Source organism: Salmo salar, chromosome ssa13, assembly GCF_905237065.1.
Source record: "Salmo salar chromosome ssa13, Ssal_v3.1, whole genome shotgun sequence".
In the NCBI taxonomy this organism is placed as follows: Eukaryota; Metazoa; Chordata; class Actinopteri; order Salmoniformes; family Salmonidae; genus Salmo; species Salmo salar.
In genome coordinates this window covers 98,304,175-98,376,263 of record NC_059454.1, presented here as the reverse complement: position 1 = coordinate 98,376,263, position 72,089 = coordinate 98,304,175, and the positions used below count along the sequence as shown (strand labels likewise).

Below are 72,089 nucleotides of genomic sequence, written 5' to 3'. Positions count from 1 at the left end.
TTTGTCTAGGGCCCAAGACTAACATTAAGGTGTGTCTCACGTGAGTGCTGTGTTATTGATCATATGACTACCATTTCTTCCTTAATGCATGTCGTCCTTGTGCTCTGAACATGTCTTGACTTTTTTTTCTGACAATTTCTTTGTATTTTCTGTATCCATGGGAGAACTGTTACAAAGTAGACTATCTGAAAAATAAAGACTGTTGAGGGAAAATGACTTACTGTTACTTTGTAACATGCCAGCAATTCCGCTGCGGGATAAGACGGTCACGTGGGCAGGAATCACATGCTGGGATCTTTACTCGGGGCGGGACCTGCGCGTTATAAAGTCCCATTTCAGCCAATCCTAGCCCCTCCTGTGTGACATATGTTACCCATTCAACAAATCACAGGCCCTCCTACTGTAAAACAAAAACTGTCTGTATAAAGTGGTGTCTACACAATATTTATCCATTGATCGACACGCAACAGCTGGGACCTCCACACTTCTACTGCAAATTGACAATACATTAAGTAAGTATTTCTCTAGGGCTTGCGTTGTTTGTACAGTATTAGGCCTGTCTATTTACGCCTGCTACGTTAGGTAAGTCTACTTGGGTTATGGACTTTACCCCGGACATTTGATCTGGTTTCTTATGTTTTTGATACCTGCTGTTACCTAACATTCCCTCGACTAGTTTCGTTGATATCAACATTACAGTATTTGATATAATTTGAAAAGGTATAACAGTAAAACGGTCCTTATAAAACGTTATCTTTTTTTCCCCCTCCATGAGTCGAGTGCTTTTGTGTAGCGCTTAGAGGGCTTTGTTTTGTTCTCACAAAGGGAACATTGTGTTCAAATGTATCAGTCGCGAATGTTATCGTTTATAGGTTGTTATATATTATAGCGAACCGTAACATTTTTGGAAATGGTGATGTGGGAGATTCGATTTCCTTTTCTATTTTCTTTGGGCTTTGCCCACGTTCAGAGAATGATTCAGCGGCTTTGGATCCGCCCGCGTCTTGTGATCAGGATCAAGCCAAACTAGAGAAAAACAGGAATGATGCAACCAACCAAGTCCCACTTTGCGCAGACTCCCTTTCAGTGTTTGCATACACAGTATTCTAACCAGAACGTCGGTTCAGACGGCTGCAGTCTGCCATTTGCATAGACTTAAATTAAGGAAATTAGCTAGTTGGTTTATTATGAGTTGTTATATGACTTCTGATTCAGGCATTATGCTCAACTCTCATCCTCACAGAATCTATAGCCCTTGTTTTTCCTGTTCTGTTGGTTCTAGATAAACGCAACACACACTTAACATGTCAGTCAACCAAGCTGCCTGTGGCAATAATCTGAAGGCAATAACAATCTCTATATATAAATGTAGCTGCTTCACACTGTGAAATACAAGGCTGACTGATAGCTCTTCTCGCTCCCTTCACAGCTGTTTGGCCATGACAGCACTGTACTTGGCAGTGTTGGTGCTCTGTGTGAGTGCTGTGTGTGCGGCTCCTAGGTTTGACTCTCAGTTGGAGGACCATTGGCACCTGTGGAAAAACTGGCACAGCAAGAGCTACCATGAGGTGGGTGTTATTGAAGTACAAGTAAGGCACCATAGCGCCTCAAGGTCTTAGTGAGTCTCAAATGTATTATTTGGTGCCTTGACAAACTGTACATTTCATGTAGGTCTGTATTATTGCAAAATGTAGTGACTTATTTTTCCCTGGATTTTGTTTGTAGTTCTGGGACTATGATTTGTATGTCCATTCTCTGACCAAGTACACTAATTTCTCAGAGTGAGGAGGGCTGGAGGAGGATGGTTTGGGAGAAAAACCTGAAGAAGATTGAGATGCACAACCTCGAACACACCATGGGAAAACACTCCTACCGTCTGGGCATGAACCACTTTGGTGACATGGTAAGAACAAGCTCCTTGCTGAGACATTTTACTGTGGGGCAGAAGATGCATGTCAGCAGCCTTGTCCCATAGTGTTTGCTGTAGCTGAATCCTTTTGTTGTTATGCCCTATGTGGTCTATGACACAGTACAGAATAAGGAAATATTTCACAGGGACTATGAAAACATAGCCACAGGTGTCAGCGTTGGCAATGAAAGCAGGGATGTATTCAGACTCACAGGTTGGGTTTCTCCCACTAGCACGTACTGAAGAAACAGGAACAGAATAGTGATCTGAGAAGGGAACTGAAACTTACTCATCTTTATGCATAAGTAAAAAATAAAAAAGTTTTTAAAGTCCTTAGACATTGGAAACCCCTCAATGTTCTATTCAGATAGGAACTTTAAAAACCCCAAAGCACACCTGGCCAGGAATGACATACATTTCAACATGCCCTTACTGATTCCTTCCTCCCTAGACCAATGAGGAGTTCAGGCAGACGATGAACGGCTACAAGCAGACGACTGAGAGGAAGTTCAAGGGCTCTTTGTTCATGGAACCCAACTACCTGCAGGCACCTAAAGCTGTTGATTGGAGGGAGAAGGGCTACGTCACTCCCGTCAAGGACCAGGTGAGACCTCAGTCACTCATGAGCCATGACTCATTCTTAACCATACACAGCTGTGTCTCTCTGAATAAAACAAGACTTTGAGGTTTGCCGTTAACCCATTCCAAGTTGCCACAAGTTGTGTACACAGGATATTTATAGTTGCACTAAATGCATTGCTTACACCCTTCGCAATTGCTTAATTATTGTCACTTTCTTTGTTATACACATGCTAGCTATTCACAATCTCCGCCTCCCTCAGGGATCATGTGGGTCTTGCTGGGCGTTCAGCACCACCGGGGCCATGGAGGGCCAGCAGTTCAGGAAGACTGGCAAGCTGGTGTCTCTGAGTGAACAGAACCTGGTGGACTGCTCCAGACCGGAGGGCAATGAGGGCTGTAATGGTGGGCTCATGGACCAGGCCTTCCAGTACATCCAGGACAACGCCGGCCTGGACACAGAGGAGTCCTACCCCTACGTCGGCACTGTAAGACCCATTTCTGTTATTTTAGCCTGGTCTCAGATCTGTTCAAGCTGAATAACCAACTCCTATGGTTAAAGTCATGTTTGGCATGACAATAGGATTTGGCAAGACTGGGCCATAAATGTTTAGAAATCTGGATTTATTGTTGCGTGAGGTACTGACAGAAAATTCCATACGTTCGGTAAAAATAAATGAAGGTTTCTGCTCTTGATTGCATTGAAATTTAGGCCATTTCAACCAGTATTGCTTGATTCATTGGATAATTATTATTTTTTATTTTTTTCTTAACTAATAATATATATATTTTCCCAGGATGAGGACCCTTGCCACTACAAACCAGAGTTCAGTGGTGCCAACGAGACTGGCTTTGTGGACATTCCCAGTGGCAAGGAGCATGCTATGATGAAGGCTGTGGCTGCAGTCGGTCCGGTCTCTGTTGCCATCGATGCCGGCCACGAGTCCTTTCAGTTCTATGAGTCTGGTTAGTAGCAAAAAGGCAACGCAACATATGTTACATCAACTTCCTCAACTTTATTTGGAGTCCATACATTCTATTTTTGAGTAGCAGTGAGCTTCACTGGTCCACTGTCCTGTTCACACTGTAGCTAATAATGGTTCTTTCAAAGCCATTAAGTAAAGTGTTACCAAAGTTGTCACTTTGCCCGCTAGCAGCTTTAGCATTGATCAGATGGTTGTACGCTGAGGTAAACCCATTTTAGCCCAACTAATGTAACTACATGCCCTCGCTCTAGGGATCTACTATGAGAAGGAGTGCAGCAGTGAGGAGTTGGACCATGGCGTTCTAGTGGTGGGGTATGGTTTTGAAGGAGAGGATGTGGATGGCAAGAAATACTGGATTGTCAAGAACAGGTACAGATGTTCTTCCTGGAATGTTTTTGTTTGTGACCAGATTCCACCACAGGAATGGTTAATTTCTCCGTCAGGGAATATACCTCTACAATACCATTGCCTTTATTTGAATATGGTGTTGGTCTGGTACTATGGTTTAAGTCATGAATTTCTCTAAAGTGGCAGTAAATCAAGTTTTGTATAATTTCCCAACTAACTCCAACAGAGAAGCTAAAATTGTTTGTATTTTCCTCAGCTGGAGCGAGAAATGGGGAGACAAAGGCTATATCTACATGGCCAAAGACAGGAAGAACCACTGTGGTATCGCCACGGCATCCAGCTACCCACTGGTCTAGTGTTTTAGAACCTGGACACGTTCTAGATGTTTTTTGTTTTGTTTTTTTAATGTTTGAAAAACGTTCATAAAGGGCAATGATGACGACAGTGCTGCCTTATTAAGTCTGTGAAAGGCACTAGTGAATCCTGCTGCATGGGTTTTAAAGAAACACAGTTTTAGGGAATCTATGAAATTCTACCTAGTTTGTTTTTATACTTGATTTATTGTATGTCTATACACATATAGTTGAGTCAAGTACATGTTACAGGTGTGACCTCTGTGTACATTCCTAGTTTACTGCTTTTACACCTGTTCTGTAAAAATGTTGTACATATGAGCAAAATAAACCTCTTTTTAAAATGGATTTGTTGTTTACATGGCAAACTACAAAATTGGTAATAGTCATCCTATCCAAACTGTGTAAAACTTTGCCAATAGTGTTTTTGTGCCCTTTGGTCAATGTCACTGTTTGAGTTAGTCCTAGTCATTTAACTTAGCTTACTGCACACGGCTGTTCCCTATTGCCAGTATTAAAGCCATATTGCCCCCACCACTTAGGTACACACACAAAACAGTCTGTATTCCAGATAGGTCAGGAAAAACCTTGACGGTATTAACATTTTATACCAATAATACAGCAGGAGTTTGTGTGTCTCAGAGCAGATAAGATGAACAGCCTCTCCCTTTAGAGGAGCAAGGTCCTCATGGCTCAGATAAGACCAGTTTTAGCCTGGTGGGATCCAAAACAACTAACTGGTTAACTCTAGCCACAGATCCAGTAACCTTTGTCATAGAAAAAGAACACTGTGTCCAATCACGCCAGATTGTGGCTTGACTGGCAGTTGTTTGTTAGTGACATTTGTGTGTACTGCATTGGGTATGTGTAGCAGCTCCCAATTTAAAGGGAATGCAGTTATTTCCCAGATAAAATGGTCTTAGTTACCAAAAATCGATTTTGTCATCTGACTATCAGTGAGGCTGTATGCTTGGATTGGTGTGAGGAGCAATATTGTGTTTAGGTTGGGCCATAAGCAAACAAGAACATGCTAATCCAAAAGCGGCAAGGCTGGTGATTTTAATGCAGGAAAACTGAAATCAGTTTTACCTAATTTCTACGAGCATGTCACCTGTGCAACTAGAGGTGAAAAAAAAAAACACTTTCACTCCTCACAAAGAAGCAAATCTGACCATAACTCTATTCTCCTGATTCCTGCTTACTAGCAAAAACTCAAACAGGAAGTACCAGTGATGTAGTCCAATGAAGCGGATGCTAAACTACAGGACTGTTTCGCTAGCACAGACAGGAATATGTTCCGGGATTCATCCGATAGGATTGAGGTTACCACATCAGTCACCAGCATTAATAATCGCATCGACAATGTCGTCCCCACAGTGACCGTATGTACATATTCCAACCAGAAGCCATGAATTACAGGCAACAGCCACACTGAACTAAAGGCTTGAGCTGACGCTTTCAAGGAGTGGGACACTAATCTGGACGCTTATAAGAAATCCTGCTACGCCCTCCAACGAACCATCAAATAGGCAAAGCATCAATACAGGACTAAGATCGAATCCTATTACAATGGCTCTGATGCTTGACAGATGTGGCAGGGCTTGCAAACTATCACAGAGTACAAAGGGAAACGCAGCCGCGAGCTGCCCAGTAACACAAGCCTACCAGACAAGTTAAATGCCTTCTATGCTCGCTTTGAGGCAAGCGCCACTGAACCATGCACGAGAGCAACAGCTGTTCTGACGACTGTGTGATCACGCTCTCCGTAGCCGACGTAAGATCTTTAAATAGGTCAACATTCATAAGACAAATTACAAGGACGCGTACACAGAGCATGTGCTGACCAGCTGGCAAGTGCCTTCTTTGACATTTTCAACCTCTCCCTGACCCAGGTTGTAATACCTACAGGTTTCAAGCAGACCACCATAGTCCCTGTGCCCAAGAACGCCAAGCTAACTTGCCCAAGAACGCCAAGCTAACCCCAGACACCCTGGACCCAGTCCAACTCGCTTACCACCCCAACAGAGCCACAGTTTACGCAATCTCTTTTGCACTCTACACTGCCCTTTCCCACCTGGACAAGAGGAACGCCTATTTGAGAGTGCTGTTCATGGCCTACAGCTCAGCGTCCAACCACTAGGCGAAAAGGGTCCATATCGGGATATCTTTACATGAAACATTTTTTGATATTCTAAAGCCGGGGTCTCCAACAGGTCGGTTGCAGCCCATCTAAGTAGCTCACAGCCCATCTATGAGTAGTTTGCCAAACAATTCTGAAAGTATATGCAATTTTCACATGTTCCACTGCAAACTGGAATCAGAGAACGCAAGCTCCCAGCTACTATCTAATCAACACAATGTAAACATTATCCCATCCTTGGTTGGCTACTTTTGGCTTAGAAACTCAAACAATATCTGCCAATTAATTTCCAGCAAAATTGCCCGTCTGTCTGTGTGGTGCGCCCGTTTGACTTTCACTCTGTGTGTAGCCAGTTGATGTGATAACCGTCTTGTGGGTTGACAGAAATACTTTCCCTAACACCTTTCATAATTAAATGTTAACTGCAAAGTAGGCTTCCCTGGGGATTAGCCTATATCGTGAGTCATTATATATTTTATATGTGTTATTTGCAAACTTTGCCATGAAATGAGCAGCTGCAGTATAGAACCATCACTAGACCAGCAGTTAGAAGGCACATTCCTCACTCGTTAGATGCACAATTAAAGGGCCAGATGCGCAATTATAGGGGAATTACACTCAAAAATCTAAATGTGTTAGTTTTCTTCCAGTCCTAAAACAAATGGTATTCTGATGTGATTTAAGCATTGACATGGCCTCAGAACATCCAATTTCCTTGTTTCTCTATGAGCAATTCTACATTTGAGGCTCCCGAGTGGTGCAGCGGTCTAAAGCACTGCATCTCAGTGCTAGAGGTGTCACTACAGACACCCTGGTTTGAAACCAGGCTGTATCACAACCGGCAGTGATTGGGAGTCCCATAGGGTGACTCACAATTGGCCCAGTGTCGTCTGGGTTTGGCTGGTGTAGGCCGTCATTGTAAATAGGAATTTGTTCTTAACTGACTTGCCTAGTTAAATAAAGGTTAAATAAATAAATAAATAACAACTGAGTTGTTTATTAACCATTATTTTACCAGGTATTGACAGAAAACATAGTGCACTGTTTTCTCTTGTACACTAAACACCCGGGGATGAGTTGCAGGGGAGAGAAGAATGTGCCCATCTGAAAGCTAGAAAAAAAATGTGTAGCTCTCCACGTTTTATTTTTTAAAAGTAGCTCTCATGCTAAAAAAAAGTAAATAAAACATTTTGCGAGTTACTCATTTTTTTCTGCAATTCTTCAAAATACAGATTTCCAATGCATGTTTTTTCAGTTTGTGGATCCAGATGTGTCTTTTAGACATATATGATATTGGGAGTACTCTGAATATGACCAGATATGGACTCATTCAATCGCCTGAGATATGCGACATCCTATTTTCTCTCTTCATGTTGACAAATACTGACTATAACTATACATAGCATATCTTTGTTTTCTCATCATATTTAAGATATGAAGCTATATTGATTCCAGATATGCTTCTCTTGGCTGAAGTCCATATCCGGATCTTGATATGCTTTTTCATATGCTGAAAATAAGGACGATTTCTGATACATTTCTAAGTTTTCTGCACATGCTCAAAAATTTGACAAATATGAAATCCATATTTTTCTTTCATGCAAAAATCTTTTTTGCATTCCCTCCAGATATCATGGATATTGACTCATTAGCTGTCCTGAGATAGGCCTATGTGAACACCTTATTTTCTCTATATGATGATAAATACTGACAGTAGGCCTACGTACTGTAGTATACAGTGCATTCAGAAAGTATTAAAAAAAATACTGAAATACCTTATTTTCACAAGTATTCAGACCCTTTGCTATGAGACTCAAAATTGAGCTCAGGTGCATGCTGTTTCCATTGATCATCCTTGAGATGTTTCTACAACTTGATTGGAGTCCACCTGTGGTAAATTCAATTGACTGGACATGATTTGGAAAGGCACACACCTGTCTAGTGCATGTTAGAGCAAAAACCAAGCCATGAGGTCGAAGTAATTGTCCGTAGAGCTCTGAGACAGGATTGTGTCTGGGAAAGGGTACCAAACATTACTGCAGCATTGAAGGTCCCCAAGAAAACAGTGGCCTCCATCATTCTTAAATGAACCACCAAGACTCTTCCTAGAGCTGCTAGGTGACCAAGAACCCGATGGTCACTCTGACAGAGCTCCAGAGTTCGTTTTTGGAGATGGGAGAACCATCCAGAAGGACAACCATCTCTGCAGCACTCCACCAATCAGGCCTTTATGGTAGAGTGGCCAGATGGAAGCCACTCAGTAAAAGGCACATGACAGCTCGCTTGGAATTTGCCAAAAGGCACCTAAAGGACTCTCAGACCATGAGAAACAAGATTCTCTGGTCTCATGAAACCAAGATTGAACTCTTCGTCTGGAGGAAACCTGGCACCATCCCTATGGTGAAGCATGGTGGTGGCACCATCAGCGGCAGGGACTGGGAGACTAGTCAGGATCGAGGGAAAGGTGAACAGAGCAAAGTACAGAGAGATCCTTGATGAAAACCTGCTCCAGAGTGCTCAGGACTTCAGACTTGGGCGAAGGTTCACCTTCCGACAGGACAACGACCCTAAACACACAGCCAAGACAACGCAGGAGTGTCTTCGGGACAAGTCTCTAAACATCCTTGAGTGGCCCAGTCAGAGCCCGGACTTTAACCCGATTGAACATCTCTGGAGAGACCTGAAAATAGCTGTGCAGCGACCCTCCCCATCCAACCTGACAGAGCTTGAGAAGATCTGCAGAGAAGAATGGGAGACACTCGCCAAATACAGATGTGCCAAGCTTGTAGCGTCATACCCAAGAAGACTCGAAGCTATAATCACTGCCAAAGGTGCTCAACAATTACTGAGTAAAGGGTCTGAATACTTATGTAAATGTGATGTTTCAGTTATTTGTTAATAAATGTGCAAAAATGTCAAACAACGGTTTTTGCTTTGTCATTATGGGGTATTGTGTGTAGATTGATGAGAATACACTGTATTTTCTCAGCACATACAATGCATATGCTCTTAACTGAGGTCCATTTCAGGATCTTGATATGTTAAATAAGGTCAATTTCTGATGCTTATTTGAGTTTTGAGGACATGCTCAATAATTTGACAAATATTATATCTAGCAATCACATATTTTCTGCTGTGGAGTTCCAACTGTCATTTCTGAATTTGGGCGTCATAAATGAGTGTAAATGGTGTGTGGTGGAACTGACAAAAGGAGAAACAAAGAATTGAGAAGCTGTTCAGCAAATACCTCAAAGAAGTTGACTCTAAAGCGAGTAGTTAATTTGAGATGTTTTATTTATCTTACTAACTAGAATCAAGAACATTTGCTAATTTGACCTGCAGCAAGTAGGGCTTGCTAGCTAGATAGGCTTGATGTTGGGGTATAAGCTAGCTTGTAGACTTCGCTAGCTAACAAATAACAAAATTCCCTTCCTTTCAGGTTTTTTTTTGTACCCCCTATCAAGCCTCAAGGTGACAGTTAACGTTGGGTCTGGACTGTGAGGAACCGCTGCTGACAACCAAATCTGCATCCATCGTCCATAACAAACAGGGCAGGCAGGGGTGTTGAGGGTGTGCAACTTTTATTTTCTGTTAAATAAATAAAATAATATTTTAGCAAAGAATGGTCTATGTTGCATCTTTACAAAAAATGTGTTGTGACTGGATTTGCTATACTGCAGAAATAGCAAAGATGTGCTTTGGAAATAGCAACTTCGATTAAATAAAATGATGTTTGCCTTTCCACACCTTGTATAGCCTGTGGTGCAAATGTATGCTTAGATACGTCACCTTCATGTGAAGAAGGATAATTTTCTGAGCTTGAAAAGGTAGAATAATTTGGTCCCCGGACAATTCATGAGTAGGATTTAGCCCATTTTTAGACTACATATCATGTAAGGATATCGATTGAAATTATGCATAAAAAAGGATACATAAATTATCAGGTAATGACTACAGACATGTGACACATTTCTGAAAATATGTGGATTCGTTCAAGACTTAGATATGTCATACCTTTTCCGGAGATAGAATATCCTACAACTATGTAAGCGGGTGCACGCGCATCAGGTGTGTGTCCTGAACATTTCTCCCCCCAGATGATCCTGTGTGGCTCAATTGGTAAAGCATGGCACTTGCAAGGCTAGGGTTGTGGGTTCGATTTACATGGGGGTCCAGTATGAAAATAAAGTATGAAAATGCATGCACTCACTGCTGTAAGTCACTATGGATAAGAACGTCTGCTAAAATGTAAAATATCTCCCTGGACTCATATTGTGTCAGGAAGATTTCTGAGGTCTGGATTGGATGCATGTAGAAACTGTCCCATTATGGAGAAGCTCGTAGCTCCTTATATGAAATTAAGGATATGGGGGTGTGTGCATAGTTCCCTCCTGTTCACCCATGACTCCAACATCATCTTTAAGTTTCCCTACGAAACGACGGTGGTAGGCCTGACCGACGACGACGAGACAGCCTATTGGGAGAAGGTCAGAGACCTGGCAGTCTGGTGCCTGGACAACAACCTCTCCCTCAAAGTCAGCAGGTCAAAGGAGCTGTCACGCTCTAACCTAGGAGAGCTGTGTTTTCACTGTTTAGTTAGGTCAGGGTGTGATAGGTGGGTGGGCATTCTATGTTTTGTTTTCTATGTTTTGGCCGGGTATGGTTTCCAATCAGAGGCAGCTGTCTATAGTTGTCTCTGATTGGAAGCCATACTTAGGCAGCCTGTTTTTCCCTTTGTTTTTGTGGGTAGTTGCTTTCTGTTTAGTTTGTAAACCTGACGGAACTGTTGGCTGTCATTTTGTTATTTTGTCTAGTGTTCGTTTCCATTAAAATATATAACGATGAACACTCTACACGCTGCGCCTTGGTCTTCTCTATACGACGCCCGTAACAGGAGCTGATTGTGGACTACAGGAAACGGAGGGCTGGACACACCCCCATTCACATCGACAAGGGTGTAGTGGAGCGGGTCATTAGCTTATATTTCCTCGGTGTCCACATCACTTCTTCCCCCTCAGGAGGCTAAAAAGATTTGTCATGGGCCCTCAGATCCTCAAAAAGTTATACAACTGCACCATTGAGAGTATCTTGACTGGCTGTATAGCTGCTTGGTATGGCAACTGCTCTGCGTCCGACCGTAAGGTGCTACAGAGGGTAGTACGTACGGCCCAGTACATCACTAGGGTCGAGCTCCCTGCCATATAGAAGCTCTATACCAGACGGTGTCGGAAAAATTTTCAAAGACTTCAGCCACCCAAGTCACAGTCTGTTCTCTCTGCTCCCGCATGGCAAGCAGTACTGGAGAGCCAAGTCTGGGACCAGAATGCTCCTGAACAGCCATAAGACTTCTGATCAGTTAGTTAAACGGCTATCCGGACTTTCTGCTTTTCACCCTCTTAACTGCTACATTCAATCAATCACCTAACCAAACCTACATGCACATGTTACCCCAATCAATTATCCCAACTACCTCGTAACCCAGTACACTAACTCGGTACTGGTACACCTTGTATATAGCCTGTATATAGCCGCGTTATTGTATGGTGTTACAATTTTATTTTTATGTATTTGTAAATGTTCTTACTTTTTAACTCGTAAACTTCTTAAAGCACTGGATAAGAGCGTCTGCTAAATGACGTAAATGTAAATGTAAATGTTAACTGCGTTTTTGGGAAAGGGCTCGTAAGTAAGCATTTCAATTTTTATTTTAATAATAATTGTTGTGCAACAGTGATTGGCAATTAAATGCAAGCCTCACAAAAAAATGCAATGTTAACAATTGCATTTTTTTTGTCAAGCTTGCATTTAATTGCCATTTAATAGCCTGTCAATCTCCGGGTAATAGGTTGTTATGCTCGACCTGCTTCTTTTTCTACCAGAAAACACCAGAAAATTACCAAAATGAGTAGAACCAGTTCACCCGTTTTTACACTATGATTTGACTATTGAGTTAGATGTTCAATAATTTCTTTTGAAATAAATATTTTAAAAGGAATAGTTTCACCATATTAAAATGAGAATTCAGTTCACATAACAGGGTTGACCTTAAAATGAGTGACAGACATTAATGAATCACTAATCATATTGAAATAATTAATAATCTTCAGAAATGACTTTATCAATAACTAGGGCTTTACAATGATGGTGAAACAGGCTTCTAAAATTCAATATTGGTTCACAATTTCTACTTAAATTAAAATATAAACGGGACGCAAAAGGCACCCATTCCGTGGAAGACCCAGCATGACTTGCTATGAAACACGGGCACTCAGGCAGACACAGACATACACTCCAAAAGACAGTGAGAAAGTTGTGAAAACAAAACGACAACTAACTTGCTGAGTTCCATTATAGTTGACAACAGCAAACAGATAAATCAGTTATATAACAGATACTGTATCCTCATAACTGTTTAACTCAGACAGATACTGTATGTGGTTTGTTTTGTATTTATCACATGGTAACTGATAGGATACTGTAACTCTCTGTATAGCTAAAGATACTCTCTGATATAGCTGTTGCTACGTGGGATAAATGCGGTATAAACCAGTGCTTTAAGAAGTTTACTAGAATAAGGTGTATCTGTTCTGATTCATTTTGATAGGTTTGCTATTGTCAGCTGTCGCATTGTTTCAAGTAATGTCAATAGTATTTCCCTAACTGCTTACAAATTATGTTTGCAATGTCAATAGTATAGCTATCTATACAGAACAAAAATATAAACCAAACATGTCATGTTTCATGAGCTGAAATAAAATATCCCAGAAATGTTCCGTATGCACGAAAAGCGTATTTATCCTTTGCCAAGATAATCCATCCACCTGACAGATGTGGCATATCAAGAAGCTGATCAAACAGCATGATCATTACACAGGTCCACCATGTGCTGGGGACAATAAAAGGCTACTCTAAAATGTGCAGTTTTGTCACACAACAAAATGCGACAAATGTCTCAAGTTTTGGGTGAGCGTGCAATTGGCATGCCGACTGCAGGAATGTCCACCAGAGCTGTTGCCAGAGAGTTGAATGTTAATTTCTCTACCATAAGCCGCCTCCAACGTTGTTTTAGAGAATTTGGCAGTACGTCCAATCAGCCTCACAACCACAGACCACGTGTAACTACGCCAGCCCAGGAGCTCTACATCCGGCTTCTTCACCTGTGGGATCGTCTGAGACCAGCCACCCGGACAGCTGATGAAACTGTGGGTTTGCACAATCAAAGAATTTCTGCACAAACGGTCAGAAACCGTCTTAGGGAAACTCATCTGCGTGCTCCTCGTCCTGACCAGGGTCTTGACATGACTGCAGTTCAGTGTCATGCCCTACTTCAGTGTGCAAATGCTCACCTTTGATGGCCCCTGGCACACTAGAGTGTGCTCTTCACGGATGGATCCCGGTTTCAACTGTAAAGGGCAGATGGCAGACAGCGTGTATGGCCTTGTGTGGGCGAGTGGTTTGCTGATGTCAACATTGTGAACAGAGTGCCCCATCGTGGCAGTGGGGTTATGGTATAGGCAGGTATAAGCTATGGAAAACAAACACAATTGCATTTTATTGATGGCAATTTGAATGCACAGAGATACCATGATGAGATCCTGAGACCCATTGTCATGCCATCAACTCGTGTTTCAGCATGATAATGCACGACCCCATGTCGCAAGGATCTGTACACAATTCCTGTAAGCTGAAAATGTCCCAGTTCTTCCATGGCCTGTATACTCACCAGACATGTCACCCAGTGAGCATGTTTGGGATGCTCTGGATCAGCGTGTACGACAGCGTGTTCCAGTTCCCGCCAATATTCAGCAATTTCGCACAGCCATTGAAGAGGAGTGGGACAACATTCACAGGTCACAATCAACAACCTGATAAAGTCTATGCGAAGAAGATGTGTCGTGCTGCATGAGGCAAATGGTGGTCACACCAGATACTGACCGGTTTCTGATCCACGCCCCTATTTTTTTTAAAGGTATCTGTGACCAACAGATGCATATCTGTATTCCCAATCATGTGAAATCCATAGAGTAGGGCAGGGATCATCAACTAGATTCAGCAGTGGGCTGATTTGTTCTTGAGCGGATGGTCGAGAGGCTGAAACATAAGTACAAATCATTTGTAGACTGCAAATTAACCACAAGATGCCAAAACAGATCATTTCAAACCTTGCTTACATTTATATACGATCACGTGTCTCTATTATACGTGGGAATACTTGGGAACAGATTTCTTAAATTAAAATCACTTGGAGCTGATTTCCTGGTGTTTTTACAGTCTTTTATGTCCAACAATGAAAATACAAATAATAAAAAAAGTTGTTTTGTTTTATTGCTCAGAAAACTCTGCAGTGGTTGCTGGCACTGCCAAACTAGCCCACCGGCACTGCTGCAGAAAACCTTTGCTATATGGAACTCCCTAATGTGCGTTTGTGTGCAATATTATACACTATTATTGATTTAATGTGAAATCGATGTCATTATAAACTGAGTGGCCTATTAAATGTATACTTTTTCCACAGATTACCAGAAGGTGCAACAAGTTCCCCCGACGTCCCCAATTACTTGATTAATATTTGTTTAGAAATAATATGCCTCAAGTCATTTTCTCAAGACAAAGGTGATGGCTGGGTATGATTGTGCACATACAGTACGTAAATAAATATGTATGTTATTTTTGTTGTTGTCATTAACCGAACAGAGCTATTTTTGGATCTAGTGTTTTCCATGATGCAGTATAACATTCAGAAATGTCTTGAGACTATGTCTTGAGACATTTTATGTGTGTCTTCAAGACATGTCTCAAGACACTAATGCCATGTCTTAAATACATGCAAAATAATGTGACATTAAGGCTGTCAGACATGCTGTTTAATTATTTATTTAATTTACTGAAATAATTGAAAGTAAATATGCAGTAAAGTGTGTTTAATGTAATGTCTGTGATTCTACATGCAATCACAGAAAGGTCACTTTCTCTAATCAGCTGTCTTTGAATCACATAGGCTCGTTCTATTTTCAGACTGGACATACAATAAAGCTGGGGTCCTACCTGGTGTCAAACGTTTAGTCCTCACGGACGATAGGGCTTTCTGCTTCAGGTGAGCTATTCATAAGTACAAGAAAATAGCATGGTAAATGTGATATTGTTATTGCTGTATTTATGATAGGATACCTAATGGCATTTTATTTCCGAAAAGATTAAGGAGGAGCAGCTCTGAGATCCCCAAACAAGCGATTACTATCTGGCTGTAAAGACTCAAAGATGGGCGTTGTTTGGAGCTCTATACCACCTTTACCACAAGTTATTTTGTTGCATCATTCTAAAATTGTTATTTGGTCAATAAATCTTGATTACTTTGATTTGGTGTGGAGTACAATTTGTGCATGAGAGTTCTAGAGTGAATAAGTAGTATTAATAACTAATAATACAACAATACATTATAAAATGTCTTAAGACAGATGACTCAAGACATTGGTGTGTCTAAGACATGTCTTAAGAGGTCTCAAGACATGATAATGGCTGGGTTATGACATATATATACAAATATACAGTTGATTTGTATATGGTGTCTGTTTAGCCAACATTCCACTACTTGAACTCTGTGTCATTGCAAAACATAATTGAAACATGACACAGAGTACAAGTAGTGGAATGTTAGCTTAACAGACTGGTAGCCAGGCTAGGTGTATGAATGTTTTTGGGGGAAACATATCTCCCCGTGCCCCCTTGGCTGTTGCTGATACTTTAGCATTGGCTCAGTTGTTCTCTTCTGGTGTTACTAGCAGAGATGGAAAAGGAAGTGACACATACAAATGTTTTCTGTTTCAATGGAGGTCAAATGAGCTAAGTAGACCAGACCCAGCTGCTATCGCATTGGTGTCTATGGGAGAGACACCACCTTCAGTAGACCAGAACTGACCACTGACATACTGGCAGCTTATGTAGCGGGAGAAGGCTGCACGGTACGTTGACCAGAGTTTGTTGACCAGAGTGTATACCAGAGGCTGAGGAGAGGTAGCCACAAAGACGCTCAGCATCACTTGTGTGCATCAAACACGCTCAGAATTTGTGTGCATCACTTCTCAATTAATAATCTTGGTCATAAACAGATGTTTAAAGATGGAACAATTAGTCAGTGCATTGGAAACTTACATACGCCATCTCTTCCGGTGACTATGGTGCAAGAACCTATAGAGCCCAGAGTCTTCACTTTCACCCTAGATTGCTGAAGGAGGACACAAATCCAGCGATGGCTTCCTCCTTGTCAGGTCTCTCGTACTGGGCACACAGGGGTTCTGGGATGGCGAACTCACACACCTCCTCCACATACAGATCGGGGGTGACCGCATTGAAGATGAGATCCAGCAGTCTATCTAGCCTGTAATGTTTGTGAAAAAGAAGATTGTAGATTAGCTGGTAGTGAATTGTATTTGCTTTACTGTTCTGAGTTATGATGTTAAAGTATTCTATAGTGTCTTTTCTGGAGATGTTGTGTAGTCTACAGGAAATAGGCATATAAAAAAATCTCTGTTTATTTTTGGAACGTTTGTGTATCTGAATGATGATCAAACACTATAAAATATGACAATTACAGTACTTCCTTGCATCATGCTGCTTCCACCATATTACCTAACATTTATAAACGATTTTCCATCCAAATCATAAAAATACCACAACACATCTCTAGTATCATATAGCTAACATTACCATTTATATGACTCAAAGGAAAATACGTTTTACAGTCTGATTTAGATTGTTTATGCACCGAAAGAGATGCATAGAAATCCAATTGTAAAACGTCTTCTCTTTTGAGTCATAGATTTGACTAAAAGCTAGCTAGCTAAGTTGGCTAACTAGCTCAGTGAAAGCAAGGGTATGGAGGTTCATGTCGGAAATATAACGTTAGTTTATTGACAAATGTATTAGCTAGCTAGCTAATAATCTCTACTATTCTATGTTAGCTACATACATTGTGATTCACGCTTGTTGTTGGGACTATCAGTGGCCACTCAAGTATTGGGAATGCAACGGGCTTCAGTATGAGAAGCTTGACATACCCAATTTTTTTTTGCAGCAGGTTCTCAAAGCACTCTCCTGCAAAATATGCTCTGCAAATGGCACTCCTTGTCATGGCTGTTCAAAGAATCGGACCAAAATGCAGCGTGTTTTCGTAGTTCCACATATTTATTTTGTGAAACTAAATGCAATACACTAAATACTTGAAACACAAAACACAACAAACCGTGACGCAGCGAGGAAAACACACTACTCAAAAGATAATCACCCACAAACACAGGTGGGACAAACAACATAAATATGACCTCCAATTAGAGGTAACGAGGATCAGCTGCCTCCAATTGGAGATCAATCCAAACAACACCAACATAGAAATACAAAACTAGAAACTGAACATAGAAATACAAAAACAGACAAACACCCCCTGTCACGCCCTGACCTATTCTCCCATAGAAAATAACAACTTACTATGGTCAGGATGTGACACTCCTTGTGATCAACTTGGGTGCATCCTGAGTTTGGGAAACGTATGTAACCCACAAGACTTCTTTTTTGGGGAAGATAAATAACTGTAAATTACTTTTACAGACTAAGACACAGTAAAGATGAGCCATTCTCTTGCTTACCAGTATGTAGAGTCTTGCATCAGGTCAGATACCCACGGTTCACTACAGGTGAGCCACAAAAGAACCAGCTGGCGGGTGGAATGAAAACATTCTTTCAACCCGTGGGTCGACTTGTGGTTCAGAACAATTACATTGCGGCTCAGAAACATTTTTAATAAAGATACACTTTTTAAAAAGCCCAGGGGCTTGTTGTGTTGCATTGTGTTGTGTATTCTATTCTGTGAGCGGTGAGGCAGACATAAGGCTACCAGCCACGCACGCATTGAGTCCATTATTTGTGTGGTGCTAAAACGTTCTATTTGTCTATGCGCAGAGTTTATGTTCCCTCTCCCCACATAAAAATACGACACATTGCCAAGTTTATTTTCCCTGCCACGTGAGAATACGACACACTTTCCCTGGATAGCCAAGCTCAAACGAAAATTGCTAACGTAGGCCTAACCGGAGAAATAGATGACGTTGTACCCATAGTAACTATACGGATGTATCCCAACCAAAAACCATAGATTACAGGCAATATCCGTGCTGGGCTAAAGGCTAGAGCTTCCGCTTACAGGGAACAGGACACGGACATGGACACAAACAAGAAAGCCCACTACGACCTCCAATGAGACATCAAACATGCAGACGATAATGGATTACAAAGGGAAACCCGGCTGTGAGATGGGTAGCGACGCATAACTCAAAAACAAGCTAAATGCCTTTTCAACACAAACACATCATAAAGTTTGCTGATGATACGACGTTGGTAGGCCTGATCACCAACTGCGATGAGACAGCCTACAGGGAGGAGGTCAGAGACTTGGGAGTGTTGTGGGACAACAACCTCTCCCTCAACATCGGTAAGATGAAGGAACTGATTTTGGATAAAGAAGGGAGAGCATGCCCACATCTACATTGACAGGGCTGTAGTGGAGCTATACTGTACACTACACTGACACTCACACAAAAAACCCACACACATAAGACACATGCATACCGACACAGCACACACACACACACACACACACACACACACACACACACACACACACACACACACACACACACACACACACACACACACACACACACACACACACACACACACACACACACACACACACACACACACATCATATGCTGCTGCTACTCTGTTCTTTATTTTTACTCATATTATGATCTATCTTGTTGCCTAGCGACTTTACCCTGCCTTTATGTACATATCTACCTCAAATACCTCATATCCCTGCACATTCATCTGGTGCTGATACTCCCTGTATATACTTTAATGCTTGTGTATCTTATTCCTTGTGTTATTACTTGTATTTTGTATTATGTTTTAACTATCCATCGTTGGGAAGAGCTCATGAGCAAGCATTTTACGGTAAAGTTTACACCTATTGTATTTGGCGAAATAATATATAAATGTTATGATAAGGGCATAGGTTACAGTACCATCGTGGAAACGTGCTGTGCGAGTGAAATCCCCAGTTTGTAACAACAACCATGCTGTAGATGTTTACACAGCCTGCACAAAGTGCAAGCAGGTAGGCCTATTTATTTTAGATAATTCTTATCGGTAAATTATTACCTTAATTCAGGAATTCGTTCATTAGACCATACGCAGGCCATATAAAGTGTAAACTGGTGCGGCTTGTAAAAGTTTGAGTAGCCTACTAAATAAATGTGGCCTATTTTTGCAGCCAATATTATATTCTGGGAATGGTTAATTTAAGTTTTAATTAGGCCTAAACTATTTGATTATCTAAATAATATTGAATGTAAAGGTATTGTTTTGTTATGTACATTATTGTAATTAGGGTCACACAAAGGGGACCAAGGTGCGGCGTGTAAAGTGCTCATATTTTACTTGAATGAAAACACTAAATCAAAACAACAAAAACGACCGGCAACAGTTCCGTCAGGTTACAAGGAACAAAACAGAAAACACCTACCCACAAAAAACAAATGAAAAACAGGCTGCCTAAGTATGACTTCCAATCAGAGACAACGATAGACACCTGCCTCTGATTGGAAACCATACCCCGCCAAAACATAGAACACAAAACATAGAATGCCCACCCACCTATCACACCCTGGCCTAGCTAAACAGAGAAAACACAGCTCTCCTAGGTCAGAGCGTGACAACTATACAGGCTTTCATTAGGTAAGATGGCTAATTAGAAGGCTCTGTTTCTCAAAGTGATTTGAGTGACAGATCGCCGTCCCCTCTGACTTCAAAATGGCCCGAGTTGCTCCCCTCCTCAAGAAACCAACACTCGACTCATCTGACGTCAAAAACTACAGACCTGTGTATCCCTTCTTTCTTTTTATTTCCCAAAACACTTAAGCACGCTGTCTCTGATCAACTTTCTTGTTATCTCTCTCAGAACGATCTTCTTGACCCTAACCAGTCAGGCTTCAAGACGGGTCACTCAACCAAGACTGCTCTTTTCTGTGTCACAGAGGCTCTCCGCACTGCCAAAGCTGATTCTCTCTCCTCTGTTCTCATCCTCCTAGATCTATCTGTTGCCTTTAACACCGTGAACCATCAGATCCTCCTCTCCACCCTCTCAGGGCTGGGCGTCTAAGGCTATGCACACTCTTGGATTGCATCCTACCTGGCAGGCCGCTCCTACCAGGTGACATGGAGAGGATCTGTGTCTGCACCACGTACTCTCACTACCGGTGACCCCCAGGGCTCGGTTCTAGGCCCTATCCTCTTCTCTCTAAACACAAAGTCACTTGGCTCTGTCATATCCTCACGTCTCTCCTATCATTGCCATGCGGATGACACTCAACTACTTTTCTCCTTCCCCCCTTCTGACACCCAGGTGGCGACATGCATCTCTGTGTGCCTTGCAGATATCTCAGCTTGGATGTCAGCCCACCACCTCAAGCTCAACCTCGACAAGACGGAACTACTCTTCCTCCCGGGAAAGGCCTGCCACCTCAAAGCCCTCTCCATCCCGGTTGACAACTCCACAGTGTCACCCTCCCAAAGTGCAAAGAACCTTGGCGTGACCCTGGACAACACCCTGTCGTTCTCTGCAAACATCAAAGCAGTGACCCGCTACTGCAGGTTCATGCTCTACAACATCCATAGAGTACGACCCTACCTCACACAGGAAGTGGCGCAGGTCCTAATCCATAAAAAAAAAAAAACATTTAAAAGGACAAATCTGAGGGGGTACGTGCCCCTGTGCCCCCTATGGGCATGAAGCCTCTCTTACTCACTACATGAGCTTGTGTGACTTTGCAAACACAATCAACAGTATGTTAATTAAGAGACCATCCTTGTCCATCAGCGTTCAGTTTATTTGAAGCATTACTTAATGAGGTCAAGATCAACAAGACTACATTCTCTGTCACATAAGAAGTCAGTTTGTGCTTACGGTTTGTTTATTTGTTTACAACACTGTTATAGACACATGATACCCATGAGGTAGTCTATTTTTAAACGGAGCCTTATGTGTGAAGCTGAGACCAACAGCCACTGAGAGTGATAAGACATTGAGGAAGACTAGAACTCGAAAACATGAGGTAGAGAAAAAGGGTTTCCTCTGTACTATTCTTTATCTGCAGCTAGTGTTTGTTGAGTAAAGGTGCTGTACGGTCATGCTGGGACAAGAGCCTTCCAATCTAGAGACTGTTATGCCTCATGGTTGTGGGAGGAATTGTAGGACATTCTGTTTTACGACACATTCTCGCTCTCTTGTTTAACTAATCTTGTGGGGACACACAATTAATTCCCATTCCAAATCCTAATTTCCCTAAGCCCTAACTCTAAATCTAACCCTAAACCTAACCTTTAACCCTCATTCTTACCTTAACCACAAACCCCCTAGAAATAGCCTTTTTCCCTGTGGGGACTAACAAAATGTCCCCAGTTGGTCAAATTTGTGTTTGTTTACTATTCTTGTGGGAACCTTTGGTCCCCACAAGTATAGTTAAACACGTCCATACACACACACACACACATTTATAATGTTGAGAAAGTCACAAATGTGTAGAAAGGATAATTGAACACTTCATTTTATTCATTTTTTAATTTGGCTCCAGTACATTATGGATCTAGGGCATTACAGCTAAGAGCCAGAGCAACAGCCTTTGATTAATAACCTGTTTTCTATGCAGGACACTGATACTTATGCGGCCTCTTGTCATACTCACAACGTAAGCAGCAACCACTCCCCCACGGTCAACTTTGTTACTCAAACAGCTCACCATTCAAGAAGCACCCACAATGTTTCCCATTCAATGTATTCTGGAGCTCCATGGGGACAACACTACATTCATATGAATGAGAGATTATGCTCTACTATATTTGAACTGAATACATTTAAGAACAAAATAAAGAGTGAGAGAAACTTAAGACTGTAATTCAATCTGTACGGTTTGTTTGGATGTATTTGTAATAACAAAACAGAACTGGTATTTTGTGGTTTTCGTGATGTTGTGCGATTGACTGACAACGTCTTGTCTAGGGGAAATGAGTAAGGGGAAAAGGCTATGCTACTCTAGGTGTTTTTCTCTTCTTACCCAGTACCAATACACTCTCACTCCTTCATCCTCACCATTTACAGACCTTCTTATGCTAGTCTTGCTTGCCAGAGAATGGCACTTGATAAATACTAGCCTTACCTTTGCAACACAAAGAACAAACATGTATTGTAATGTTGTACATGAAAGCACCTGAGAGTAGATAGGATTAGATATTATCGTCAAGTAGGGTACTAACTCATAAACCTAAATTGTATAGCAAGATCAACAACACCTTGGTAACAGGACCCCTATTTGAATACTTTTCCCCTATCATCACACATTCATAGGCTGATAATAGGCTTCGATGACTACGATAGGCATTGTCCAGACAGGCCTACTTTCTGCCAGTCTGGCTTTTCAGCAGCGTTGTGATGATTGCTTGTCACAGGGTATTGTTTCTGCTTGTTCAGCTACATGACTAATCACACTAAAAAGAACACAAGAGAGCACATGCTGCCTTACTGAATGCTGTCTTCCCGCTCTTCTACTGTGTCATAGTTCCTCTTACTTGATTAGAAAAAGATTTCCTCTTTTACCTTCCCAGATGCGGGGCTGTATGACCACAACCCCCATCACCTAGGCCCCAGGATGACGCGGCTTGGCTTTGATCAGCTGATGGAGCGTGTAGCATAGTAGAGTGATGTGTGTGTTATATTGGGTAATACAGAATCACGTGCTAAGCCTTGTCAAGACAAGAAACATCCACTTTTAGTCATCAGTTTCACTTCTTTAAAAATATATATTTTTGGTTTAACTTTCCTGAACAAATTGCTGTAAATGTACAACATAAAACAATTAAACAAATGTACATGATTGACAACATACACAGCTGTGGTATAATTGTTATTACCTGAGTAGGCCTACTTTACATTTTTGTTTCTTTGTAACCTACTGTTTCCTTTTGCAACCACCACAAATTAGTATAGTCTGAGAATGTTTTTGGATTGACAACTGAGCAAAGAATTACCACTACACCACCTGGTGTTGATAATATTAGAAACAGGATTCTCATGGTTTGACACACTGTATGCTGTATGCCTATGAAGGAGTACTACGTCCCCCTGCTAGTGGGTCAGCAACACAACATGGACAAGTGGAGAGATTTTAACATAGGGTTTTATTCAAAAACATATTTTAGGTCCACCAGTGCAAATGACACAACAACTCTACAATACACTACATAATAAGGCTGAGGTAGGCCTAATATTTGTCCATGAGGGGTCTTAGTTCAGGGATCCAAACAGTAAGACGCCGAAGGGTTGCATCATCAATCATCTAAATTGGATTCCTCTCCTCTCTCCCCTATCCTGTCTTGCTAGATCAGCACAGTTGTAGAAGGACAATTGAATAGGGAAAGAAACTTTAAACTATTAAGATGTAGGCCCAGGTCATTGAAAGACTCCTCCCTACTCTCTCCCCCTGAAGTATCTCTGGTCCCAGGTCTGGTTGGTCAGATGGTGGAGGTAAAATACTACTCGGCTTGTTCAAAAGGATCAGCCGGAGAAAAGCACTGCCCCAATTATCTGATCAACAAATCACCTCAACTTCTAAACAACTGGGCATGATATATATATATATTCCATGATATATACTGTATATCCACAGCTCCATTCATATGATACAAAGATTACTAGCTCAGGTCAAAGGTCAACCCTTGTGGAGAAGCAGGTCATGGTGGGTCCAGAGAAGGCTCCAGCGCAGCCTCACATGCGTGTCTTCTTGTAGATGGCGACGTACTCCTGGACGTCTTCAGGGGAGCCCAGGACCACAGGAACTCGCTGGTGGATGTTCTCTGGCTTGATGTCCAGGACATTCATCTCCCCCGTGGTGGCCATGCCTCCAGCCTGCTCGATGATGAAAGACATGGGGTTGCACTCGTACAGTAGCCTCAGCTACACAGGACGGAGTGGAAGAGAGACGATGGTTAGTCACTTCAATATATATATATATATCGAGAAATGGTCTAGTTCATTCTACCTTTTATCATTGATTGTTTGAGCACAGCCAGCACTCTACTTCTGGTTATTTGTATGTAACCTATAGTTTTTTTTGGTTTTTTTCAAAGTAGATATAACATTTATATGACCTGAAGAGCTCTGTCTCACTCACCTTGCCCTTGGGGCTCTTGACATTGGCAGGGTATAAGAAGATTCCTCCGTACACCAAAGTCCTGTGCACATCAGCCACCATGGAGCCAACATAACGCCCACCATAGGGGGCACTCCCATCCTGGAAACAAAAAGCAATGTATCCAGTGCGACTTACAATAGGTGCATTTAAAAGTAAGTAAGACAACCACGAGGCATATTTCATTAACTGCATTGGTCACTTCATAGTACCTAAAGAGTTAGTTAGTGGTGCAGAATTACAGTTTAAGCCCTTTCAGGTGTATAGTTACTAAATTACCTCTGGATATTTCTTCTTCTTCAGGTATTCTGTGATGTCTGGGTAGAAGTGCTGAGCATAGCCTTCGTTCAGACTGTAGATCTTCCCCCTCTTCTTGATCTTCACGTCCTTATCTGTCAGGATAAACTCCCCGATAGACTAAAAACATACAGAACAGGGACGTGACTCAGCAACTTCATTGACTTTTTCCCCTACTAAATGTGAGTCTTGATTACTTCTGGAAGTTTGTTTGCACAAAGGCTTCGTTTACCATCCAGCATTAACTTATTTTTGGTTCTATAGTAATTCATCGCATGACCAAAGAGCACCTCATGGATTAAATATAAATCAATGAAGGGCACCTCTCCTGTCTCTTCATTGACTATTGGATTTAGACGTGTTTATATGTTCTTATACTGCCGTTTCTTATTTGTTTATCTATTCCATTTTATAGTTTTACTGTAGTGTGTTGCTATTTTACATTTTTAAAGTTTGATTTGGATTTTACAGGGTTGAACATGAAGCAGTTCACCCCTAGGTTTGATTTGATTTAAAAAACTTACAGGGTCGAGCATGAAGCAGTTGACCCCTTGACCTGTGGAGAGCACCATCATGGTGGCGCTGCCGTAGAGGGCATAACCGGCAGCAACGATGTGGCGTCCAGACTGCAGTGCGTCCTTCTCATTGGGCTCATCATCTGTTGTCTGGGAGATAAACACGTGGATAGGTGTTACCAAAAATAACAGAAGAACAGTGAAACAGTAACTAACTACAGTAGAAACTGGCACACTAATCTGACATACTGAAACAAAGTGTCTAAAAACGAAGAATGTGTGGAACTGTTACGGAACGTCTGAGAATATAGAATGCCTTCAGAAAGTATTCAAACCATAACTTTTTCCACATTTTGTAACATCACAGCCTTATTCTAAATGGATTAAATTAATAACAAAAATCCTCCGCAATCTACAAAGAATAGCCCATAATGACAAAGTGAAAACAGGTTTTTAGACATTTTTGCAAACTTGGAGTCCACCTGTGGAAAATTCAATTGTTTGGACATGATTTGGAAAGGTACACACGTCTTTATAAAAGGTCCCACAGTTGACAGTGCATGTCAGAGCAAAAACCAAGCCATGAGGTCGAAGGAATTGTCCGTAAAGCTCAGAGACAGGATTCTGTGGAGGTACAGATCGGGCGAAGGGTAGCGAAAACATTCTGCAGCATTGAAGGTCCCCAAGAACACAGTGACCTCCATCAATCTTTAATGGAAGAAGTTTGGAACCACCAAGACTCTTCCTAGAGCTGGCCACCCTGCCAAATTGAGCAATCGGGGGAGAAGGGCCTTGGTCAGGGAGGTCACCAAGAACCCGATGGTCATTCTGACAGAGGTCCATAGTTCCTCTGTGGAGATGGGATAAACTCTAGAAGGACAACCATCTCTGCAGCACTCCACCAATGATGCCTTTATGGTAGGAGTGTCCAGACAGAAGCCTCTCCTCAGTAAAAAGACACATGACAGCCCGCTTGGAGTTTGCCAAAAGGCACCTAAAGACTCTCAGACCATGAGAAACAAGATTCTCTCGTCCGATGAAACCAAGATTGAACCGTTTGGCCTGAATGCCAAGCGTCACGTCTGGAAGAAACCATGCACCATCCCTACGGTGAAGCATGGTGGTGACAGTATCATGCTGTGGGGATGTTTTTCAGTGGCAGGGACTGGGAGACTAGTCAGGATCGAGGCAAAGATGAATGGAGCAAAGTACTGAGAGATCCTAAATGAAATCTTGCTCCAGAGTGCTCAGGACCTCAGACTGGGGCGAAGGTTCACCTTCCAACAGGACAACGTCCCTAAGCACACAGCCAAGACAACGCAGGAGTGGCTTCAGGACAAGTTTCTGAATGTCCTTGAGTGGCCCAGCCAGAGCCGGATGGAACATCTCTGGAGAGACCTGAAAATAGCTGTGCAGCAAAGCTCCCCATCCAATCTGACAGAGCTTGAGAGGATCTGCAGAGAAGAAATGGGAGAAACTCCCCAAATACAGATGTGCCAAGCTTGTAGCATCATACCTAAGACTCAAAGCTGTAATCACTGCCAATATGCTTCAACAAAGTACTGAGTAAAGGGTCTGAATACTTATGTAAATGTGATATTTCAGTATTATACCATTTTTTTTTAAATACATTTGCAAACATTTCTAAAAACCTGTCTTTACTTTGTCATTATGGGGTATTGTGTGTAGATTGATGAGGGAACAGAAACAATTTCATCAATTTTAGAATAAAGCTGTTACGTAACAACATTTGGAAATAGTCAAGGGGTCTGAATACTTTCCGAAGGCACTGCATGTTATGGGCACGGAGGACTACGGAAGCCCAAGGCAATTTCTTTTTTAAATAATGTGACTCTTGGAATTCTTGTTTGAACGACTTAGTAAAAAAAATTTGTTCAAACAAGATAAGTCATTCAAACGAGAGTAATTGTTATTTTGTCTAATTAGGCCTCATTTGTTATACAGATTGTCAGACCGTGTAATGGTTGTTGCAGCCATTCATTCACTGATTCCATCCATTGATAGGATTGTTCATTGACAGTTCTTTGATAGCCTAAAATAGGGCTGTTTGAGTGCCAGAGCATGTACGTGGAGCTTTATACAAAATACATTATCGAAACATTCATACAAATGTTGTTGTCAGTATTGCAAACATAAGCACAACACAGACAGGCAGTCTATCGATTTCATGTTCTTCTTAACTGTTGAGTTATATGCAGCTATTTCCTCTCCTCACAATATCAGCATATATGGTATCAGGCTATGTAAAATTAACTTGCCCATTGTCAGACTCCTTTTATTGGTCTGGATACATGAACGTTCGGCTGCCCAGAGGTGGAATGCAGCAAGACACAGACACGCAGTCTAATTAGTGATTGAATGTTATTTTTTCATCTTAATTACAAACATTGGCTAAGCTGCACAGGAGACAGACAGGCAGTCAAGTTGTGTTATTTTATCGGGAACTAAGATATTGCAGCAACTATAAATATTAGCCTACATCATCACACAAAATGTTCCCAAAGTGTAGGGACTGCATCCTGCTTGTGCAAGTGCAATAGACGTTACAGAGAGAGAAGGTTGTAGCCTTCAGAAGATATAGTGCCCTCAGAAGGTTTTCATATGCTTTGACTTATTCCACATACTGTTGTGTTACGGCCTGAATAAAAAATTGATTAAATTGACAAAATGTACACAATAAACCCCCTCCCCCCGACAAATCTTCTTCAGGATCGGTGTCCCATCCGCAGGACGGTTCAGCTAATGTAGGCTAATGTGATTAGCATGAGGTTGTAAGAAACAAAACAAAATCCCAGGACATAGACAAATCTGATATGGGCAGAAAGCTTAAATTCTTGTTAATCTAACTGCACTGTCCATTTTACAGTAGCTATTACAGTGAAATAATACCATGCTATTGTTTGAGGAGAGTGCACAATTATGAACAAACCAATTAGGCACATTTGGTTAGTCTTGATACAACATTTTAAATAGATATGTAAGAGTTCACTGGATCACTCTAAAACTTTCCACATACAGTGCTGCCATCTAGTGACCAAAGTATAAATTGCGCCTGGGCAAGAATAATTCATTATGCCCTTTCTCTTGCATTTCAAAGACGATGGTACAAAAAAAAAATAAAAAAAAATAAAAAAAAATGGTTCTCTTTGTATTATCTTTTACCAGATCTAATGTGTTATATTCTCCTACATTCACATTTCCACAAACTTCAAAGTGTTTCCTTTCAAATGGTATCAAGAATATGCATATCCTTGCTTCAGGGCCTGAGCTATAGGCAGTTAGATTTGGGTGTGTCATTTTAGGCAGAAATTGAAAAAAAAAAGGGGTGGATCCTTAAGAGGCAAAAGTGAAAACATGTTTTTAGAAATGTGCTCAAATGTATTGAAATTTAAATACAGAAAAATACATTTACATAAGTATTCACACTCCTGAGGCAATACATGTTGTACAATATTTTCACATTATTCTTTTAAATGCTTCATGCTCTTTCAAGTTGGTTGTTGATCATTGCTACACAGCCATTTTCAAGTCTTGCCATAGATTTAAGCCAATTTAAGTCTAATGTAACTAGGCCACTCAGGAACATTCAATGTCATCTTGGGGCCTTGTGTTTTAGGTTATTGTGCTGCTGAAAGGTGAGAGTTTGTCTCCCAGTGTCTGTTAGAAAGCAGACTGAACCAGGTTTTCCTCTAGGATTTTGCATGTGCTTAGCTCCATTCCGTTTCTATATATATATATATATATATATATATATACTTACCGATGACAAGCATACCTGTAACATGATGCAGCCACCACCATGCTTGAAAATATAAAGTGGTACTCAGTGATGTGTCTGCCCCAAACCTAATGCGTTGTATTCAGGATATAAATAATTTCTTAGCCACATTTTTGGAGTTTTACTTTCTGACTGGGTGTATTGATACACCATCCAAAGTGTAATTCATAACTTCACCACGCTCAAAGGGATATTTAATGTTTGCTTTTTCTCAACTTTTAAATTTTTTTTTTTATCTACCACCAATAGGTGCCCTTGTTTGCAAGGCATTGGAAAACCTCTCTGGTCTTTGTTGTTGAATCTGTGTTTAAAATTCACTTCGACTGAGGGACCTTATAGGTAATTGTATGTGTGGGGTACAGTGATGGGGTAGCATTCAAAAATAATGTTGACACTATTATTGCACACAGAGTCCATGCAACATAGTATGTTACTTGCTATGCACATTTTTAATCCTGAACTTATTTAGGCTTGCCATAACAAAGGAATTGAATACTAATTGACTCAAGACATGTCAGCGTTTCAATTTTAATTAATTTGTACAATTTTACAATCATAATTCCACTTTGACATAAATGGGGCATTGTGTGTAGGTCCGTGACACAAAATCTCAATGTAATACATTTTAAATTCAGACTAACACAACATGTGGAAAAAGGCAAGGAGTGTGAATACTTTCTGAATGTTCATTCAAATCGAGGCAGGGTTTTATTTCAGCTGTTCAGAAATATGGAGGCAGAGACATACGCTGCCTCACAGTTCAGAATGGGGTGAGTAAAGAGCAAAACATGAAGGGAGCGGGAATGTGAGCAGCAATAACATTAGAAAAACGAATGTATGCATAAAATAACCCATGCGTAGAACATGATCCGGATCCTTAGCTTTAAGAAAAAGGTTAATGGAGGGGTGGGCTGGGGTGTATTAATTAGCCCTAGTCGGTTGTAATTATTTAGCCTACCCCACCCAGAGTAGCCTTTATCTACACAAAAATAAACAAAACATGTAAAGTATTGGTCCCATGAGCTGAAATAATAGATCCCAGAAATTTTCCATATGCACAAAAATCTTATAAAATGTTGTGCGCAAATTTGGTTTACATCCCTGTTAGTGAGCATTTCTCCCTTGCCAAGATAATCCATCCACCTGACAGGTGTGGAATATCAAGAAGCTGATTAAACAGCATGATCATTGCATTGGTGCACCTTGTGCTGGGGACAATAAAAGGCCACCAAAAATGTGCAGTTGTATCACACAACACAATGCCACAGATGTCTCAAGTTGAGGGAGCGTGCAATTTGCATGCTGACTGCAGGAATGTCCACCAGAGCCGTTTCCAGAGAATTTAACATTAATTTCTCTACCGTAAGCCACCTCGTGTCGTTTTAGAAAATTTGGCAGTATGTCCAACCGGCCTCACAACCGCAGAATGGCATTGTGTGGGAGAGCGGTTTGCTGATGTCAACGTTGTGAACAGAGTGCCCCATGGTGGGTTTATAGTTTGGGCAGGCATAAGCAACAGACAACGAACACAATTGCATTTTATCAATGGCAATTTGAATGCACAGAGATACCGTGACGCGATCATGAGGTCCATTTTCATGCCATTCATCTGCCGCCATCACCATGTTTCAGCATGATAATGCACTGCCCCATGTCACAAGGATCTGTACACAATTCCTGGAAGCTGAAACATGACCCAGTTCTTCCATGGCCTGCATACGAATCAAGCCATGGCTGTCACCCATTGAGCACGCTTGGGATGCTCTGCATCAACAGTGTGTTCCAGTTCTCGCCAATATCCAGCAGCGTCGCACAGACATTGAAGAGTGGGACAGCATGGCACAATCAACAACCTGATTAACTCTATGCAAAGGAGATATGTTGCGCTGCATAAGGCAAATGGTGGTCACACCAGAGACTGACTGGTTTTCGGATCTGTGACCAACAGATGCATATCTGTATTCCCAGTCATGTAAAATCAATAGATTAGGGCCTAATTAATTTATTTCAATTGACTGATTTCCTTATAGGAACTGTAACTTAGTAAAATCTTTGAAATTGTTGCATGTGTTTATATTCTACTTTCTAACATCAGGATATGCCGTTTATTTTGAAGGACTTAATGTATTAACGGATGTTTTAGGTAAGCAATACATAGGCTACTGTAAAATGCATTTTATTTTAATAGAAACATAATATAAATCAATTTAACAAAACTATAAATGTTAAATAATAAAGGCCAGTATCAGCTTCTTTTCATAAATAAAAGGGAATAAATCATCTCAAACTGCAGCGGTCAAATGATTGGTGCACAGAAGCAGGCACCAACAAGTTTCACATGTGTATTGAGCGTGGGAAATGCACTGCACAAATTAAATACTGTTTACAGAAAATATAGAAATACATATATAGGAGCAAATCAGACTGACTATCAAGTCACCAAAAGTACAAACATGTTGTATGCACGGAAAGGGTACACCCTCTGGTGGTCGTCGTAATGTAATCCATTTATTATCCATCCACATTTAATGACATTACCTTGAATGCATCCATCAATCTAACTTGCACTTGTTTCCAATGGGCACAATAGTTATGTTTACCGCGCCTGTATGCTTGTTATTTCCGCAATTTTCGCACAGTGAAGTACGACCCAAACCAGATCAAACCAGACGGATGTATCTGGTTTCAAGTGGCCAAGTCACGTCATGTGATCTAGTGGACGAACTCGAAATCAGACAAGATCATATTACATCCGTGAAAAGGTTACGACTTCAGCTTTTTCCTCATATGTACGTCTATTATTCCTGTAAGACAAAAAAAATGTAGTCATGGAACATTGCACAAGCCCTGCGCTTTTAAAATGGCTGTGTTACTATGGGAATTTAACCATGCTTAGAGCGCCACCATTACGTAAAAGATATGCCCCCCCAAAAATTCCCTACAACAAAGAATATGATTATTTTTGGAATGGCAATTGGTGACATATGCAGAGTTATTCCAAGAAGGAAAGAAAGGAAGGCTCCCAACCACTTGTGTATCTTACATAGTTCTTTTCTAATTTTGCTCTTTTGTAGCTTTGGCAACTATGTGTGTTTTCTATCCCTGCTCGCTCCGCTCCCTGTAGGCTTTACAGACACTCCCCACCCCTTGGCTGCAACCCCTTCTAATTTAGTGTAGCATGTATGCACAACCCATGTGGAATTCTTGTTCTTCAGCAGCGTTTGGAACTGCTGATCTGTGGTCAAGAACCCTTAACTTCTGGCTCTGACATGGATCACCCCAGAGAACACTGCTCCTCCAGCTGCTCTTCACCTGACTATGTTCTCTCATAGTCTGAGAGCATCTGTTCGTTGCCGTGGTGGCACAGTGCTGCTGATTTCTCCTAAATGGAGATTCTCTTCACTCCCTCACCTGTCCGTCTCCTTATTTGAATTCCATGCGGTCACTGTCACTTGTCCACTCAAGCTTAACATTGTCGTCATCTATCACCCACCAGGTTCCCTTGGAGAGTTCATCAATAAGCTTCACACCTTGAAAAGCTGACGTTGGCGCACCGCTCTTCATACTGTGCAACTTCAACCTCCCGACGTCTGCCTTCAATTAATTTCTTTCCATTTCTTTCCCTCCTTGCCTCTTTTGACCTCACCCTTTCCACTCACAAGGCAGGCAATACGCATGACCTCATTTTTACGTGAGGCTGTTCGCCTACTAATCTCATGCGCAGTCGCAATCTTCTCTCCTATCATCTCTCCCTTTTGCTAAATCCCTCCCTTTTGGTTCTGCCTCTTCAAGCCTACCATCCTCCCTTTCCACAGCCTATAACTCGCACTGCCCCCTTTCCTTCCAGCCGGCCCTCCCCTCCGTGACTCATTGTAACCTTAAAGAACAGGGCTGCAGTCAGCTGAGGAAAACTAAACTTCGGAAGACCTATCAGCCTTCACTCCCTCTGAGTGTATCTAAATTTCAAGCTTCTACCTCTAACCCTAGGAAACTCTTCACCACCTTCTCCTCCCTCCTTAATCATACACCCCCCTCCCGCTCTGCGGACAACTTTGTCAACCACTTTGAAAAGGTTGATGACATCCGCTCTTTATTCACTCAGCCTACTGAATCAACTGGTCCCACTCACACATAACTACCCTACGCCTTGACCTTTTTCCTCCCCTCTCATGCCAGATAATTTTACGACTAGTGAGGTCCGGCTGCCCGACAACCTGCACGCTCGACCAACCCCTCCTTCAGACCATCTCTGGAGACCTTCCATTCCGCACGTCCCTCATCAACTCATCCCTGACTACTGGCTGCATCCCCTCTGACTTCAAAATTGCCTGAGTCACTCCCCTCCTCAAGAAACAAACACTCAACCCCTCTGATGTCAAACCCCCACACAAAAAATTATTTTGTGAACCAACACTCGCACTTGACTCTTTTCCCTCTTTCTAGCTCTGACTTCGCTGATAGTGCATTCATCTCAATGAAGTAACTATTTATTAAGATGAATGCACTAACTAAGTCACTCTGGATAAGAGCGTCTGATAAATGACTCCAATGTAAATGCATTTGATATTTTAGCTTAATTATTAATTTATTTATATTATGGTGATTCTATTCCAAGGAAAACTCAAATACATTTAACAGTAGCCTATGTAGTGCCTACCAAAAACATCTGTTTATATATTTGAAGTCCTTCAAAATAGAAACTACATATCCTAATGTTAGAAAGTAGAGTATACCGTGCCTTGAGCCCTTGACTTTTTCCAAATTTAAAATTACATTACAGCCTTATTGTAAAATAATAAAATTTATTAAAACTCCGCAATCTACACACACTACCCCATAATGACAAAGCGACATTTTTTTATAAAAACAGAAATTATTTACATAACTATTCAGACCCTTTGCTATGAGACAAAAAAAAAAAAAAAGAAGCTCGGGTGCATCCTGTTTCCATTGATCATCCTTGAGATGTTTCTACAACTTGGGAGTCCACCTGTGGTAAATTCAATTGATTGGACATGATTTGAAAAGGCACACACACACACACACACACACACACACACCTCAAATCAAATCAAATCTTATTTATATAGCCCTTCGTACATCAGCTGATATCTCAAAGTGCTGTACAGAAACCCAGCCTAAAACCCCAAACAGCAAGCAATGCATGTGAAAGAAGCACGGTGGCTAGGAAAAACTCCCTAGAAAGGCCAAAAACCTAGGAAGAAACCTAGAGAGGAACCAGGCTATGAGGGGTGGCCAGTCCTCTTCTGGCTGTGCAGGGTGGATATTATAACAGAACATGGTCAAGATGTTAAAATGTTCATAAATGACCAGCATGGTCAAATAATAATAATCATAGTAGTTGTCGAGGGTGCAACAAGCACGTCCGGTGAACAGGTCAGGGTTCCATAGAACAGGCAGAACAGTTGAAACTGGAGCAGCAGCACGGCCAGGTGGACTGGGGACAGCAAGGAGTCATCATGCCAGGTAGTCCTGAGGCATGGTCCTAGGGCTCAGGTCCTCCGAGTTAGAAGGCATCATGTTAATGTTACTTAGCTTCGGCTGTTTGAAGTCCTGACGAACCATGTCCAGATAAAACCTCCGGGGTGAAAAAGTTGAGTGAGGGAAAAAGTAAAAATATACGGTAATGAAAAAGTAAAAACCGTCAGGTAGCAAAGTAAGATCGGCAACAAAACGCACAGCAGCGTAAACAAGTCTGCAAGTTGTGACCGGAAACAGGAAACAGTGCGTTCGGGAAAGTGCACACCTGTCTATATAAAAAGGTCCCACAGTTGACAGTGCATGTAAGAGCAAAAACCAAGCCATGAGGTCAAAGGAATTGTCCGTCATTCTTAAATGGATGAGGTTTGGAACCACCAAGACCCTTCATAGAGCTGGCCGCCCGGCCAAACTGAGCAATCGGGGGAGAAGGGACTTGGTCAGGGAGGTGACCAGGAACCCACTGGTCACTGACAGGGCTCTCGAGTTCCTCTGTGGAGATGGGAGAACCTTCCAAAAGGACAACCATCTGAGGCACTCCACCAATCAGGCCTTTATGGTAGAGTGGCCAGACGGAAGCCACTCCTCAGTAAAAAAGGTACATGACAGCCCGCTTGGAATTTGCCAAAAGGCAGCTAAAGACTATCAGACAATTAGAAACAAGATTCTCTCGTCCGATGAAACTCTTTTGACTGAATGCCAAGCATCACATCTGGAGGAAACCTGGCACCATCCCTACGGTGAAGCATGGTGGTGGCAGAATCATGCTGTGGGGATGTTTGTCAGTGGCAGGGACTGGGAGACTAGTCAGGATCGAGGCAAAGATGAACAGAGCAAAATACAGAGAGATCCTTGATGAAAACTTGCTCCAGAGTGCTCAGGACCTCAGACTGGGCCGAAGGTTCACCTTCCAACAGGACAACGACCCTAAGCACACAGCCAAGACAAGCTTAAGAGGATCTGCAGAGAAGAATGGGAGAAGCTCCCCAAATACAGGTGTGCCAAGCTTGCAGCATCATACCCAAGACACATTGCTGTAATTGCTGCCAAAGGTGCTTCAAAGTACTGAGTAAAGGGTCTGAATACTTATGTAGTTTCAGTTTTTTTATTTTTAATAAATTAGCAAACATTTCTAAAAACCTGTTTTGCTTTGTCATTGTGTAGATTGCGGAAAATAATTTAAGACATTTTAGAATAAGGCCGTAAAGTAACAAAATGTGGAAAAAGTCAAGGGGTCTGATTTACCTTCCGAAGGCACTGTAAACCAGTGGTGGAAAAAGTACCCAATTGTCATACTTGAGTAAATGTAACGATACCTTAATAGAAAATGACTCAAGTAAAAGTCACCCAGCAAAATCTTACTTGAGTAAAAGTCTACGTATTTGATTTTAAATATACTTAAGTATTGAAAGTAAAAGTATAACATTTCAAATTCCTTATATTAAGCAAACCAGACGGCATCATTTTCTTGTATTTTTTACATTTATTTACGGATAGCCAGGGGCATGCTCCAACACACAATTTACAAACGAAGCATGTCTTTAGTGAGTCCGCCAGATCAGATGCAGTAGGAATGACCAGGGATGTTCTCTTGATAAGTGTGTGAATTAGACAATTTTCCTGTCCTGCTAAGCATTCAAAATGTAACGAGTAAATGTATCAAAATATAAATAGGAAAGTAAAGTACAGATACCCCCAAAAACTACTTTAGTACTTTACACCACTGCTGTAAACTAGATATAGGCTACTGTGGATAGGGTCCCAGTAAGAAGTGAAAAAGGAAACAAAAAACACTAGGCAGAACATGCCCAGACCTTGTGGCTGAGCAGTACCAGAGCAAAATTGGAGCAGGATAGGGATCTGCTCAAATTAGGCTCTGCTCCTCACTTAAAAGTTATGGCATTCAGAAGCAGCCCTGCTTTAGGTTATCAAAGAACAGTCAATGAATAATCATGGAATCAGTGATGTGTTGTGAAATCTGTTGTGAATGTATTATGTTTTCAAAGTTGTAGAACTGCTAATGGGGCATCCATAATAAATACAAATGAATGGCTGCAGCAACCATTACACGGTCTGACAAGCTGCATAACAAGTTATGCTTAGAGAAAAGACCAATTAAATCTAAGTTTATTTGTCACGTGCGCCGAATACAACAGGTCTAGACCTTACAGTGAAATGCTTACTTACAGGCTCTAACCAACAGTGCAAAAAAAGGTATTATGTGAACAATAGGTAAGTAAAGAAATAAAAACAGTTAAAAAGACAGTGAAAAATAACAGTAGCGAGGCTATAACAGTAGCGAGGCTGCATACAGGCACCGGTTAGTCGGGCTGATTGAGGTAGCATGTACATATGGTTAAAGTGACTATGCATATATGATAAACAGAGTAGCAGCAGCGTAAAAGAGGGGTTGGGGGGGGGCACACAATGTAAATAGTCCGGGTAGCCATTTGATTACCTGTTCAGGAGTCTTATGGCTTGGGGGTAAAAACTGTTGAGAAGCCTTTTTGTCCTAGGCTTAGCACTCCGGTACAGCTTGCCATGCGATAGTAGAGAGAACAGTCTATGACTGGGGTGGCTGGGGTCTTTGACAATTTTTAGGGCCTTCTGACACCGCTTGGTGTAGAGGTCCTGGATGGCAGGCAGCTTAGCCCCAGTGATGTACTGGGCCGTTCGCACTACCCTCTGTAGTGCCTTGCGGTTGGAGGCCGAGCAATTGCCGTACCAGGCAGTGATGCAACCAGTCAGGATGCTCTCGATGTTGCAGCTGTAGAACTTTTTGAAGATCTGAGGACCCATTCCAAATCTTTTTAGTTCCCTGAGGGGGAAATAGGCTTTGTCGTGCTCGCTTCACGACTGTCTTGGTGTGTTTGGACCATTCTAATTTGTTGGTGATGTGGACACCAAGGAACTTGAAGCTCTCAACCTGCTCCACTATAGCCCCGTCGACGAGAATGGGGCGTGCTCGGTTCTCCTTTTCCTGTAGTCCACAATCATCTCCTTAGTCTTGGTTACGTTGAGGGATAGGTTGTTATTCTGGCACCACCCGGCCAGGTCTCTGACCTCCTCCATATAGGCTGTCTCGTCATTGTCGGTGATCAGGCCTACCACTGTTGTGTCATCTGAAAACTTGGTGTTGGAGTCGTGCCTAGCCATGCAGTTGTGGGTGAACAGGAGAGGACTGAGCATGCACCCCTGGGGGGCTCCAGTGTTGAGGATCAGCATGGCAGATGTGTTGCTACCTACCCTCACCACCTGGGAGCGGCCCGTCAGGAAATCCAGGATCCAGTTGCAGAGGGATGTGTTTAGTCCCAGGACCCTTAGCTTAGTGATGAGCTTTGAGGGCACTATGGTGTTGAACGCTGAGCTGTAGTCAATGAATAGCATTCTCACATAGGTGTTCCTTCTGTCCAGGTGGGAAAGGGCAGTGTGGAGTGCAATAGAGATTGCATCATCTGTAGATCTGGTTGGGCGGTATGCAAATTGGGCTGTGTCTAGGGTTTCTGGGATAATGGTGTTGATGTGAGCCATTACCAGCCTTTCAAAGCACTTCATGGCTATGGATGTGAGTGCTACAGGCCTGTAGTCATTTAGGCAGGTTGCCTTTGTGTTCTTGGGCACAGGGACTATGGTGGTCTGCTTGAAAACATGTTGGTATTACAGACTCAATCAGGGACATGTTGAAAATGTCAGTGAAGACACCTGCCAGTTGGTCAGCACATGCCCGGAGCACACATCTTGGTAATCCATCTGGCCCCGCAGCCTTGTGAATGTTGACCTGTTTAAAGGTCGTACTCACGTTGGCTACGGAGAGCGTGATCACTGTCGTCCGGAACAGCTGATGCTCTCATGCATGCCTCAGTGTTGCTTGCCTCGAAGCAAGCATAGAAGTGATTTAGCTCGTCTGGTAGGCTCGTGTCACTGGGCAGCTCGCGGCTGTGCTTCCCTTTGTAGTCTAATAGTTTGCAAGCCCTGCCACACAAGACGAGCGTCGGAGCCAGTGTAGTACGATTCAATCTTAGCCCTGTATTGATGCTTTGCCTGTTTGATGGTTCGTCACAGGGCATAGCAGGATTTGTTATAAGCTTCTGGGTTAGAGTCCCGCACCTTGAAAGCGGCGGCTCTACCCTTTAGCGCAGTGCGAATGTTGCCTGTAATCAATGGCTTCTGTTTGGGGTATGTACGTAGAGTCACTGTGGGTACGACGTCCTCAATGCACTTATTGATAAAGCCAGTGACTGATGTGGTGTACTCCTCAATGCCATTGGAAGAATCTAGAAACGTGTTCCAGTCTGATAGCAAAGCAGTCCTGTAGTTTAGCATCGGCTTCATCTGACCACTTTATAGACCAAGTCACTGGTGCTTCCTGCTTTAATTTTTGCTTGCAAGCAGGAATCAGGAGGATAGAGTTGTGGTCGGATTTACCAAATGGAGGGCGAGGGAGAGCTTTGTATGCGTCTCTGTGTGTGGAGTACAGGTGATCTAGAATTTTTTCCCCCTCTGGTTGCACATTAAACATGTTGATGGAAATTAGGTAGAACTGATTTAAGTTTCCCTGCATTAAAGTCTCTGGCCACTAGGAGCGCCGCCTCTGGGTGAGTGGTTTCCTGTTTGCTTATTTCCTTATACAGCTGAGTTGTTCAAACAAGATCACCTGTTCAAACGACTTAGTAACTTGTTCGAACAACAATATCTCATTTGAACAACTTAGTATTTTTTTTTTTTTTAAGTATTTACATTTTTTTTGCCTAGGGCCACAGGGCTTCCGTAGAGGAATAATAAAACACCAGCAACAAAAAGAGTCACCAACCTTTCTGTAGATGGCAAAAATGGTTCCAATTGATACAAGACAGTCAATGTTTGACGAGCCATCCAGTGGGTCGAAGCACACAATATATTTTCCCTGTGAAAAAAAAGGACATTGTCGCATTGATGTTACAAGACATACCTCAACTTCAATCTGGACCACACACACACACACCTACCTGTTTCTCTGGCTCCACAATGAGGGCCCTCTCGTTCTCCTCTGACACCAGGACACAGGAGGTGAAAGAGGACTTGATCATGTTGATGACCAAGTCATTGGACAGAACATCCAGCTTCTTCACCTGGTCACCGGTCACATTGGTGCTCCCAGCAATGCCATAGCTGGAGGGGAGGGAGAGAGAAAGAAGGAAGGGAGAGAGAGATGGGCAGGGGGCAGACATGTGAGTAGTAATATCACCACAGTAGGCCTATTTCTGTCACAATTGCAAGGAGGGAGTGACAAGGGTAAAGGGTTTCTATGATGGCTCTGTGACAGTGGGCGTGCAGTCTGGATCAACTCACAGGGCACAGAGAGTGATACCATCTTTTGGCCTTCATTGACTGTCAGTCATCAAGGAAATTCCTGACAATGGAGGACTATAAAGAAATTCCTGATAAATAGGTAATAGGCCTATACTTCCTCCTAATGAAGACAATGGACATGTCTCAAGAGGAAATAAATGAATGATTTGTGAGTAGCCTATTGCATTACAATAGCTCTGGCTTGCATTTATGAAAACAACATCGAGTCCAAAGAAAGAAACTTATGGACATTGACCCAAGTCGAAGTTGACAACAGTATTACCTCATTAGCTGGACTGTCAGACTCATGCATAATATCCGACTAGGTAAATATTTGATTTAGTCTCCCTACCCGGCATATGGTTGGACGGTCCCTGCTATTGATATAATCATTCACTTATTGCCAGTGCTTTGTGATTACCATATAGCACAGAGGGGATAAGAATCCACAACTCACATTTTCTGCAGCATCACTTTGTTGATCAGACGATCAGTATCGTTTTACTGCGCTCAGTTGATAAATGTGACACATGGTGCGAGAAATTATCAATGACTGACCATATCACTAGCTAATTTTCCATCCAATTTGTGACAGATTTTTATGCGAATATTCAAAAATCGGAGGTGTTATTTCCATTAAATCAGACTGTTTAAAATGCTGTGCGTGATGAAGTAATGCACATACAAATAACTTTACCTTTAAATTCCCATGTACTAAATGAAAAATACAAGTTAAAACGGATGTCCATCACATTTTAAATTCTACTGATGGTTGTAAAAAAAAAACTGTTGCATTATATAGAAAACGTACCCACTCTGGTCTTGGCCCATGTGCTTTAACCAACAGCTCGCTGATACAGTGCTGGTAGGCTACCTATATTATGAGATTATTATAGATAAGAGCAATATTAATTTTATTTGTCAAACGGCAGCCAAGCACTGACCATCATGCCACCAGAATAAGACCCTGTATTTATTGGAAAGGAGCATGAAGCTCATCCCCTTGTACATTCACCACCCTGTGAAGTTGAATAAACTGCATGCTTTCCCGAGTTGTAGTGGGAGGACCACAACATAGCATGTGACTGCAAATGTATTTAGATATAATAACCATCCTATCAATATTTGCACATTAAGGAGTTTACCACTATTTTTGGGTAGCCTACATGGCAATTCAATCGCAATATGTATTTTATGTGCACTACGTTATCACGCACAGCCTTTTATCCGCAACAAGTCAATTTGATTGAAACACATTTCTGGTGGAAAAAAATAATAATAATCATGTGGCTTTTTAAATATTCTCATGTAAATCTGTCGACATTTTACATTGTCATTAAACGTACATAGATGTTCCTACTTTTCCCTGTGGGGACCGAACCAACAACCACGCACAGAAACTTACAGGTTGGCAATCCCAGCTTTTCTGACAGCGGTGGAGATAGCTTTAACGGCTGTGCAGATAGAGTTGAGGAGGGTGGTCAGTTCTCCCGTTCCCTTCGCCTTCCTTCCCTCCTCCTGCACGAATCTCGTAAGAGTAACGACATTAGTATCGAACGTGCCTCGTTCGGACATGGTGACGAACTGTACTGGTTCTTTGAGCTTGTTTGCCCCGCGACGTATTCCTGCTGATTGGGGGACCGGGACAGGTGAGTTCCTCAAAGCCTCACCCTAAAGTTAAAATAGAACTAAAGAGTCGAGAGGGTGTTTGAACCAATCACAGTTGGCCTTTCACCGGGAGGGGCGTGGTTGAGCACTGACTGAGAGGTATAAACAGGTTAGCAAAAATGTTGACCTGGTTCCAAACTGTCCATTTACTCCACCTCTCCTCTCTCTAACCTGTTTGGGGGATTTCACATCTGAAAGGACTGGTAAGAAATATGTTGATGGCTGCACCTGGCCAATGGCCATTCAATATTGTTGCTTTCACCTATCCACATTTGTCATTTGACATTTGGCTTTCAGATTAGTAAACAATTAAGTAGTAAAGGGATGATGCTATCTGAAATGGAACGAGACTTGTCAGCATGATATATATAGGCCATAAATAGATAAAATGGAGAATGCAGATAGTATGCAGTTAGATTCATTTTGAATGAGAGAACTCGTTTTAGTGCAAGCCATGAATTATATTTACGTGGGATTATGTACTGTAGGCCTAGCCTACAATGCAATGGGAGGCTATGAATCCAATACTTGTACGAGTGTTATGAGAGAAACCATTCTGTAGCTGGTTTCAGATATTCAGTGTCTCTGGTGTCTGGTGGGTTCTTAGATGTAATTTAGTGTTGGGAAACCAGTCTGACAAGTGATGAAAGGTACCAGAGACACTCCACAGAAACCGGGTGCAAAATCTGTCATGATGAAATTACGTACAGGTCAGCACATTGGTATAATAGCCTAGATTATCATAAATCATTCATTATTGAAAATATAAATCAATCATTTTCCATACAACTATTTTATGAGCTGCTGGCTATCAGCCCTGTAAGGTAAGCATGCATTCTGTGCATGCTCCTGAGAAAAGCTGAGTCTAAAGTACAGGTCATAGGTCAATCCAATGTGTTCTTTTTAAAGATGTTTATCCTTGTGTGTGTGAAATGGTACCCTAATCCCTACATAGTGCTCTACTTTTGAACCATATGGGCCATGATCAAAAGTAGTGCACTATATAGGGAATAGGTTGCCATTTCATTCAGACACAAACCCTGTGTGTGAAAAGCAATAATGAAAGCTAATGACTAACACAGTCAGGTAAGATCAGTTCATTCGGGTAGGGTTACATGGTTTTATTACGCAAGTTTGGACAAAATATCTGAGAGGGGCTTTCGCAACAAGAGTTTGATTTGAACTTTGTGATGGAGCCGCAGGTGACAGCTGAGAGCCAATAGCGTGCAAGGATCAAAGACCAGATTCTAGGTGAGTATCTGAACTGTTTTGAAACCTCCTTTGTGTTGCTTTTTCTGTTGTTGACAGAGCCTTCAGAAGAAATATATTCTCGTGTAGTTTTGAGTCTCATGAAAAGGGTTGTACAGCAAGAGCAAGAATGTAAGAGCTGCAATGCTGGGGTGAAACGTTTTTTTCAATGATAGAAAGTGAATCTATTAAATAAACCTTAAAAATACAATCTTAAATCCATTTGAAACTCTTTCCTGAATAGTCTTTTTAGGATCTTAAGTGACACATTTGGTGAAGGCCTGTCAAACTACGTTCCCACATTAGGCCACATAATGTCACTCAGGACTTTGTTATCACTAAAGTTCTAGAGCCTAATAACTTGCCATACGTCCCAAACCACCACCTCGTCCCTACCAACTCGCTCGGAGGCATGACCAAAATATGAGGGTGACTATGGAATGAGATCAGATTTGTTTTTAAAATATATTAGCATACCTTATGGATGCCCGTACCACACGGTCACCGGCAATAATAATAATACTAGGTTAACAGGTCAATATTCTTGTTTCCTCACTGCTCTTTATTCTTTCGGCCACATGAACTGAGAGACTGGCCGATGAAAATCTGGAGAAACACATTCAATAAGGTTGATAAATAAGACCAAAAAAAACACAATGCTATAACTCTTATCAAATTTTTTATTTGAAATTCTCTTGTCGATTGCATTACACTTATAAAAGAATCAACATGAATTTCAAACTTACAAACACCTAAGTCTAAGACTTAAACCAGGCAGAGGAGTGGAGTTTATTTGGGAATCATTTTCAAATCGCTCTCCATTGGTCTCTAGAGAGTTGTGTTAAGGAGCCGTGATATTCACTGATAACAAAACTCTTGGTCAAGACTAGGCCTCCGGGGAGGATTGAGGTCACAGGGCCAAGACAGTTGGCCTGGCCCCAGATTTGTTTGTGTTGTCTTTCCAACAGGACAAGACAGCACAAACAGATCTGGTACCAGGGTATAAGACAATGGAATATGCACAGGCATGACCAAGTCCCCATGGTCTGATTCCTCTCCTGTGTTTGCTCTCATGTCCATATTGTGTGATGACATTGTGTGGGGTGGTATCACACTGGGAATCAAAGCTCTGAGAGAGAGAGAAGGAAGCTTATATCAATGGCTGATGATTCTGTTTGTGGATGTTATTGCAAAATGAGTTCAAATAATGAAATCTTAAGTTTGAAATGTGGATTTTATTTGACTCTAGTAGTCCTAATTTAGACCACTGAGGACACTGATTATAACACTCATGAAGACAAGTTGATTAGATTTTTGGTGGGGAAGTGGGTAGACATGGAAACAGACCACATACATACAGTATTTCCACTGTGTACAAACGCACACACCACATACAGTACATTCCAAACACATCTGGAGAAACTGTCTCTCTTTCAGTTTTTCTCTGTATGCTTAGAGACCGTCGACAACGCCGTGCTGCATGCTGAACTCCTGGAAGTCCCCAGGGATGGTATCTGTGTAGGTTAGAGGTCAGCGGTTAAGGGTCAAAGTCAAGTACTACCCAGAGTCAGTTAAATTAAGGATGCCACTTTGGTTGATGAATTTGACTAATTTGAGTTCAAAACAATTGTTACATTTTTTTTTTTTTATCCAGCACTGAGATGCAGTGCCTAATTCCGCTGCGACACTCAGGAGCAAATAGCTCGAATAAAGCATGCTGCTTACCATTGCAGCGGTACTTTAGGTTGGACCAGATTATGTTTTCCTGAGAGAAACAGAACACGCCCAGTCGGCCTCCTCTCATGGTGGTGTCGATGGTCACACCAGAGTCAGCCACCAGCTCTGTACCCTCATAGAAACGGGCCCTGTCCAAACACCCAACAGACATTAGCCATTGTTGTACACCATTGTGTATTAGATGTAGCGATGACATCACACACACTCTCTCTCTATATATATATTTTTCTCTCAGCTGTCTCACCTGATGTAGCCGACCTGGGGTCGGTGCTGCAGGTACCAACGGTAGGAAACCTTGTCCTTCCAGCCCACGTTCCTGGGGTCCTTCCACAGCAGACGCACCTGGTCGTTGGTGTCCCCTGTGTGCCACAGGGAGTTCCTCAGGTGCTCCCCTGGACCTGACTTAGACTTCACAGCCTGGGGACAGGGAGGGAGAGAGAGATGGAGAAAGGAGATAGCGAGGGAGAGAAGGTAATTAAGAAGTAAGTACAAAGAGACAAAGACAGATTTGCCTTAGGGTGGCTCTCCATCAGTGGAGGCTGCTGAGGGGAGGACGGCTCATAATAATGGCAGGAATGGAGCAAATTGAATGGCATGAAACACATGGATGTCATGATACCATTCCACCCATTCCGCTCCAGCCATTACTACAAGCCCGTCCTCCCCAATTAAGGTGCCACCAACCTCCTGTGCTCTCCATAGCACACGTGTGTGTTGAATTGTACAGAGCCACCCTAAATACAATCTATCTTTATTTTTTCGTACTTACTTCAAAAACACATACTCACACACAATCATACACACACACCTTGAGCTGGACGCCAGGCTCGGCCACTGCTCTGAAGGGTGTGGCCTGCCAGTAGTCTGCTCAAGACAGATTGTGTTTTGGGTGGCTCTCCATAGTACACGTGTGTGTGTGTGTGAATTGTACAATCAAGAGACACCCTAAACCAAATCTATCTTTGTCTTTTTGTACTTACTTCACACACACACACACACACACACACACACACACACACACACACACACACACACACACACACACACACACACACACACACCTTGAGCTGGATGCCAGGCTCAGCCACTGCTCTAAAGGGTGTGGCCTGCCAGTAGGTCTGCTCAGTCTGTTTCCACATGACCACGTAGAAGGAGGAGGAGTCCTGGTAGCCAAAGATGAAGCCTGCGTAGTCATCGTCAGTCACCGTGTTAACATGGAATGTCCCCTCAAAGTCCACCCCACTGAACGCAGTGTAACCTAGGGAGCAATACGCAACAAAAATGTTGCGATAAAATAGGATACGACTTGATACAATACCATATGAGATAACATGGTTCGATACTTGATAACGATTTGGAAGTCTTTCTTACCGACAGCAAGTCCAGGGTCACTGTTCATGGTCTGAACAATCTCCATTCCCTGTTTGAGAGGTTAAATGTCAGTCATGTTGACAAAGTCAAAGCATTTCTGCCATGTTGAACTTATTGTGTTGTAAGTCCATCCAGTAAATGACCATCTGACCTGATTAAGTACCACCCAGTTGGGGTCAATCTGGGCATCGCCCTCCGGGTCCAGCACCACCGTCTGATAGGCTCTGAAGTCTGTCAGAGTGACCTCAGCGTTCTCTGGACAGTTGTCTATCCTGTCTATCACCTTGTCCTGGTCAAAGTCTGACTCACACACATCTCCAACACCATCATCTGGGAGGAGAGAACACAAAGGCTTAGAAATGATCCCCAGTAAGGTTCTAAGCATAGACAATACACTGGTAGAGTGGAGAGTTACACTCTTATCCAGAGACAACATACAGGAGCTATTAGGGTTAAGTACCTTGCTCAAGGGCACATCGTCAGATTATTCACATAGTTGGCTCAGAGATTTGAACCAGCAACCTTTCGATTACTGGCCCAACACTCGTAACCACTAGGCTACCTGCCACAAATTGGTTGAATATCAATGGTCAATGGTGATGAATGATACAGTAGTAGACCAATTAAGCTAGAGTTCTTTTTTGCAGATGTCATTGTGAAGTAAGCATTTCACTGTTAGTCTACACCTGTTGTTTTACGAAGCATGTGACCAATAAAATGTCATTTGATAGAGAACCTTGTTAGTGCATAGGTGCTCACTTTCTTGTGTTTTACTTTCACTTAAAATGTAGTCTGATCCCATACTGTTGGTGTAGTCAACTCTTCTACAGTTGTCACACCTTTTACTGTCTGTTTGGCAGGACACAAACTAACACAGAGAGGTGTTGGCCAAAGCACAAACAGACTGGATCACCAGGCAATAGGTTTTAGGTGATGACTCAAGAATTCAGATTCAGAAAAGTGTTATTGTCCTGTTGCTAGGCAATTTGTTTGAAGCAGTAAAGTAAATTATTTGAAAGAAATATTAAAGACTGACTGTTCTCATCCAGCTGGTCGGGGTTGGGCACCAGTCTGCAGTTGTCGGGTCCCGGTGGCAGGAAGTCAGGGATGTTGTCGTTGTCATCGTCATCATCACACTCATCCCCCAGGCCGTCTTTGTCTGTGTCCAGCTGGGAGCTGTTGATCACGTTGGGACAGTTGTCCTTGGTGTCCTGGTGACCGTCGCCATCACTACAGACCAGGGGGTGACACACAGTTAGGAGGGACAGAAAAGATAGGGTCAGGTCATCACATGAATGGATTTAGCCTGAGTGTTGTCGACAGCAATGGAGTTGACATCATAAACAGATCTGGGACTCAGGCTAGTAGGGAATGGCTGGCAGTTAAGTAACATTGGACTGGCAACCTACTTTATCCACTGTACACTAAAATATACAGTAAAATAGGAATATTTGTCAAAATAAAGGGATATATTGACTACTGCAATCATGAATTGACTAAATCAATTCAATCATGAAGTGGATATTTTAAGAGCATACTTTTTCTCAAGTCAGATACTTTTAAAATATGTTTTTCTTGTACCTGTCTTGATTTGTGTCACAAGAATCCCCAACCAGGTCATGGTCAATGTCGGACTAAAATCAGAGCACAGATTTGTTAAAACACTTTTTGACCACTCAGTATAATATTTATCACAGGGTAGGACAGTTCAGTTGCTCCATATCCCATTTTATATCTGTAAACTGAACAGGTCTCAGAGCCCTAAAGGAGGCCTGTGGAAGCAGTCTGACCTGGTTAGGATTAGGGATATCAGGGCAGCTGTCACAGGCATCTCCCACTCCGTCTCCATCCCGGTCCAACTGGTCCCGGTTCACCACCCGCTGGCAGTTATCAAGGAAGTTCTTCAAGCCTGGAGACCAATTCAATTACAAAGTTTGAGTTTGTAAAGTTATCTGACCAATAGTATCCCACCACTCCGCAGAAATGTTGGTGAAATACATGAGTGCTTCAGCTTCAAGTGGACTCCTTTAGGAGCACTGCTTTGTGACATATGAACACCAGCGATGGCTGTTCTAGCCATTTCACATTTAGAACATGTGTGAATCTCTGTTGGATACATGCAAAAAGTGAACTTTAAGTGTGGCCCATGAGAAAATCATAAAACATGATTTGTATGATTTGAAGGCTTAACCACTGACGTTGAATCAATGCATTGGGATTTAAAAGCAAACTGCATGTGGTTGATTCTATTTCCATTGATATGCTGTTTCTAATAGTTCACTAGTTGTGCCACAAGGAGGCACTGTTGCATTTGGCATCTGAGTGAACCGTTGAAATATGGTAAGCCATGTGTGTGTCATTTCTCATTTATCTCCGGAAAGCAACAGTACTGTGGTTGTAGCATAAAGGTCAAGCCGTCTGTAGACAGGGTCTATAAAAAGAAACCCAGACAGTCATCTACATTATTAAAGAGTGAGGATGATAAAGGCATACTGTATGTTTCTGTTAACTTGAGAGGTGATTTTAGTAATGGGATCAGGGCAATTATGTATATAAACCCTGGATTGCTGATGCTATTCTATGTACTGGCCAGTGAGAGGCTTTGAAGCCACAGATCGGGCATATTGACACCCCGCAGAAGAAGCAATCCTCCATAGGAATGAATGGAACTCTACAGTATTTCAATTAAATGTGTCAAGGACAAAATTAATCTTTTAGTGGGGACAATAACATTAGAATTGTTGAATTTTTTTTAATAGATATTTTTCATGTTTAGCTCACATTATATAATTTAAAAGTATGCATTAAGGTGTCTGTAATATAATTAACGTAGAAATGAATGAATTCATTTCTATAGCTTCCAAAATAGCTTCCTTTTTTTACGCTAGTGGGGGAATGCCAAGATGGAGGTGCGGTGGCTTCAAAACAGCGCCCCCTGTCAATCATCTAGTACATAAATCATTGGGTCAGGGTAGTGTTGGTGCTTGGTGGTACTGTATGTTCAAGGATTCTAGACAAGCAGCTGTTGGAACATACTACTGTGACGGACTGTAGCTACGTGGTAGTGATATGTCGCTGTACGTACCATCTCCATCCATGTCATCATCGCAGGCGTCTCCTTTCCCATCACTGTCAGTGTCCCTCTGATCAGGGTTCTCCACTGTGCGACAGTTGTCACAGGCATCACCATGGCTGTCCTTGTCACTGTTCCTCTGGTCTACGTTAGGCTTCAGCCAGCAGTTATCCTGCACGGGAGAGGGGCGCAGAGGGAATAGGGTCAGTCTGTCCTATCTGGTGAAATCTCCTGTCTTAACCGGTGTCCTGTGTGAACTTAAGTATGCTTTTTTAAATTCTCCTCTCTCTCTCTCTCTTTTGCTCTCTTTCTCTTTCTGGCCTGTTGCACCCTCTACAACCACTGTGATGATTATTTTACCCTGCTGGTCATCTATGAATGTTTGAACATCTTGTAGAACGATCTGGCCTTAATGGCCATGTACTCTTATAATCTCCACCCAGCACAGTCAGAAGAGGACTGGCCACCCCTCAGAGCCTGCTTCCTCTCTAGGTTTCTTCCTAGGTTCCTGCCTTTCTAGGGAGTTTTTCCTAGCCACCGTGGTTCTACATCTGCATTGTGTGCTGTTTGGAGTTTTAGGCTGGGGTTCTAAATAAGCAGTTTGTGACATCTGCTGATGTAAAAAGGTCTTTATAAATACATTTTGTGTGTGTGTGTGTGTGTGTGTGTGTGTGTGTAAAGGTATACAGTCTACCTGTTCATTCAGAATACCGTCACCATCAGCGTCGGTGTCACAAGCGTCTCCTTGTCCGTCCTTGTCAGCATCCTCTTGGCCAGAGTTGGGAACGCGCATGCAGTTATCCTGAAAACAGACAGATTTATTTATTGACCGATTTATGGTTATCACTTTAACAGACACACCATAAAAAGAAGATGGAGGGAGGGGCAAAGGAACAGTTGAGAGAGCGATTACATGTGCTGTTTATCCCAGGATAGTTGTATTTGTTGTGTTGTCATGGTTACCTTTTTACAGAGCATATCCTTGCACTTGAGTTTCTCATCAGGGTATCCATCAATGTCTGTATCCTTTCCACATAGGTAGCCATTACCAGCCCAGCCAATCCCACACTGACAGGAGAAAGAAGAGAGAACACTTAAGAGGCAGTGCATGCGTGTGTGTTTTTGAGTGTGTGTGTTTGCGTGTGCGTTTTTGCGTGCGTGTATGTGTGCGTGTGTTTATGTGTGTGAGAGAGAGTTTTGTCAATGGAGGCCAGTTTGTGATCCATAGGACCCCACCTGACAGGTGATGGAGCCGTCTCTTTCTTGGAAACACTGGGCGTTGACGTCACAGGGGTTGGTCAAACTGTTACCACAGCTCCTCTCTGGCTTACAGCCCTTCACCTGGTCCCCTGTGTAGCCTGTCTTACAGCCCCCACAGACGTATGAACCCTACAGGGATAATGTAGGGTAATAGGCAATGAGAGACATAGGAATACATGTAGTACTTGTACCAGGCAGTAAGATATTTGGAAACCAGTTAACATTGTTCCCTCCTTGCATTATTGTTTAAATTGAACGATATTCCGTTTTTTATTCCAGGCTATCAGATACTAGCCTGGTGCCAGATCTGTTTGTACTTCAAGCAATTTCTGTTGTATGAAAATGAAGGTCAGGAGTTGGCTGAAGCGACAAACCGATCTAGTCGACCACCAGGCTATAAGACAGACAGACACTCAGGCCTTACCGCAGATTTATGACAGAGTAACACACTCAGGCCTTACCGCAGAGTTGTGACAGAGTAACACACTCAGGCCTTACCGCAGAGTTGTGACAGAGTAACACACTCAGGCCTTACCGCAGAGTTGTGACAGAGAGAGTTGGCGGTGCACTGTCCATTGTTGGGTTCTTTGCACTCGTCGATGTCATCACAGACCTAAGAGACCGTATAAAGTAGAAAACCGGAGATGATTATTATGATACATATCTTGAAAAGGTGTTCCATGATTAGTTATCCTAATAACAATGTCACCGGATGGGTAGGAGTACATTTCATTTAAATCAATCTTCTGGAATTGTCCATTGACTGAATTGAAACGTTCCTGTCGAAACGTTGGTGAATAAATTATTACAGCATACCTACTAGAGTGTGCAGCTTTTTCTTTTACCCAATTAAAATAGAGACCTTGACTGTATTTGGTGTTGTTGACTGACCTGGAGACCTTGACTGTATTTGGTGAGGCTGAATGACCTGGTGACCTTGACTGTATTTGGTGATGCTGAATGACCTGGTGACCTTGACTGTATTTAGTGATGTTGGTGATGCTGAATGACCTGGTGACCTTGACTGTATTTAGTGATGTTGGTGATGCTGAATGACCTGGTGACCTTGACTGTATTTAGTGATGTTGGTGATGCTGACTGACCTGGTGACCTTGACTGTATTTGGTGATGTTGGTTATGTTGACTGACCTGTTTGTTTGTCTGTGCGTAGACCACTCCCACCCCTTCAACAGCCAGACCAGAGTAGCCCAGAGGACAGGCGTCACAGCGAAACCCTGGAGCTGTGTTCACACACTTCACCCCGGGGAAGCATGGGTTAAATTGACACTGGAGAGAGAGAGACGGAAGAAGACGCTTGGTTAGTGTTTCAGAATTATTACAACCATATAAATACATACTGTAAACACACATGCACCTGAGCATAACATACACACCCTACCTCATCCACATCATCACAGCTGAAGCCGTCCCCTGTGTATCCATCAGGGCAGGGTCCACACTCAACCCCGTCCTCCGTCTCAATACACATGTCGCCGCGGAAACAAACGCCAGGGGCACACTTCTGCTTCATGACTTCGCTTCCACCCAGTCCTTCAAAGACACCCAGAGGAAATATATTTTTATGACACTCGTTTCCACAATACCAGTGGTTTCTCATGTATTAGTAATGAATGTGTTATAAGCGAACATACTTCAAACTAGTTTTATTACTAGGGCCCAGTGATTTTCCTCATGGTCAGGAAAAAGCTATTGGCCCAATCTATAAACAACATATAACAGAACTTTAATACATCATTTGTAATATAATGGTGATGGTGGATGTTCTTACCACAAGCCTGGCACTCAGAGATGGTGTTTCTGAGAAAAGATGTCTCTTTGACCTTTAGAAAGCAACATATACATGTTTTGAGTTTTTATGGACTCAGTGGGTCAGGAGGTACAGTTTATTAATAGCTCCCAGATGAGCTTGAGCACTTTAGTTACCTGCTGAATGAGGACATCCTTCAGCTCATTTATCACCTTGGTGAGATCAAGCATTTGATTGGACAGCTGCTTTGTGTTGACCCCTGCACGGGAGAGCAGCAAAGAACATTGGTCATACCAACAGACTTGAGGGGGTTCTTGTTTAACCTCAATCTACAGTAACTGTTGTTTTTGTGTGAATTGGAAAGTAGAGACAGAATATATATATAAGCATTCTATCACAATTTATTTGCTTCTTGAAAAACAGTTGGGCGATGTTCAAGAAAAAGCCTTTCCTCAAAATGTTTTTGTCTGTGTAAACTAGACAGTACTAGGGAACACACAGGAATAGGAGTTGGTTTATTTTTTGGTTTATTTTTTGTCATAAACTCTTACCCAGAGTCTGCACTGAGTCTCCTTGTTGGTGGCAGTTTTGAAGAGAAGCTACGTTCTCAAACGTGTCTCCCACCACTAGTTTCAGCTCCTCCAGCTCTTCCTGTTTATGTAGAAGTCCAACAACAGGGATGCATTAGTTGGAATCAGTGCTGAATGCTGATGGATGGTTTTGATTAGATTAGGACAAGGTGGTTACCACATTTGTTTCCTGGTTTACAGATTTTTACCTGCTGTAGCCAACTCAAATTTTGGATGGACAAGGATTTGGCCAAAGCAGAAACAGACTATCTGGCACCCAGGCTAGGGGGTTAGGGTTATTTGAATTTGGAAGGAGGCTCTAGGAGTAAATAAGTGACATCACTCATAGTTTCCCTGAGTACAAAGTCAACAAAAGCAATGGTTTGGGGAGTGTCTGGGTAGCTCTGGTCAAATGGCTTAAACGGAAACAGACTGACAACCAATCCTCGGTTGAAGGTTCTGTGATTTTTGTCTGGATCTATGAGTAAATAATAACTCTATTCCATATGATGCACTACATTTGAACTGCACCCAATTTGACAATGGTCTAAATAAGTGCCCTATAAAAGCAATAGGTTGCCATTTGAAACAAATCTAATAACATCACCTCTGCTTTGCCCTGCATGCTCTTCAGCTCCACCACACCGTAGCCTGCAGGCAGACCCTGAAACACGGAGGGGAGGTCCCGGACCGTCTCCACCAGCCTGCAGTCCAGGTGTAGCTCCACCCCCCCGGGTCCCTGCTGCATGCCCTTCAGGTGGAAAAGGAGGCGGTGGCGCTGACCGTCTGCCAGCTGGATGTTGTTGAAGGTCACGGAGCTCATCCTCCGATCACTCCTCAGGTAACGCAGCACGGCTGGGAGGGAGAGAGGGAGAGAGGGAGAGAGAGAGGGACAGCAAATGCGTCAATGAAATGAATACATGAATAATGTAGAAGCAGAGAGTGAAAATAATGATTTTTAAACACAAATTAAATTAAGAGAGAGAACTAAGACTCTTTTAACTGTTAGTCTACACCTGTTGTTTACGAAGCGTGACAATTAAAATGTTATTTAATTTGACATAGTACAGAAAAGTGCATTCAGCAAGACCAATGTATTATGCATCCCTCTCCCCTGAGGTGTTGTGCACCTCATTTCTTTGAGGGGCAATGGTGGCCAGAAATCGATATCTTTGAATTAATAATGAGTAAAAGAAACAATATATTCTATATTTTCAGTGTACAAGTGGATAAACCATCGGTTTCAATGGGCATGACGCCCTGCCTCACCTTCCTACCCCTTACCTCTGTTGAGTTTCCCCAGCACGGTGAACTCAAAGTACTTGCTGTTGTCCCGGGGGTTGTACAGGCCGAACACTGTGGTGCCAGTCTTGGGCTGCAGCTTGAAGGTGGTGAGGATGAAAGCCTCATTCACGCCCTGCTCCACTAAGCCGCCCTGCAGCAGGTCTGGCAGACAGTCCGGGGAATTGAGGAGATCATACACTACAGAGGAAAAAATTAAGTAAAATAACTGTAAAGGGAAATGTAAAGTAAAATAACTGTAAAGGGAAACATAAAGTAAAAATAAATGTAAAGGGAAACATAAAGTATAGTAAAATTACTATAAAAGGAAACATAAAGTAAAGTGAAATAGCTGTGAAGGGAAACATAAAATAGAGTAAAATAACTGTAAAAGGAAACATAAACGAAGTAAAATAAAGTAATCTTTGAGGGGAAATAAAGTAAAGTAACAAAGTAAAGTTCTGCTGCTCAGTACAGCGAGAATAAAGACACCTGAGTAGATGAATAGGATGGTCATTGAGCAAGGTGTTTTGGATGTATTGGGGGGAAAGCGTACATCAATACTTTATAGACTAAACTGGGCTGGAACATCACAGTGAGTTTGGCTAGCTGGGGAGAAATGTTACATTGCCTGCCCTGCAGTATCCACTTGACCACATTGACCTGAATGGTGAGGATTGCTGAGCTAGAGGTTTTAAAGTGCTGAGAAGATGCTGGTCGTCACGAGAGAGTAGGCTAGTTGTTGATGAGGCAGAATATGAGTTTGGGGTAAAACATTTTCCCTTTTATCAGAATGTATGGTATTTTGATCATTCTTGAGCTAGTAGTTTTGATGTCCCGAAACAATACTTTACGTCAGTAGACTAGGATGGGCTGGAAGATCAAGATCAGAATGAGTTTGTCTCGGTGCAAATAACGTAGTGGGTCTTTTGCTTGACCACTTTTACCGCACAAATATGGATAGACTGTACTGAGTGCTCAGGGAGTGGAATGTAGAAGCCACTGAAGAGTTTTGGTATTTGGTATTTTATTTGGATCCCCATTAGCTGTTGCAAAATCCGCAGCTACTCTTCCCGGGGTCCACACAAAACATGAAACATGACATAATACAAAACATTAATAGGCAAGAACACCTCAAGGACAGAACTACATCAATACAAATAAAAAATAAAAAAGGCACAGGTTGCCTATATATCAATACCAATACACACACACAAACTATCTAGGTCAAATAGTGGCGCAGCGGTCTAAGGCACTGCATCTCAGTGTAAGAGCCGTCACTACAGTCCCTCGTTAGAATCCAGGCTGTATCACATCTGGCCGTGAATGGGAGTCCCACAGGGCGGCGCACAATTGGCCCAGCATCGCCCGGGTTTGGCCGGTGTAGGCCGTCATTGTAAATAAGAATTTGTTCTTAACTGACTTGTCTAGTTAAATAAAGGTTAAATAAAATTAAATAAAAAAATAGGGGAGTGGCGTTGTGCCGTGAGGTGTTGCTTTATCTGTTTTTTGAAACCAGGTTTGCTGTTCATTTGAGCAAAATGAGATGGAATGGAGTTCCATGCAATAATGGCTCTATGTAATACTGTACGCTTTTTTGAATTTGTTCTGGATTTGGGGACTGTGAAAAGACCCCTGGTGGCATGTCTGGTAGGTGTGTGTGTCAGAGCTGTGTGTAAGTTGACTATGCAAAGAAATTGGGATTTTCAACACATTGTTTCTTATGAAAAGAAGAAGTGATGCAGTCAGTCTCTCCTCAACTCTTCGCCAAGAGAGACTACCATGCATAGTATTGGTATCAGCCCTCTGATTACAATGAAGAGTAAGACATGCCACTCTGTTCTGGGCCAGCTGCAGCTTAACTTGGTCTTTCCTTGCAGCACTCGACCACAGGACTGGACAATAATTAAGATAAGACAAAACTATAGCCTGCAGGACTTGCTTTTTGGAATGTGATGTCACAAAAGCAGAGCATCTCTTTATTACGGACAGACCTCTCCTCATCTTTACAACCATTGAATCTATATGTTTTGACCATGACAGTTTACAATCTAAGGTAACGCCAAGTAATTTATTATCCTCAACTTGTTCAACAGCAACACCATTCATTACCAGATTCAGCTGAGGTCTACTATTTCTACCAAATACAATGCTCTTAGTTTTAGAGTTTATTACTGGCCACCCATTACAAAACAGACTGCAACTCTTTGTTAAGGGTTTCATTGACTTCATTAGCTGTGGTTGCTGATGCGTGTGGTTGAATAATCAGCATACACGGACACACATGCTTTGTTTAATGCCAGTGGACGGTCATTGGTAAAAAAAAGAGTAGAGGGCCTAGATAGCTGCCCTGCGGTACACCACACTTTACATGTTTGACATTAGAGAAGCTTTGTGTCAGTGCAGTACATGTTGAGTGTCCTTTTCTATAAGCATGCTATTTCCAGAGAAATAGCGTTGTATTTGGTCAAACACAATTCTTTCCAACAGTTTGCTAAGAGCTGGCAGCAAGTTTATAGGTCTGCTGTTAGAACCAGTAAAGGCCGCTTTACCACTCTTGGGTAGCGGAATTGCTTTGGCTTCCCTCCACGCCTGATGACAAATACATTCCTCTAGGTTCAGATTAAATATATGACAGATAGGATTGGCTGGAGTGTCAGCTACCATCCTCAATAGCTTTCTATCTAAGTTGTCAATACCAGGAGGTTTGTCATTATTGATCGTTAACAATGATTTTTCTACCTCTCCCACACTAACTTTACAAAATTCAAACTTGCAATGCTTTTCTTTCAATATTAGTTTTTTATGCATGAATACGATGGCTCATTGTTCGTTGTTGGCATTTCCTTCCTAAGTTTGCCCCACTTTGCCAATGAAGTAATCATTAAAATAATTTGCAACATCAAATGGTTTTGTGATGAATAAGCTGAATTTGATAAAATATGGAGTTGAATTTGTCTTTCTGCCCATAATTTAATGTACTCAAGTTTTTTTCCATCATTCTTTATATCATTGATCTTGGCTTCATAATACAGTTTCTTATTTTTTGTTGTTGAGTTTAGTTTCATAATTTTTCAATTTGTAGTAAGTCAGCCAGTCAGATGTGCAGCCAGACTTAATAGCCACTCCTTTCGCCTCATCTCTTTCAACCATACAGTTGTTCATTTCCTCATTAATCCATGGAGCCTCAACAGTTCTAACAGTCAGTTTCATAACAGGTGCATGTTTGTCAATAATTGAAAGAAGCAATTTCATAAATTCATCAAGTGCAGAATCTGGATGCTCCTTATTAATCACATCAGACCAACAAATATTTTTTAACATCATCCACATAAGAGTCACAGCAAAATATTTTGTATGATCTCTTATACACTATTTTTGGCCCAGCTTTTGGAACTTTGGCCTTCCTGGGCATAGCCACAATATTGTGATCACTGCATCCAATGGGTACAGATACAACTTTAGAACAAAGTTCTACACTATTAGTTAAAAAGTGATCGATACATGTGGATAATCTTGTCCCTGTAGTGTTTGTAAACAACCTGGTAGGTTGATTAATAACCTGAACCAGATTACAGTCACTGGTTACATTGAGAAGCTTTCTCTTGAGTGGACAGTTAAGCTCAAGGTTACAATTATATTCCAATAAAGTCCCTCCGGGACACAGCAGGCCTCGGGAGGATGTGCCTTGAATCCCTCCCCGCCAGTCTGAGACCGTACATGAATACACAAGTGCCCTAGCAGCCGTCTACAAGGCACACTGTCATGAGGGCATTCACCAAATTGCTCCCAAATGCTTCCAGAAAATTGCTCTCATCTTCTCTCGTGTGTGTGTGTGTGTGTGTTTCCATCTGTGTCTGTCAGCTTCAGACATCTTTCTTATTTTCTCCTGCCTCTAGTCTTTCCTACCGTTCCCCCTGCCTGGCCTCAATCTGTTCCAGCTCACCAGGGAGCAGCACGGGTACTTTTAAAGGTGTGTGGTTAAACGTGACTGGAGCCTCCTTTTCATGCTGTTTCCTGCACTCAATCTCACCTTTACAAACACACTGAGGCCTGGTTTGTGAAAGGCTTCAGCATCACTATTGTCCCCGTCACCTGAGGAGGGAGGTTAGGCAAACACTAACAGATAGATCTCTGTATGGTTCAACGTGACTTGATCTGCAAACTGGGACTGGGGGTGCACCAATAAAACAGTCTAAACAAACCAACTCTTTTTCTATTCTCATCTGTCTGTTAAGACACACTATACACACTCTCTCTCTTCCATCTGTGTTTCAGACTCAGGGCCATGTGTGTGTCAGAATCTCCTCACAAAGTGCCATGAGAAAGGGTTAGATTTCACCCCCAGAGCCACCGCTTGTCCTCTCATGGTCCGTTAAGCTACACAAAACCAAATCCACCTCAAATTCACCTGAACAGCTCACATACAGTATGACACACGTGACATGATCTACCACATAAAGTCACATGAAGTCATAAAGTGACAATAAAATCACCTAGATGCAGTAGATAATAAACAACTGCATTATTGTTGTCTGATATGTATATTGTGCCTTAATGGGTAAATAATCCATTTAATTCCTGTATGGCTCAGTTGGTAGAGCGTGGTGCCAGGGTTGTGGGTTCGATTCCATACATGACTGTAAGTTGCTTTGGATAAAAGTGTCTGCAAAATGGTATATATTGTATTATTATAAGTCATAACAAAGTTTTACTGTAAACACAAGGCATATGATTGACAATTTACTCAATAAATTCAAACTTTTGTTTGTTTATAGTGAAACCTCATGCAATAATTGCCAATCATTTATATTTGTATGAACTGCTAGTGAGTCAAATGTTTACTATTTATCAACGGCAGCATCTGTGTGCAGTACAGCTGTGAATATATTTTGTAAAATAATATCTCTCACACTCAGTGACAGTTATGGCCTGTACCTCAGTGTAGATGTCATTTTAAAGGCCTGTGTGTTGTGGTGCTTTGTGTGTGTGTGTGTGTGTGTGTGTGTGTGTGTGTGTGTTTTCAGACTCCAATATTGCATGCAGACCATTAGTGATTATTCCCATGTGTGTGCTATAGCTGGTACTTTAAATCAGATCCAGATCCAGATCCCCCCCCCCTCTGAGTCACAGAGATACCAGTGAACCAAGTCAGCCAGTTCGGGCAGTACACTAAAAACACACACACACACACACACACACACACACACACACACACACACACACACACACACACACACACACACACACAATGAATACAGCGGTCACATCTCAGTCATCACCTCTTATTCTTCCTCAGTCTAAAGTCAGTACACAACATTCTTATGAAGCATGTCTTTTCAATCTTCTCAAAACACAGGACACAGAGGACTATTTATCAGAACATTTATTCTTACCCAACAGAGTATCAAATGTCATGTCTAGCCCTCTGTGTATATTGGCTTGAGTGTGAATGAATATGATATTCTCGTTTTACAAAGTAAAAAAACAACTGTACAATGGTGATTGCAATCTAAATAAGAGCAATATAGATTTTTGTGTTGACTGATTTTGTTATGTATGTGATATTCTCAAACACAGTGTCTGTTAGATCAATCATTACCTCAGAGCTTCATGGTTCTCGATTGTAATCCTCTGAGGTAGAGTGCTGAGAGCTTTAGTAGACTGATAAAAGGCATCTGAAGATGACATCACAGTCGGTCGGTATGTCAACTTAAACTGTATGTCTTTGGCTAAGATCAAATTGTTGAATTTTTTCTTTTAGCGGTTGTGTCCTGTGATTACAAAGCAATACCTTAAAAGTACTTTGTGGTGCAATTGCATGGTTTCAATAGACTTCAATGACCACATCAAGATCATATTGGCATCACATTCAGTAATAATTTAAGAAAGTCATTGTCAGCTACACTCACCTGAGCCCTGGGCTCCCACTTCAGAACACAGGTTCAAGATCAGCTGCGAAGCCACGATCAGCGTCGTCCACAGCCCCATTCTGTCCTCTCACTGTTCCCAGACCTGTTTCTCTGGAGTGACTGATCCTTATCAGGCAGAGTGGTGCTCTTGGTCCTCCTGTACTGTTTGTTGCCTGGGATGTGTGTGGTGTGTGTGTAGTGTGTGTGGCTCACAGTAGAGACAGAGGTGAGGCTAGGCTGTCCTAGTGAGGCACGGAACAGCTGCTGTCTGTGTGTGTGTGTGGCTGACTGGGAGAGGACAGGAGGCTGACTGAGGGAGGAGTAGGGCCGGAGATGGTTTAAGCTTTCTTCAGACAGCCACATGCAGAGGAGTGACCAAAACATTCTCCACCGTATTGGCTCCCATTTGTGTGTGTGTGTGTGTGTGTGTGTGTGTGTGTGTGTGTGTGTGCATGCAGGGGTACTTCCATGGTTCACGACCTCGTTATGGGCAGTGAACATTCCGTACTTACAGTAAGCCAGACTAAACAATGTGCAACTTTTTGATCTGTGCCACTCTTCAGACTTCAGAGAAAAAAACGTGTTAATAGTACAGCAGTAAAGTCAGACTCCTGGCAGTCAGGAGGCATTTTATTGGCACACACCTCCTCCTACCAAACACTGTTAGGGATTCTTTCAGGTTTTCAGGGGTTCAGATGTAACACCTTTCCCCTGCATCCCGGCTTCCTTTTAATCTACAGGCTTTTGACAGGAAATGAGCGATCTGAAACCCAAATCTGAAATCCGAAATTCATTTTTTCAGGAAAAAGGCAGCCCCGCCACTTGGTTTTGCTATAAAGCTCAGGAATGTGACTGTAGAAATGTAATGAGCTGCAGTACCAGTGAAAAGTTTGGACACACCTACTCATTCAAGGGTTTTTCGTCATTTTTACTATTTTCTACATTGTAGAATAAAAGTGAAGACATCCAAACTATGATATTACACATATGGAATCATGTAGTAACCAAAAAAGTGTTAAACGAATCAAAATATGTTATATTTAAGATTCTTAAAAGTAGACACCCTTTGCCTTGATGACAGCTTTGCACACTCTTGGCAGTGATTTCAAGTCTATGTAAATAGGCAGCAGTCTCTGTGTGCTAGTGATGGATATTTAATAGTCTGATGGCCTTGAGATAGAAGCTGTTTTTCAGTCTCTCGGTCCCAGCTTTGATGCACCTGTACTGACCTCGCCTTCTGGATGATAGTGGGGTGAAAAGGCAGTAGCTCGGGTGGTTGTTGTCCTTGATGATCTTTTTGGCCTTCCTGTGACATCGGGTGTTGTAGGTGGGCAGGTAGTTTGCCCCTGGTGATGCGTTGGGCAGACCGCACCACCCTCTGGAGAGCCTTGCAGTTTCGAGCGGTGCAGTTGCCGTACCAAGAGGTTATACAGCCCGACAGGATGCTCTCAATTGTGCATCTGTAAAGGTTTGTGAGGGTTTTAGGTGGCAAGCCAATGTTCTTCAGCCTCCTGAGGTTGAAGAGGCGCTGTTGCGCCTTCTTCACCACACTGTCTATGTGGACCATTTCAGTTTGTCAGTGATGTGTACGCTGAGGAACTTGAAGCTTTCAACCTTCTCCACTACGGTCCCACCGTTTCCTGAAGTCCACAATCATCTCCTTTGTTTTGTTGACGTTGAGTGAGAGGTTATTTTCCTGGCACCACACTCTCAGAGCCCTCACCTCCTCCCTGTAGGCTGTCTCGTCATTGTTGGTAATCAAGCCTACTACTGTTGTGTCGTCTGCAAACTTGATGATTGAATTGGAGGCGTGCTTGGCCACGCAGTCATGGGTGAACAGGGAGTACAGGAGGGGGCTGAGCACGCAGCCTTGTGGGGCCCCAGTGTTGAGGATCAGCGAAGTGAAGTTGTTGTTTCCAACCTTCACCACCTGGAGGCGGCCCGTCAGGATGTCCAGGATCCAGTTGCTTAGGGCGAGTTAGGGCGAGCTTAGGGCGAGTTTCAGACCCAGGTTGATGATGAGCTTGGACGGTACTATGGTGTTGAATGCTGAGGGCGAGCTTAGGGCGAGTTTCAGACCCAGGTTGATGATGAGCTTGGACGGTACTATGGTGTTGAATGCTGAGCTATAGTCAATGAACATCATTCTTACATAGGTATTCCTCTCATCCAGATGGGATAGGGCAGTGTGCAGTGTGATGGTGATTGCATCGTCTGTGGATCTATTGGGGAGGTAAGCAAATTGAAGTGGGTCTAGGGTGACAGGTAAGATATGATCATTGACTAGTCTCAAAGCACTTCATGATGACAGAAGTGAGTGCTACAGGGCGATAGTCATTTAGTTCAGTTACCTTTGCTTTCTTGGGTACAGGAACATGGTGGCCATCTTGAAGCATGTGGGGACAGCTGACTGGGATAGGGACTGATTGAATATGTCTGTAAACATCTGTGCATGCTCTGAGGATGCGTCTAGGGATGCCGCCTGGGCCGGCAGCCTTGCGATGTTTAACACCCTTAAATGTCTTACTCAAGTTGGCCACGGAGAAGGAGAGCCCACAGTCCTCAGAGCGGGCAAAGAAGGTATTTAGCTTGTCCGGAAGCAAGACGTCGGTGTCCACGACGTGACTGGTATTCCTTTTGTAGTTCATGATTGTCTGTAGACCCTGCCACATATGTCTTGTGTATGAGCCGTTGAGTTGCGTCTCCACTTTGTCTCTATACTGACATTTTGCCTGTTTGATTGCCTTGCGGAGGGAATAACTACACTGTTTGTATTCTGCCATATTCCCAGTCACCTTGCCATGGATAAATGCGGTGGTTCGTGCTTTCAGTTTTGCGTGAATAGTGTCATCTATCCACGGTTCCTGGTTAGGGTATGTTTTAATAGTCATAGTGGGTACATAATCTCCTATACAGTTTCTGATAAACTCATTCACCGTATCAGTGTATTCGTCAATATTATTCTCTGAAGCTACCCGGAACGTATCCCAGTCCACGTGATCAAAACAAACTTGAAGCGTGGATTCCGATTGGTCAGACCAGCATTGAATAGTCCTTATCACGGGTACATCCTGTTTGAGTTTCTGCCGATAGAAAGGCAGGAGCAAAATGGAGTCGTGGTCAGATTTGCCGAAAGGAGGGTGGGAGAAGGCCTTGTAGGCATCACGGAAGTTGGAGTAACAGTGGTTGAGTGTATTAGCAGCGCGAGTACTACAGTCGATATGTTGATAGAACTTCGGCAGCCTTTTCCTCAAATTTGCTAGAAAGATGTCGGCATCGAGTAATTGTCTCTGGCCCCCTCCCAGTTAGGGGGAGTGATGAGCTCTACAGCAGAGTCTCACAACTCAATCGCTGGTTGAAAACTGTTTTCTGCCCCTATCAAAAGATAGAATTTGTAGATAATTGGCCCTCTTTCTGGGACTCACCCACAAACAGGACCAAGCCTGGCCTGTTGAGGAGTGACGGACTCCATCCTAGCTAGAGGGGTGCTCTCATCTTATCTACGAACATAGACAGGGCTCTAACTCCCCTAGCTCCACAATGAAATAGGGTGCAGGCCAGGCAGCAAGCTGTTAGCCAGCCTGCCAGCTTAGTGGAGTCTGCCACTACCACAGTCAGTGTAGTCAGCTCAGCTATCCCCATTGAGACCATGTCTGTGCCTCGACCTAGGTTGGGCAAAACTAAAGTTGGCGGTGTTCGCCTTAGCAATCTCACTGGAATAAAGACCTCCTCCATTCCTGCCATTATTGAAAGAGATTGTGATACCTCACATCTCAAAATAGGGCTACTTAATGTTAGATCCCTCACTTCCAAGGCAGTTATAGTCAATGAACTAATCACTGATCATAATCTTGATGTGATTGGCCTGACTGAAACATGGCTTAAGCCTGATGAATTTACTGTGTTAAATGAGGCCTCACTTCCTGGTTACACTAGTGACCATAGGTGTTGCTAACATTTACGATAGCAAATTTCAATTTACAAAAAAAGAAAAGACTGTGTTTTTCGTCTTTTGAGCTTCTAGTCATGAAATATATGCAGCCTACTCAATCACTTTTTATAGCTACTGTTTACAGGCCTCCTGGGCCACATACAGTGTTCCTCACTGAGTTCCCTGAATTCCTATCGGACCTTGTAGTCATAGCAGATAATATCACAACAATATCACAACAAATAATCTGCTCAGACCCCAACCAAGGATCATCAAAAGTCGTGTTATAAATTCTCAGACAACCCAAAGATTCCTTGATGCCCTTCCAGACTCCCTCTGCCTACCCAAGGACATCAGAGGACAAAAATCAGTTAACCACCTGAGGAACTCAATTTAACCTTGCGCAATACCCTAGATGCAGTCGCACCCCTAAAAAAACAAACATTTGTCATAAGAAACTAGCTCCCTAGTATACAGAAAATACCCGAGCTCTGAAGCAAGCTTCCAGAAAATTGGAACAGAAATGGCGCCACACCAAACTGGAAGTCTTCCGACTAGCTTGGAAAGACAGTACCGTGCAGTATCAAAGAGCCCTCACTGCTGCTCGATCATCCTATTTTTCCAACTTAATTGAGGAAAATAAGAACAAACCTCAATTTATTTTTGATTCTGTCGCAAAGCTAACTAAAAAGCAGCATTCCCCAAGAGAGGATGGCTTTCACTTCAGCAGTAATACATTCATGAACTTCTTTGAGGAAAAGATGATGATCATTAGAAAGCAAATTACGGACTCCTCTTTAAATCTGCGTATTCCTCCAAAGCTCAGTTGTCCTGAGTCTGCACAACTCTGCCAGGACCTAGGATCAAGGGAGACACTCAAGTGTTTTAGTACTATATGTCTTGACACAATGATGAAAATAATCATGGCCTCTAAACCTTCAAGCTGCATACTGGACCCTATTCCAACTAAACTACTGAAAGAGCTGCTTCCTGTGCTTGGCCCTCCTATGTTGAACATAATAAATGGCTCTCTATCCACCGGATGTGTACCAAACTCACTAAAAGTGTCAGTAATAAAGCCTCTCTTGAAAAAGCCAAACCTTGACCCAGTAAATATAAAAAACTATAGGCCTATATCGAATCTCCCATTCCTCTCAATTTTTTTTGATAAAGCTCTTGCGCAGCAACTCACTGCCTTCCTGAAGACAAACAATGTGTACGAAATGCTTCAGTCTGGTTTTAGACCCCATCATAGCACTGAGACTGCAGTTGTGAAGGTGGTAAATGACCTTTTAACCTCTTAGGGCTAGGGGGCAGTATTTACACCGCCGGATAAAAAACGTACCCGATTTAATCTGGTTACTACTCCTACCCAGTAACTAGAATATGCATATACTTCTTTGATATGGATAGAAAACACCCTAAAGTTTCTAAAACTGTTTGAATGGTGTCTGTGAGTATAACAGAACTCATATGACAGGCAAAAACCTGAGAGATTCCTTTACAGGAAGTGGCCTGTCTGACCATTTATTGGCTTTCTTTGACATCTCTTTCCAAAACAAAGGATCTCTGCGGTAACGTGACACTTCCCACGGCTCCCATAGGCTCTCAGAGCCCGGGAAAAAGCTGAATGTCGTCATTCCAGCCCCAGGCTGAAACACATTATCGCCTTTGTCAAGTGGCCGATCAGTGGACAGTGGGCTTAGGCGCGTGCACTGGTCGCCCCCGTCTTTCTTTTTTTCCCTCTATTTACCGAAACGCAGATTCCCGGTCGGAATATTATCGCTTTTTTACGAGATAAATTGCATAAAAAATTATTTTAAACAGCGGTTGACATGCTACGAAGTACGGTAATGGAATATTTAGAATTTTTTTGTCACGAAATGCGCCATGCTCGTAACCCTGATTTACCATTTCGGATAGTGTCTAGAACGCACGAACAAAACACTGCTGTTTGGATATAACGATGGATTATTTGGGACCAAACCAACATTTGTTATTGAAGTAGAAGTCCTGGGAGTGCATTCTGACGAAGAACAGCAAAGGTAATAACATTTTTGTTATAGTAAATCTGATTTTGGTGAAGGCTAAACTTGCTGGGTGTCTAAATAGCTAGCCCGTTATGGCTGGGCTATGTACTTAGAATATTGCAAAATGTGCTTTCACCAAAAAGCTATTTTAAAATCGGACATATCGAGTGCATAGAGGAGTTCTGTATCTATAATTCTTAAAGTAATTGTTATGCTTTTTGTGAACGTTTATCGTGAGTAATTTAGTAAATTGTTAGTAAATTCCCCGGAAGTTTGCGGGGGTATGCTAGTTCTGAACGTCACATGCTAATGTAAAAAGCTGTTTTTTGATATAAATATGAACTTGATTGAACAAAACATGCATGTATTGTATAACATAATGTCCTAGGGTTGTCATCTGATGAAGATCATCAAAGGTTAGTGCTGCATTTAGCTGTGGTTTGGGTTTATGTGACATTATATGCTAGCTTGAAAAATGGGTGTCTGATTATTTCTGGCTGGGTACTCTGCTGACATAATCTAATGTTTTGCTTTCGTTGTAAAGCCTTTTTGAAATCGGACAGTGTGGTTAGATAAAGGAGAGTCTTGTCTTTAAAATGGTGTAAAATAGTTATATGTTTGAGAAATTGAAGTAATAGCATTTTTAAGGTATTTGAATATCGCGCCACGGGATTAGACTGGCTGTTGCGTAGGTGGGACGATTTGGTGCCACCTACCCTAGAGAGGTTAATGGCGTCAGACCGAGGCTCTGCATCTGTCCTCGTGCTCCTAGACCTTAGTGCTGCTTTTGATACCATCGATCACCACATTCATTTGGAGAGATTGGAAACCCAAATTGGTCTACACGGACAAGTTCTGGCCAGGTTTAGATCTTATCTGTCGGAAAGATATCAGTTTGTCTCTGTGGATGGTTTGTCCTCTGACAAATGAACTGGACATTTCGGTGTTCCTCAAGGTTCCGTTTTAGGACCACTATTGTTTTCACCATATATTTTACCTCTTGGGGATGTCATTCAAAAACAATGTTAACTTTCACTGCTATGCGGATGACACACAGCTGTACATTTCGATGAAACATGGTGAAGCCCCAAAATTGCCCTCGCTGGAAGCCTGTGTTTCAGACATAAGGAAATGGATGACTGCAAACTTTTTACTTTTAAACTCGGGCAAAACAGAGATGCTTGTTCTAGGTCCCAAGAAACAAAGAGATCTTCTGTTGAATCTGACAATTAATCTTGATGGTTGTACAGTTGTCTCAAATAAAACTGTGAAGGACCTCGGCATTACTCTGGACCCTGATCTCTCTTTTGACGAACATATCAAGACTGTTTCAAGGACAGCTTTTTTCCATCTACGTAACATTGCAAAAATCAGACGTTTTCTATCCAAAAATGATGCAGAAAAATGTATCCATGCTTTTGTCACTTCTAGGTTAGACTACTGCAATGCTCTACTTTCCGGCTACCCGGAAAAAGCACTAAATAAACTTCAGTTAGTGCTAAATACGGCTGCTAGAATCCTGACTAGAACCCCTAAGAAATATCATATTACTCCAGTGCTAGCCTCCCTACACTGGCTTCCTGTTAAGGCAAGCGCTGATTCCAAGGTTTTACTGCTATCTTTCCAATTTGGTCCTGCCGTACAGGCCTACAAGTATGCTACAGTCACAAGACGCAGGCCTCCTAATTGTCCCTAGAATTTGTAAGCAAACAGCTGGAGGCAGGGCTTTCTCCTATAGAGCTCAATTTTTATGGAATGGTCTGCCTACCCATGTGAGAGACGCAGACTCGGTCTCAACCTTTAAGTCTTTACTGAAGACTCATCTCTTCAGTAGGTCCTATGATTAAGTGTAGTCTGGCCCAGGGGTGTGAAGGTGAAAGGAAAGGCTGGAGCAACGAACCACCCTTGCTGTCTCTGCCTGGCCGGTTCCCCTCTCGCCACTGGGATTCTCTGCCTCTAACCCTATTACAGGGGCTGAGTCACTGGCTTACTGGTGCTCTTCCATGCCGTCCCTAGGAGGGGTGCATCACTTGAGTGGGTTGAGTCACTGACGTGGTCTTCCTGTCTGGGTTGGCGCCCCTCCTTGGGTTGTGCTGTGGCGGAGATCTTCTTGGGCTATACTTGGCCTTGTCTCAGGATGATAAGTTGGTGGTTGAAGATATCCCTCTTGTGGTGTGGGGGCTGTGCTTTGGCAAAGTGAGTGGGGTTATATCCTGCCTTTTTGGCCCTGTCCGGGGGTATCATCGGATGGGACCACAGTGTCTCCTGACCCCTCCTGTCTCAGCCTCCAGTATTTATGCTGCAGTAGTTTATGTGTCAGGGGGCTAGGGTCAGTATGTTATATCTGGAGTATTTGTCCTGCCTTATCCGGTGTCCTGTGTGAATTTAAGTTCTCGTTCTCTCTCTCTCTCTCTCTCTCTCTCTCTCTCTCTCTCTCTCTCTGAGCCCTAGGACCATGCCTCAGGACTGCCTGACATGATGACTCCTTGCTGTCCCCAATCCACCTGGCCGTGCTGCTGATCCAGTTTCAACTGTTCTGCCTGCGGCTATGGAACCCTGACCTGTTCACCGGACGTGCTACCTGTCCCAGACCTGCTGTTTTCAACTCTCTCGAGACAGCAGAAGCGGTAGAGATACCCCCAATGATCGGCTATGGAAAGCCAACTGACATTTACTCCTGAGGTGCTGACCTGTTGCACCCTCGACAACCACTGTGATTATTATTATTTGACCATGCTGGTCATTTATGAACATTTGAACATCTTGGCCATGTTCTGTTATAATCTCCACCCGGCACAGCCAGAAGAGGACTGGCTACCCCTCATAGCCTGGTTCCTCTCTAGGTTTCTTCCTAGGTTTTGGCTTTTTCTAGGGAGTTTTTCCTAGCCACCGTGCTTCTACACCTGCATTGCTTGCTGTTTGGGGTTTTAGGTTGGGTTTCTGTAGAGCACTTTGAGATGTCAGCTGATGTAAGAAGGGCTATATAAATAAATTTGATTTGATTTAAAATTCCCAGCTACAAAAAATGCAGCCTCAGGATATATGGTTTCCAGTTTGCATAAAGTCCAGTGAAGTTCTTTGAAGGTCGTCGTGGTATCGGCTTGAGGGGGGATATACCCGGCCGTGACTATAACCGAAGAAAATTATCTAATACGATCGGCATTTGATTGTGAGGTATTCTAGGTCAGGTAAACAAAAGGACATGAGTTCCTGTACGTTGTCACAATTACACCATGAGTTGTTAATCATGAAACAGACACCCCCGCCCTACTTTTCCCGGAGAGATATTTATTCCTGTCTGCATGATGAACTGAGAACCCAACCGGCTGTACCAACTCAGACAGTATATCCCGAGAGAGCCATGTTTCCGTGAAACGGAGTATGTTACAATCTCTGATGTCTTTCTGTAAAGAAACCCTTGCCCTGAGCTCATCAACTTTATTATCCAGAGAGTAAACATTAGCAAGTAATATACTCGGATGTGTTTGGTGGTGTGCACGCCACAAGTCGGACTAAAAGACCACTCCGAGTACCTCTCCGCCGCCGGCGTGGTTTTTGGTTGGCTTCTGGAATCAGTTCAATTGCCCTGGGGGGTGCGAACAAAGGATCCGCTTCGGGAAAGTTGTATTTCTGGTTGTAATGCTGGTAGTGCTGGTGAGTTATCGCCGCTCTGATATCCAATAGTTCTTTCCGGCTGTATGTAATAACACAAAATAAATTCTGGGCTGACAATGTAAGAAATAATACATAAAAAACTAAGCACTGCATAGTTTACCAAGAGCTAGAAGCAAGGCAGCCCTCTCTGGCAGGATAAGACAGTTTTACTGAGCTCATGAAGCGTTTATAAGTTCTTCTTCAATTATCAATGTTTATATATCATTCATTGAAATGACCATTGAATAGATTCCCAGATCTCAGACTGTGGCTTTAACAAGCCCAGCACGGTCACCGGGGCCAACACTGTCACTAGGGCCAACACTGTCACTAGGGCCAACACTGTCACTGGGGCCAACACTGTCACTGGGGCCAACACTGTCACTGGGGCCAACACTGTCACTGGGGCCAACACTGTCACTGGGGCCAACACTGTCACTGGGGCCAACACTGTCACTGGGGCCAACACAATCACCGGGCCCAACACAGTCACTGGTGCCAACACACCCACCACAAGACAGTCCAGAACACACGGCCGGAGGTCGTCACACTATCTGGCACCAAACTACTTGTCACATTTGGCAGAGATGAACAAACCGGAGGCTTAATAATGTTTGTTTTTCTCATTTTTTATGTTTCTTGTGCCTTTTAAGAGCTTGGAGGCTTGTTACATTTTGAGATTTCAAGGCATTTGTGGTTTCCAAGTACTCCGCTAGTCCAGACTCCCGCAGTGAACACCTAGCTAGCTGCTGAAGAAACTCATGACTAAGAGTTGTAGCACAGATGGAGATAGGAAACCAGGAAATGTATCTATAAGAAGTTGTAGGTTGCACTGCTGCTCTGTTGCATAACAAGAAGCTAGATGTGTGGTCAGGAGTGCATTCTTCATTGATTCAGTCTTAAACTGAAGTCTGCAGCAGTGCAAAGCTGCTCCTTAAATGGACAAACAGAAGGAGCTAGATAGAAGCTTCATCAGCAGACAGCATTGAGAAAGTGAGACATAGTTTCTGTACCAAGATACCACATGGGTTTTGTGTGGTCACTTGCCTGTCTCTTCAGTTTTCTGGTGTGGACTCCATCTAAGTAGTCGACAGAGATTCTGTAGGACACTCACAGACTAAACTCTCCTCTGATTGGTTGAGTTATTACAAAGGCCTACCACTGAAGTGAGGTTCTGGATCAACGAAAGGCACCAGTATGATAGGCTAAGCATAGAATTAATTATTGGACAGCCCACATCCGTTTGCTGGAGACCCTAGACTGAGTCACATCATAGTGTGGTTGGTGAGCTCAGACTGAACCCTGTAACTGGGTTTGTATCAACCCAAACCCCAGAGACAGACAGGCTGCTGCTATTCTTAGACTGGAGACAGATGTGAAATTGTGCAGCTCAGGTTTTCTCATCCCTAAACCCCTTTTCTTATCCCTACAGTATGTCCCTTTTTATCAAGCGTTAGCCTACACACATATACACACACATAGTACAGTACATCTTGCTGCTATTGTACTGTATAGTGTCATTACTCTGTGTTGTGCTGTGTTGTGATGGGTTGTGATATGCTGGGTTGTGCTGTGTTGTGATGTGTTGTGTTGTGTTGTGCTGCGTTGTGATGTGATGTGTTGTGTTGTGATGTGTTGTTGTGTTGTGCTGCGTTGTGATGTGTTGTGTTGTTGTGTTGTGATGGGGATGTTCTCAAATGAATGAAGTTGCACAATTGTATTCAGTAGCAGTGAGGACAGTTTATTCATCTTCTAGGTCAAGACAAGTATTAGAGCTTAGGCTGGTCCAGTGGAGGGAAGGCAACTCCAAACCCCAAATTACAGCCTCCACATTGGGCTTTTCTCCATCATTAGACTCAGCTCTAAAGCCAAAGGCTTAATAATCCTCCCATATCCTATGGGATTGTGTGTATTTGTCTTTAAACATATGAGCCAATTTGTTTCTACAATGATCTTCTAAGGCAGTCCAGGTAAGAATAGAAGTTGACTTACTTGAGTTAAGCCCCTAGGTGCTATGGTGAGGAGGATCTCATCCATCTTACTCTGTCTGTTTAGGTTCCAAGTTTTTTCAGGTCGTACCAGTCGAAAGTATGAATTATACAAAGCTTAATTTTTTTGAGGGTCAAAAGAAGACTGGAAAATATATTCTCAGCCAATGTATGTAAATTAGGATTTTAAAATGTAATGCATTCGGTATTACTGATGCAGATTTATTCCATCTTTAGCTGTAATTTTAGGAGGCTGTCTGAGAAAAAGGCAAGTGTAACCTGAGAATAAACCTACCTAACCTGAGGCAGGTCTGCTCTTAGCCAAGGATAGGACACATTCCAGACAGATCATTTATCCTTTATATGTAGGTGGCCTGACCAGGAAAAACTCTGGAAAAACTCTGGGTCTTAGTTATAGCCTAGAGTTTTTCCTGCACTGATTTCATGGTCAGGAAACATGTCTGGTCCTACATGATTGCTTTATGTCCTGTAAGAGACAAATAGGACTCAGTTTAGATAATTAGTATGCTGTCATACCCACACCATTTCCATT

At 42.5% G+C, this 72,089-nt stretch overlaps 3 protein-coding genes and 1 long non-coding RNA gene across 4 annotated transcripts; 2 read left to right on the top strand and 2 right to left on the bottom strand.

The window, feature by feature from the left end:
- The first annotated feature begins 371 nt into the window (after positions 1–371).
- Positions 372–4,520, top strand: catl1 (Cathepsin L1). Its single transcript, NM_001146546.1, is given in 8 exon segments — positions 372–512; positions 1,430–1,568; positions 1,781–1,903; positions 2,361–2,513; positions 2,752–2,976; positions 3,286–3,454; positions 3,726–3,843; positions 4,079–4,520. Coding segments are annotated over 7 exon segments (1,017 nt in total). The 5' UTR covers positions 372–512; positions 1,430–1,439; the 3' UTR covers positions 4,179–4,520.
- A 19,059-nt stretch (positions 4,521–23,579) lies between these two features.
- LOC106568356 (fructose-1,6-bisphosphatase 1) lies at positions 23,580–41,760 on the bottom strand. Its single transcript, XM_014138636.2, has 7 exons — positions 41,452–41,760; positions 39,704–39,866; positions 39,529–39,621; positions 25,430–25,570; positions 24,888–25,025; positions 24,591–24,710; positions 23,580–24,373 (listed from the first exon to the last, which is right to left on the bottom strand). The coding sequence occupies exons 1-7, from the start codon at positions 41,619–41,621 to the stop codon at positions 24,185–24,187; spliced, it is 1,014 nt and encodes a 337-aa protein (XP_013994111.1). The 5' UTR covers positions 41,622–41,760; the 3' UTR covers positions 23,580–24,184.
- Positions 41,761–41,850: 90 nt separating this feature from the next.
- LOC106568357 (uncharacterized) lies at positions 41,851–44,292 on the top strand. Its single transcript, XR_001320270.2, has 2 exons — positions 41,851–41,917; positions 42,917–44,292. It is a non-coding gene; the product is annotated as an uncharacterized lncRNA (long non-coding RNA).
- LOC106568354 (thrombospondin-4-B) lies at positions 43,629–60,289 on the bottom strand. Its single transcript, XM_045692508.1, has 22 exons — positions 59,934–60,289; positions 54,025–54,222; positions 53,348–53,595; positions 52,723–52,822; positions 52,348–52,430; positions 52,193–52,244; positions 51,803–51,954; positions 51,553–51,690; positions 50,939–51,016; positions 50,380–50,532; positions 50,107–50,211; positions 49,838–49,945; positions 49,156–49,315; positions 47,861–47,979; positions 47,652–47,704; positions 47,107–47,300; positions 46,222–46,400; positions 46,071–46,119; positions 45,761–45,957; positions 44,944–45,116; positions 44,688–44,827; positions 43,629–44,476 (listed from the first exon to the last, which is right to left on the bottom strand). The coding sequence occupies exons 1-22, from the start codon at positions 60,010–60,012 to the stop codon at positions 44,415–44,417; spliced, it is 2,820 nt and encodes a 939-aa protein (XP_045548464.1). The 5' UTR covers positions 60,013–60,289; the 3' UTR covers positions 43,629–44,414.
- Positions 60,290–72,089: the final 11,800 nt, after the last annotated feature.

What these genes read in the sequence shown, in the direction of transcription:
- LOC106568356 (XM_014138636.2), bottom strand. Translation starts at nt 41,621, where the DNA reads ATGTCCGAACGAGGCACGTTCGATACTAATGTCGTTACTCTTACGAGA. An exon ending in TTGTGGAGCCAGAGAAACAG is followed by an intron (nt 39,622 to 39,703) that starts GTAGGTGTGTGT and finishes TTTTTTTCACAG; the next exon opens with GGAAAATATATTGTGTGCTT. An exon ending in TTTTTGCCATCTACAGAAAG is followed by an intron (nt 25,571 to 39,528) that starts GTTGGTGACTCT and finishes TTTATCTCCCAG; the next exon opens with ACAACAGATGATGAGCCCAA.
- LOC106568354 (XM_045692508.1), bottom strand. Translation starts at nt 60,012, where the DNA reads ATGGGGCTGTGGACGACGCTGATCGTGGCTTCGCAGCTGATCTTGAAC. An exon ending in AGGATATGCTCTGTAAAAAG is followed by an intron (nt 49,946 to 50,106) that starts GTAACCATGACA and finishes GTCTGTTTTCAG; the next exon opens with GATAACTGCATGCGCGTTCC. An exon ending in CCTAAAGTACCGCTGCAATG is followed by an intron (nt 44,477 to 44,687) that starts GTAAGCAGCATG and finishes TAACCTACACAG; the next exon opens with ATACCATCCCTGGGGACTTC.